We start from the raw sequence: 72089 nt of genomic DNA on the forward strand, positions 1-72089 counted from the left end.
GTCACATGGTCTTTATAGGAATGAGACTTAAGCTATGTGTTTTAACTCTAAAGTCAGGAATCTTTTTTGGTTTTTTGTTTTTTCAAACAGGGTTTCTCTGTGAAACAGTCCTGGTTGTCCTGGAACTCACTCTGTAGACCAGGCTGGCCTCGAACTCACGGAGATCCACTGCCTTTGCCTCCTGAGTGCTGGGATTAAAAGTGTATGCCACCACAGCCTGGCTAAAGTCGGGATCTTTCTACTATGGTTTATGGTATTTATGGTGTCCTACCTCAGTCTGCCCAGTCCCCATGTCCTGAGCATGCAGATTCTTCTGTTAAATGGAAACCAATTACAAGCTCACAATTTCTCTTACCCACCATCCATTGTTTTATCATACATGCACACTGTTAGTTTTCCCATCATCACTGTCAAAGTTCTTTCCACTGCCAGGGAACACATAATGAGCCTACAATATTTTTATAGTTATTTGCATGTTATCTCTCATCGTTATTCTAATGGGAACAGTATCCTGAACCTCAAGTAGAGACTGTCATAGTAAATTTTTAAATCAACAGATAAGACCTCTGGGGACACAATTTGGGTCAGAATAGTCTTTGTAGGTTTCATTCCATGTCCAGGAGTACCCATGTGGCCTAGGAAGTGAGTTGTCCATTGTGAAGATATGCTTCTTTTCCCACTTTCAAGATATTGAAATAGCCTGCTACCAGATGAACTGACAGTTATTGTGAATGCTAGTTCACCATGGCCTTATAGTTAGGGCTTGAATCCTTAATAAAGTTCTTCTTTAAAGGCAATTTCAGTGACTTACCAGCATATTGGATCTGGATAAGACATAAATCAGACCTATTATAGATTTCTGAAAAAGAAAACTCTACCAAAAAGACACTTTGCAGTTTTATTTCAGTTTTTATTTCTGCTTTTAATCATAAATTGGCCATGGTTCACTGGAGAGCATTTTAAATCACCCAGAAAAGGTTTCCAGCTTTGCTACAACAAGGGCTGTCTTTTGGGTACTTTTTCCTATTGCAAATATTCTTGAAAACCAGACTTCTTGGCTTCCTTTGCAGTAAATGTCCTCGTTCCATTAGATGAAGCTGTTTTTTTTTCCTGCAAAACTAACCTATAAACATTTTGAAATATAGTAGTCTTGTAATCTTTCTAACATATTCAAATTGTTTAAGTTTTTTTGGAGCTGCCAAGTCAGCCTGACAAAAGCTGGGACATGCACATATTTATCTCAAAGTGACTGTTGTCTTTCTTTCTTCACAATTATAAACAGTGCAGCTGGAGAGCTTCTTCCCCCTGCCCCTAGCCGCTGGCATGTTCTGGTTTATGGTAAGAGAGAATTTTTTTAATGACCACGTCTTAGAATGGGTCTCTCTATGGTCCAGAGCCTCTCTATGTCAGACTTTTCAAAGACCTTTTTCTTCTTAGTGTGCTGCACTTTGAGGCATGAAAGCTCATAAACCAAGGGCGCTGCTATGGAAAGAGATGCCAAGGTCACAAACTTTACCTGAAAGAAGTAACAGGATGTAGGAGTCCAAAGTGAAATGAAAGCTGTGTGGACAGCCCCCCTCGGGGGTGTAGATAATAAAAACACACATTTTCCTTGTAACTTAAACTTAAAGGAGACTATGCATTCTACATTCATGCTTCAAGAAAATTATTTCATACTGTAAAGAGAGAGCAAAGACAGAAAGATGTGTATAGGTTTGTGAATAGTGAAGAAACTAGTTACTAAGCAGAAGTCTTACTCATGTACAATGTTCATATCTCTTTCCATGGAGAATTCCAACAAGTCTTCAAAGAGCATTTTCAGGAAGTTTAATTTTATCACCAAGAGAGTCAAAGGTCTTCATTTTTAATAAGATTGATATGGTTTTGTTTAAAAGAGGATGTAGTACCACTTTTATGTAGACTTACAGTCACACTTCTGACATTTTAATTATAGATTCTTTAAAATGCCTAGACAACATATATTCTATAAGTACAGTCCCTTAAAATGCCCCTCCCCATACTTCTGTCAACAAACTCACATGTTAGTATCAAAATCAGTTCTTTGTATCCCCTAACAAAAAAATGAACAAGTTGTAGTCAGAGTGCTTATTTCTCGAGCAGCTGTTTTGCAGAACTCCAACATTTGTTCCCTTTGAAAGCCTTGCCTTGGACTTATTTTCTAATTAGATAAATATGATCAAATTACAAAATTTAGGCTAAAACCGGGAGAGAGACATTCAGAACTTTTATGCTTTGGGGCATAAAATCAGAGCAGAGTTTTGTAGTGATAGAATATCAATATCTGTGTTTGGGGGAGTCATCATCTGATAAATAGGAAGCATTAGTACAGATGATCTGTTTGAGAAGTTCTAGTAAGTTCTTGTTTGCAGAGGCCTGATAAATTCTTGTTTTCCAACACTGAAGAAGAGCAGGACCCATGTGACAAAGCCTAAGCATGCTGCCTGTTCTGTGGTATAAATTGTTCCTGAAAACAGAAGGTGTAGCTATTAAATATTATATTGCCACAAAGTAAAGTTAGGAATCTTAAAAATCATTGGAACCTCCACACCCCACCCAGGAGCATTTATCATTTTAAACCACTTAATAACGAGGAACTAGATTCAGGAATTATGGGACATTTATCCATAACTTAGCGGGCCTATGTTCTTTGTGGCAGACTGGGTAATTATTACGAATGCATATATGTTTGAATCCACTGTAGCTTTGCGGGTTTCAATACAAGGTTCTCCTGGTGATTTGATCCAGAGGGCTGGAACGGGCCTCTATGGGTTGGAGATTGGCAGGCCTTACATTTTCTGTTCAATGACTATTTCTACCCTCTCTTCTCCTTGCCACTGTTGTCAAATCACAGCCTACACATGGTGAGCAGTTATGTGGCCTAGAAGCTGTAGGCTTCTAAACTGAAGAGGGAAGCAGCTGCCCTCTAGAGGAGGGCTGGAAAGGGGATTAGCCCAGATTTCTTTTCAGGGCAGGCTGCACTTTGGGACCCTCAGCAACTTGATAGCTTCCAAATGTTCTTTGTGTTCCTTACAGTACAGGGTCTTTGAGGCAGAGCCAGACCCAGAGCCATACACAAAAGGAAATTATTAAATACATACTTCCCCTCATTGTGCCTCAGCCCCTTCCCCCACCCAGGCTGAATTCGCCAAGATTAGTTTCAAGAAATACCTTAAAAACAATGGGAAAACTGGACTAAAGAGCACTGCCGTGAAATAACTCATGGGAGAAAGCAGTCATTTAAACCTTGTTAACGCAGCACTTGCCTGGAAAACCAGCAGCTGGCAGGCCAAAAAGGTTCAGAGCTTGGTTACAGAGGCAATAGTCACCTGAATTTATATCTGAAACACCAAGGAATGGCCTTGTGATCAATCAAATTGTTTTTCCTTGGAGCTCCATTCCTTTCTCTCTTACTTAATCTCTTAGGCCAGCAGCCACATCCTGTCTTCTCCCTTCCTGCCTATGCTGGACTCCATTTCAACAACACTCACAAGCATTTTCCATTCCTTTGACTCCTTCACCTTCCATATCACAGCTTTGGCAGTCCCTACTCAGTCCTGGCTCACTTCAGTGGTCCCCTTTGCCTGTTCCTGTTCCCAGGCTGAAGACCTATCTGGGGAAAATTGCATATCCATGCTCATTGGCTCCACTACAAATGCATGCTTTTCAACCTCAGCTGGACCCTCAACTCTTATCCTTAATCCTTTTCTCATCCATAGCTGGCTCCTGCTAGCATTTCCCACAGCAGCTGTTCCAAGCCTTCATTTCTTTTCTCAGGGCCCCACTTCTGGCTTCTTCACTTTAAGCAGATGACCTACATTTCTAATTTCTTTTAAAACTTCCATAAGGTAACAGCATTCTCTCCTCTTCTCAGCTAATGTCTCGGTATCCATTCATCCTTTACCTTCTCCCCTGTTTTGTGATTTTTAACTCTTCTTGTCTTTTCTCACAGCTGGGAAATATGTTCTAGTATCAGCTATGTTTGCACAAACACCCATTTTTTTTTAACATTTCTTCTCTTTACACCCCAACCTTTATTGGCTGCATTTCTTTTGTATCTGGATTTACTGAAGCCATAATTAGTATAAGACATCTCTAATTGTTTACCATCAATTTCCTACACAACCTTCACACTGTTGGCTTCCTGATTTCGATTAGGCTTTCCACAAAGAGTCATAACTCGGTATTTTCTTCCCCATCTTCTTTGTTTCTCGGAAACAATCATGCTCACTGCTTGCAGCTGTGAAACTGACTGCCGGGAAGATACGGACTCTGCAGCTTCTCAAATCTAGTTGTCACTTCTCTTGTTCTCTTTGCTTTTGTGGGTTTATGATCACGAAAATACTACACTATCACGTTGGTGTGTTTTCCCAGTAGAACCAAATTGGACGCTTCGGTCGAATCGGGGATAGTTGTTTAGGTATGCCTTTTTCTCTCTACTGCTCCTATTATCTTGTCTTCCTCTTTTAGGGGTATCTCTCAGGAAACTGCTTTCAGCTTCCTGTCTCACTCTGTTCTACCTGTTATCCTGAGTGATAAGTTTGCCCCTTCGTTTAAAGGATCTTTTTTGTTTTATTTCATATTTTTTTGAAACAAGGTCTCTCAATGTAGTCCTGGCTGTCCTGGAACTCACTATGTAGACCAGGCTGCCGTTGAACTCACAAAACTTCACCTGCCTCTGCCTCCCAAATGCCAGGATTAAAGGTCTGTGCACCATGCCCAGCTAAATGTGTTGTTTAAGAACATAACTTAATAATCTGTATCTTCTCTCTTGAGTTCTTCCTCATCCCCAGAGTACCCATGTACGCACTAAAATTATCTGCATGTAAGTGTCCTGTAGGCATGCTGAACTCATCTTCCCCTCCAAAATGGTTTTACTTCCTACCTTTCCTCTCCTAATTAATGATATCATTTGTGGCCAAAGGTAGAATATGCAGAGTCATGCCTATTTGTTTTTCTCTGAGTAGAAATCTGCTGTTTTTGTGAAGCAGAGATAATATCTGTGGGCCTCCTGGCCATTATTCCAGGCACTCATAAATTTGTTAAATTATGGAAATTTACTTTGGAATCTAAATACAGTACAAGACTAAAGTTACCAAATAGACAATGAAACATACACCAATGTGATCAGCTTCTGCATAGATAAATTGCTTATTTTATGAAAATTTTCCTTGACATGAAACCAAGTTATGCATAATTTGTGGTTCAAATCATCTCTCCTGTTCTTCAAAAAGTCGAGTTCTTAGGAGAAGTAAAAGCAATTGTACAACATTTCCTTCACTTTATCTATCTCTGTAAGCAAGTAAAATTGTCTTCTAGACATTCAAATGTCTTGCATCTTAGTGAAAACCTCTACTTTTCTATTACTTCTAGGAGAAGGGGTTCTATAATTGGGGTTTTATAAATGCAAATTGGGTATCCTTTATCTGAAATGTTAGTGTTTTAGATTTGGTATTTTCTTTTGGAGGGTGGAATATTTGTGTATACATAGATGGAAGATGAGAGTCCTCAGCATAACATTCATTTATGTTTCATATATGTTTTAATCACTTGAAGGTCATTTTTTTGTGATATTTATAGTTACTAAAACTTTGTCTGAAACTCATCACATGAGGTCAGGGGTGTCATTTTTCACCTGTTACGTTATATTGACACCAAAAACATTTTAGATTTTGGGTCACTTTAGGTATGGAATTTTCAGATTCAGAATGCTTGAGCTGAACAAAATTTAAAAGGTAACAGCCCCTAGGAGAAATAATGGAAAGAAGTAGAATTAATGCACTCAAAGAGTTGAGTGTTCTCCATTTTTTCTTCTTTGTCTCTAAACAGAATGCACTAGAGAAATTTCTTTGAGTTTCACAATCTTTTTAAAGATAGTATTTCATGATGTTTGAGGCGAATGTATACTTACAGCTCTTGATTGATCAGATCTTTCAGATTAGGCTGTTGTTTATACATTTATTTGCACTGTATTTTTAGATGGAAGCTTAGACAATAAATTGCTACCAAGATTCAAGAGTAATTAACTGAACTACTTATTGTTTTCCATACTCCATGTTAGCAAATTCATGTATATTTTTTATATAGCCTTTGGTGTAGATTCCAGACTTGAAAATTGGGAATGCACAGCTTTTCTATCATAAATGAAGGACCTAGGAATTTAAGAATTTCATAGAGAATATGTATATAAATGAAAAAGTTCATGGCAGGAAGGATTAATTGCATCAATGGTGCATTGAAAGCTTTGAACAATAAGGTTTAAAAGTTCAGGTGTTTCCTTTCTAAAAAGAGAAAGAACATGGACTTGGGTGGATAGGAAGGTGGGATTGGGGAGGAGTAAGAGGAGGGGGTAACTGTGATCAGAATATATTATATGAAAAAATTTTCAATTAAAAACAGGAAAAACACACAGAAAAATGCTCAGATGTTTTGTGGAGACAATGGGGAGCCATTAAAATATTCTGAGCACTAGAACCACATGTTACAGTACGTCCTTCCAAAGGGTCACTCTGGCAATAGTAACAAGGGATGAACTTGGGATTAGACTATCTGGTTAATAGGCCATTAGGAGAAAAATATGGTGAATAACCTGAGAGAGTCAGTAAATGAGTGAAAAGAGAGGAGTATTTTCTTTTTTATTATTTAAAACTATTTTAAATTTAAATATATTTTAGTCACATTTTTCCCTCCTCCATGACCTGCTAGAATCTAGATCCTCCCCCAATTCCTGCCTACCCAATTTTAAGTTCTTTCTCAAAATACAAACAAAAAGCTAATATAACAACAAAACTCCCAAACCAAGAAAACACAACAAAACAATACCCTTCCCTGCAAAATCCCACCAAACTATAGCTAAATAAAAGCAGGCACACACACAAAAACTGTGGCATCCTTTGTATGTTGTTCAGGAGGCCTGTCCTGGAGTGGTTGATATACCTACCCACTATCACTCTATTGGAGAAACTGACTTACTCTCTCCCGGCAGGTATGACAGTTCAGTTGTTAACCTTTATCCTAGTGGTAAGATTTTTGTTTATTCATCCATCCATTCATTCATTTACAAATATAAATAACAAAATAATATATAAACTATGTGGAACACACCACAAATTTGCATGTCATCATTGTGTGGGGGCCATGATAATCTTTTTGTATCATTCTAATTTTAGTATATATGCTGCCAAACAGAGCATGGTGAGGAGTATTTTCAAGAATATTTGGGAAGACTTACTGATGGAATATAGGGTATTATGGAAAACTTGGGTGATCACTAAAGTTGTGCTGCAAGTAATCAACTGAGAAATTCAGGTGACGTTGTAAAGTGTTGAGGAGTCGAGACACTGATAAAGTGAGACAAGAGATACATTTAGGAACTTAGTTGTATACTTTACAGATTGGCAAATAGCGTGCAGAAATATCATGTCATCTTGCCAAGGTCAGTTGATAGCAGGACTACAGTGGGAAGTTCTGAGAACAAAGGCAGTGATCTTTCCTTGTTGCAAATACTGACAAAATAATGAGACTTGACAGAAATTTAAGATACCCTAGTGTCCATTTAGTATAAACACTTCATTTGTAGGAGGGATCTCTGGAGTCTACAGAAAGGAGATAACTAGCTTGAGGCTCTTCACTGATAAAACATGTATGGGGTGAGCAAGTGCCGGGGGGCAATATACTAAGTCAATAATGCAGTATTTATCAGTGAATTTCTTAAACAAATTATTCAGAACTGTTCATCAGAGGAAAGAATACCTTTTCTCCCATTCAATTCCAATCCCAGCAATGAGAACACCATATAAAAACCAGAGGAGTTCCTGAAAAGTATTCAACATAACAAAATAAAATTTTTCTTCCATCTCTTACCTTGAATTTCTCTTGTCAGTTTTATCTTCTTTCATTTCTATTTTTTTCCTCTACCAACCTCTCAGAGTCCCTCACCTAGATCCTTGTGCTACAGGTACAATCATGTTATAGATTACAAATGACTATTTGCTCTCTGTGTACTGATTTAAGTGACTGGCTTATATGGACCAATAAATGAAAATTCATGAAACTTATGAGAAAGTTTTCATGCTGTTTTAAAAACTAAGTCAATAACTAATTAAGTTGTTCCTCAGACTGAAGAGATGGCTCATAGGATAAAGCTCTCGTTGCCCAATTGTGAGGGCAGGCATAGCAGCTGCTTACCATCCCAGCACTGGGAAGGCAGAAGACAGGAAATCCCTGTGGTAAACTGGCTAGCTAGACTAGCCAGAATTATTGAGCTCTTGGTTTAGTTGAGAAGCTCTTCCTCAATAAAGAAAATGGAGAATGATTGAGGAAGACATGGACATCAACTTTTAGGCTTCCATATGTATACACACATGTGACCACAAGCATGTAAACATGCACATGTGTGTTTGCATATCACATACAGACACACAAAATATTGTTGTTTCTACTATGTGCAAGACTGTGCTAAATAGTTGAAGGATACAAAAATTAATAAAAGACATATTCCTGTCTTAGAATTTTACGGATTAGTAGAGCATAGGCATAAAGAGTGCAAATGAAGACTCAATAACAATATTTTGAGAGCTCTTGAAGAAAGTATCAGCAGAGTTAAGATAGGTAATAAAAGAAAGGTTAAAATTTAAGACTTTAAAACTTAACACCATCTTGTTAATTTCAAGGACAGAGATTTAGATGATCACTGGGGGGTTAAGTGAAAAATTGAATTGGGCACTTAACAATTTATATTTTGTGAGCACATACATAGTGTGTGTAGAGCCTTCCAAATGAAGCCAATGGTTCTTTGTTTCTATGAGTTTATCAGGGTATGACTTGTTTATATTCAGCATTTTTTTTTTTTTGGTTTTTCGAGACAGGGTTTCTCTGTTTAGTTTTGTGCCTTTCCTGGAACTCACTTGGTAGCCCAGGCTGGCCTTGAACTCACAGAGATCCACCTGGCTCTGCCTCCCGAGTGCTGGGATTAAAGGCGTGCGCCACCATCAACCGGCTTATATTCAGCATTTTCATGCCATGGGTATTTTAATAAACACAAAAGTTTTAAAAATTGTTCACTAATGAATTTAAAAATAAAACTTTTGCTATTTTTTAAAAACATTCATACTTGTGATAAAACATCTGCTATCACCCTTTAATTACCCCTAGGACTTACCAACTCATCTGTCCCTACTATTATTATTGTTGATTTATTATTATTATTATTATTATTATTATTATTATTATTATTATTCCTCAGAGTTTAGTTAGTGATGGCCATGTGTAACTAAGTATGGAGCCATCCACTGGGGCCTGGGCAATTTGCCAGTGGCTACATTCCCAAAGAGAAGTGACTCTCCCTTCTCCCGCAATGTGTCAACTCCTCATCTAGGAGTGGTCCTTTGGAGCCCCCCACCTCTTAAATTCTTTCCTCCCATTCTTATATAATGTTCCATGAGACATTGATGATTGAACAGTATATTTTACTCCTTCCAAGTAGTACTAATATCTGTCAATCTAGATAAGAAGTAGAAAGTAGGAGAAAAAGCAACTGGTTTGTCCATTAGAATTGGCAAAGGTGTGATAAGCAGGAAGATGTTATATGGACCAGATAGTTTTGATAGATGAAAATTCTATTATATTATTTTAAGCTTTATTTGCTTTTGCATATTAACTACATTAAATTTCATGCTATCTTCAGTGTCACAAGTAGGTTCTAATATGTAAACATTAATGGAATGGGATTAAGTATTTTTTTTTAAGATTTTTTTATTTATTATGTATACAGTGTTTTGCCTGCATGCATGCCTGCAGGCCAGAAGAGGGCACCAGATCTCGTTATAGATGGTTGTGAGCCACCATGTGCTTGCTGGGAATTGAACTCAGGACCTTTGGAAGAGCAGCCAGTGCTCTTAACCGCTGAGCCATCTCTCCAGTGTCAGGGATTAAGTATTTTAATATGGATTTAGGACTAGCAACATTACATGGAAAATATGGTTTGACATGTGGAGAAAATGGTTTTTAAAATAGTGTGGATTAAATATTGACTTAAATTGTGCAGCAATAATTCAACCATAATTGAGCATACTCAATAACTCACTGTATGATATTGGTTATGTGTCTAATCTCTGGTCTGCTGTGGGATAATGCTTTTGTACACTGATTTAATAAAACACTGATTGGCCAGTAACCAGGCAGGAAGTACAGGTGGGGCAAGCAGACAAGGAGAATTCTGGGAAGATGAAGGGCCGAGTCAGGAGTCACCAGCCAGACACAGAGGAAGCAAGATGACAAGGCAGAACTGAGAAAAGGTACCAAGCCATGTGGCTAAACAGATAAGAATTATGGGTTAATTTTAAGTGTAAGAGCTAGTCAGTAATAAGCCTGAGCTAATGACCAAGCAGTTAAAATTAATATAAGCCTCTGAGTGATTATTTTATAAAGGCTGTGGGACTGTGGGCCAGGTGGGACACAGAAAAATTTCCAACTACAAATGGCTGCCCAACATGGAGCGAGAATTCCCACCTAAGAAAGCTTAAAAAAAGATTCAAAAACAGAGCTAAAAACAGCTTTTTAGTTGTGTTTCTCAGGCAAGCAATGAGCTACAGTATCGTGGGTTCACAGTGGCATGTGGCCTTGATCTACAGCATGGTGGATTCCCACCACAGTACACAGAGGCATCTGCAAGTGGAGCAGCATGGTGCATGGTAGATATAGCTTTTGCTAGTACAGACCAAAAAAATGGTTTCTGGGCTACATGCTGCTTTGATAGAGGTATAGATCCACTGCTTCCAAGAAGAGTTGGTGGTGCACATGGCTCCCAGAGCTGGAGGTAAGTGTACCACTATCATATTGGAAAGTTGAAGTGGGCAGAGTCAGCAGCCAAGGCTTTTGCTTCAGTACTAAGCACTGCAGTTTAAAGTAATAGATTTACAAAGACAGATTCAGATGGAATAAGACTTTAAATGGTTTACAGTGTGTGTAAAAATGTATGCATGCTTGGAAGAGAAAAGAAAATTAATATAGACAGTTATATAAAGAAATAGTTTTAAAAAATAAAGTCTTTAAAGAGAATGTAAAAGTAATATAAAAATTAAGCCATGTAAAGGTGGAAATCACACAGAGAGTCTGGATTATATTATCTTTGGGATTTTTAACTGCAGAAAGACATTTGAAGGCTGCTAAGTTAAATCAATATATGTATTTTATAGGTATCTTGACTTCAAAATTTGGATCTAAGTATATGTTGCTTTGGAAAGGAGGTTCTGCTTTTGTTTCCACAGGAAGTAAGAGGCTATGGATTTGTTCCAGGTTAAGATGGATCAGATTTGATCAAGACAGACCCCCTGAACCTTAACAGATGGTACCTATCAACAAAGGTTGTAGCCGGTCTTCCCAGGACTTGACCATTGTCTCGAATTTTCTCAGGATCCCTGTAAGACTACCAGTGCCCACTATCTACCTAGAACACTATGCCCACATTCCCCAAAACTGTATTATGGATATTAGTCTTTATTTAGGTTGTTGGTTACAAATTGTTATTGGCCGTAGTCAATCTCTTTCTAAAGGAAGAAAGGGGGATACGATATAGGTGCAGCAGGAATCTTAAAAGTTCTTATTAATAAAATCAAACTTGAGGCCAGTTTTTGGGGGAACACTGGAAGAACAGAGAGCCAGAACAAGCCACAGCTACCTCAGCTCGCCGGGTCCTCGGCTGGTCTTGCTTCCTCAGACTGGAAGCCTCTGAGTCCTCATCCAGAATGGGTCTCAGCTGAATTGCTGCTCAAAAGCCTGAATGCTTAACCAGGCCAAATGCTTCTAGTTTCTGGTCCTGATGGCTTATATACCTTTCTGCTTTCTACCACCACTCCCTGGGATTAAAAGCTGCTTTTTGGGATTAAAGGTGTGAGTCACCATGCTTGGCTGTATCCTTGAACACATGGATTTCTGCCTCTGGAATGCTAGGATTAAAAGCGTGTGTTATCACTGCCTATTCTTTATGTTTAATATTGTGGCTGCTCTGTCTTTGACCCCAGATAAGTTTATTAGCATGCACAATATTTGGGGGAATACAATACCACATATAGGTACATAGGATATAGTTATGATAGGATAAAAGGGTAGATTATAGAATCTAATTTTAAAGAGCAACTATTTGTTTGAAATATTTTACATTGCTATGGATTTTGGTTTATTGATTCAAATTTAAAGTTAATTTTGTTATACTGTATGTATATTTCTACTCTTGTTTAAGGTATTATGTTTGTGCAGCTCATTTAAAATTGTAATGCATCATTAAGAAATACAGATTAATAGTTAATTATCTATGATAATCAAACTTGTAGTCATGTTAGTTAAGTTTTCTAGATATACATAGATATATTTCAATTAGGTAGGTAATCTTCAAACACTTCAAAGACCTACAGAATATCGCATTTAAAATATATTAAGAATTTTAACTTTCTGGACATTGAGACATGTCTGCTCCTGGCAGTACCAATCTACTTCAGAGAAGATAATGGGCATTGAAGAAACTCATTATGGAGTTTGCTTTCTTTGTGGCAAAAGTTAACCACTGGGCAAAAAAGTGCCCTTGAGTCAACTGATTGACAGTATGTTGTATAAACTGGACATGCAGGACCCATAGGAATGTGACCACTGAACTTTGCAAAGTGAGATGGTTCCTGCTTCACAGAAGAAACTACCAGACATTCTACAAGACACAGGAGAAGCAACTGAGAGACTCTAGACCTATGGGCTAAAGATGGATGCCCCAACATTATAGAGGAACTTTGGGGTAGCTGTCCAGGCAGCCAACTGTCTCTGTCATTCTAGATTTTTGGAAGTTGCTTACAATAAATTTCCTGTTTACTTAGGTAATAGTATATCCTTCTGGAGTCTTTGATATAGTTGAAGACTAGATATTTTATATGATAAAGGATAAATTAGATATGAAATTTTAGACTCACAAATATAGGATAGATAGAATATTATCTTTAATTTTGCCAAATACAAATAGACTAGATATTGTAACTGTAATTCTTGCTTGATAACTGTTCTATTATATGTAATTTTACTATGTTACTGTGGGGCCAGGTGGGATCGGAAAAACGTGGGACCACAGGGCAGTGCAGGACTGGAGAAAACCTTGACTATACTGGTCTTCAGTTTTCTAAACTGTGGGGGTCTGAGTTAGAGATCATGGAAAAGACAAGAGGTTGAACTTAACTTTTAAAGAGAGCAAGCTCTGAAAATTCAAAGTTGTAGAATTTCATTTTAAACATAATTCTAGGGGAAGTTCTGGTTCTCATTCCTACTCAATCGTGTGTGTTTGTGTGTGTGTGTGTGTGTGTGTGTGTGTGTGTGTGTGTGTGTGTGAATTAGACATGCATATAGTTCATTATCATCAACATCTCTTGAGAACTCTATGCAAATGACTGATATATTTATAGCATTTGCCTAAGCATACTTTAAAGGAAATATAAGTTTCCAACCCATGAAGTTTTACTGATCATGTTTTCTTTTCACATTTTGGACATAACTGATGATCATTAATGGATGGTATCTAAACAAGGAAACTCAGTTCCTAATCTTATCATCCAAATTACATTTATTTAAAGTTTTTCTTACAAGTATGTATTGTACATTACACATATTCTCCACATACCCTGTGCCCTCCTTTTAATTTTCCCTCCATTTCCCACCAGTTACCCAGGCAGTTTCATATCTACTCTCATGTCATATGTGCGCATATTATTTTATATACCTATATAAAATCTAGCAACTGTACATAAGGGAAAAACATAAATATCTTTGTTGGGGATTGGCTTAATTTACCAAATATGATTATCTCCAGTTGCATATATTTTCTTGTAAGCAACATACATTTGTTACTGTTCTTATGCCAATTCTCAAAGCATCCTTTTTCTTTATGCTGCTAACTGCTTTGGAAGTCTCTTCAGCCTTGCTAATCATTTGAAAGCTGAGATTCATGGGTTAATTCACCCCTCCAAATCAGTTAGCAGTAGGAGCAGAAAGTCAAAAGGTGCTTTGAGAATTGGCACAATAATGGCACAATATGTTGTATACATTAGATAAAATCACAACTCATTCAGTCCTTGCAACAGTTTATGGCATAGGTTCTTTAATTAACATTAATGAAAAAGGAAATGGAATTATAACAGAGCTGAAATGACTTTCTCAGTGACATACCAATATTAACTACTATATGTCATTAGTTTGAAGTGTAGTAAGCAAAAAAGACAGCATTTAAGCTAAACTTGGAAAAACAGAAAACAATGTGGAATAAGGTTATAGTAAATTAGTTTGCACAAAAAGAATGGGGTAGAGCCTAGAATGGGAGATGTCAAGGTAATGACTATTGGGGGTCAAATAAGCTGCTTTGGCAATTAACAAAGTCGTGTTTAACACTTATAAAACACTTACTATGTACCAGTCATTTTCAGCTATTTATCTATAATATTTCACTTAATTTTCACAAATTATAAAGCAGAATTAATTATCATTTGATGGACAGATGGGAAAATTGAAGCATGGATTGATAAGACATTTACTTAAGGCAAAACAGCAAGTAAGTAGCAAAAATCTGGTTATTACTTATAACTGCTCCACTTCCATCCCTATTTGAGTCCCCACAAATCCTATCTTTAAATTAGCTTCTGTCTTTAATTCCCTTTGAGACAGTATTTGCCTAGTGCCCCTTTTAGTTGACTATCATCTTCCTTTAAATATCCTATAATACAGGTCTGTGCATAAATATAAATATATCGTTTAAATGAAATTTTCCTATGTGGGCTTTCAATGCTCCCTTCAAGATCCAAAGACTGTCTAAAATAACACTAGTCCCAGGCATGAAAAACCCTCCTTAGAGTTGTTGGTCGGAGTTCTCCTAGAGACTCTCAAAACATTACAGGCTATTGTAACTGCCCTTGGTTGTCCGTCAGGGTGGAAGGTAAATCCCTATTGCTGAAGACACCATGCAATTCAGACATAGGGCTAGATACCTTTGACTGAGCTGGAATTAACATGGATGCTTCCTCCTTGAGGACTAGAGAAGGCAGCATGTAAGTTTTCAAAGGAGCAAAACAACCAACACTCCTACACAATTATGATATTTGTGAACCATAACAATGATCAGCACGGAATAATAACACTAAGGGTGCATTGGTGGCACACATATCTTGGTGGTAACCAACAACTCTGTAGTTAGACTTAAGATTGGCTTAACAAGAGGAGCATCATGCCTGGTACTGTAAATATAGTCAACTACTCAGGGATAGTGAAGTCATGGATTCTGGAGGAGATTCTAAAGCTACCATTTTACTAAACCAGCATAATCATAATCCCTAACTACATTCTAAATATTTATTCTTATGCCCACAGAGAAATGTAGTCCTCACCCATCAAGAAAATATCTCTTTGCAACAGATAAAAACAATTATAGAAAAGTACAACCCATCAAAATGCAGAGTTGTAGAGTCCAGTCCCAGAAGATACATCTACAAAACAGCTTCTGCACATAAAGATTAGCAAACATTCTGCAAAAGGAGGTAGACAGATTGTAAGAGCCTGAAGATTAAGGAGTCTGCTGTAAACTTTGAAGTATGTCATTAGGGGCATATCCCTTGGGACCATATTTCTTCTTCCTGTTTTCTTTCTGTAATGAAGTGAAGAAGCTCTTTCATCATATACTCCTCCTGTCACGATCTGACCAAGAGTATAAGGCCAAATGATGATGGAGTAAAGCCTCTGGAACCATAAGTTAAAACAAATAATTCTTTCTTGAAAATATTTGGTCTCAGTGATGATAAAAATAACTAATATATGCTCTTTAGTTACTAATTAGATACAGAATTGGCAATGAATGGCCAAGAGAAAGTAGACAACTGTACCATAGTAAACAGCAGTCTCACACATTCACCCAGGTCAGTTGCAAATTTACATTCAAACACTTGCCCATGGGTATTTATCACAAAATTCTTCATAGCTCCTAAAACTTGAAGGTGACTAGGATGTTTTTCACTAGTAAATAAATAAACTGATATATCTATTTGACAGGATACTGTTTGGTGTGAGAAAGAAATATAGTATGGAAATATGGCACTAAAGACATGAAGTAGGGGGCTGGAGAGATGGTTCAGTGGTTAAGCAGATTTATTGCTTTTGCAAAAGACCTGGGTTTGTTCCCCACCATCCATATCTCCAGTTGTAGAGTATCTGAAATTCTCTTCTGACATCCTTCGGCACTGGACATGCATGTGGTACACATATATACACGTAGACAAAACACTCATATGGTAACATAAATAAATCTAAAATTAAAAAAACCTAAGGAATCTTAAATGCATATTGCTAAGTGACAGCATCGTTGTGAAGGTCTACATATTGAATAATTCCAACAACATGACATTCTGGTAAAGATGAAATACAGAGCCAGTAAAAGTATCTGTGACTGCCAAAGACTCAGGAAGGAGGGGTGGGGAGAAGGGATGGAGCACAGGGAATAATTAGTGCAGTGAAACTGTTCTGCATAACACTATAATGGTAGATATGTCATTATGCATTTACAGAGATCACAGAACTGTATAATACAAAAAGTGAACACTAACACAAAATATGGGTTTTAGTTAATAATAATGTATCAATATTAGTTCATCACTTGGAACACATGTACTATAGTAATGCAAGATGTTAGTAATAAAGGAAATTGGGTTTGGTGGGTGGAGGTAGCATGTGGGAACACTCTGTACTTTCTGTTCAATTTTTCTGTAAACCTGAAACTATTCTAAATTCTGAAACACAATAATTTAAAACTCTTGAAATGCAAAATCCTCTGGGGAATCTTTTGATATTATATATGTGTATATCATGAAAAGACTTAGAATGTTTCCTCATTTTACTTTTGGACTACCTCCTGAGGCACTGTATCAATTCTGATTTTAAAAAAAATATGTATTACTTTATTACCCTACAGGACCATAAAAACTGACTTCCTTAACAACTATGAGGCAAAGCAGTATGAACAGGAACACAAGAAAGCCTCACTGATTCAAATAAATAGGAGGATAGAGATGGGGAATATGATTTATCAAATATTTAAAATGAACTATAATTTATGATGTTCTGATACTGAAGGTAACTGAAGTTATCCTGGCTGTTGTGTAGTCCTTGTCAGGAATTCCTTTCCTGCCTGTACTTCCATTCACCTATTTTTTCCCTCAGTCTGGAGTGCTCTTTTATCAAGCCAAATGCCTCTTTATCCTCAAGGCTGGAAAGTTTCCTTTGTCAAGTCTCTTCTGATGCATTCAGCTGGATTCCCCTCTGTCTTGAACTGTAGTATAGCTCTTTGATTTCATTATCTGTCAGATGGATGGAAAGAGAGTCGAATACTGAAATCTCTCTATCATTTATAACCTCTTCTATTGTGTCTTGTGCATTGAGAATATCTCAGAAATGGATGGCAAGTGGATTTAATAGCAATTATGGATAGAAACTGTGATGGAGTTTTTTTAATGGTCATTTTATTTTGGGTTCAAAAGAATTCAGTAGAATGTTTCACAAACAAAATAGACAAGAAAGAGCAGCCATGTGAATACAATTGGTCAGTTTTTTTTTTTTTAAATGGTTTTTCGAGACAGGGTTTCTCTGTGTAGCTTTGGAGCCTGTCCTGGAACTCACTCTGTAGCCCAGGCTGGCCTTGAACTCACAGAGATCTGGTTGGCTCTGCCTCCCAAGTGCTGGGATGAAAGGTGTGCACCACTATGCCTGGCCAACTAGTCAGTTTTAACAACAACAACAAACTGCAAAATTGAAAGCACTTTAGATTTTAGGGCTCATTTAGTTAAACCTTTTCTGTTTTTGACAACCTTTATTCAGATATAATTTATATATCATTAAATTTTGCCCACTTAAAGTGTATGATTCTGCTTTTCATACACCCCTGAGCAGTGTAATTATCATAATAGTCTGATTTATAAATACTAATACCTTGCGGTGTATTTAGAACTCAGTAGTAGTTACTACACATTCCATCCATTCTTCCAATATAGCCCTACACATCTGCAAGCTAATTTTCTGTCTCTAGAGATTTGTGTATTTCAGACATTTCATATATCTTGGATATGACAATCTGTTGTCTTTTGTTACTGTCTTTTTCTCTTAGCAGAATGTTTTCATGTCTAATAGATACATCTGTACTTCATTTTTTGAGACAGTGTTTCTCAGTGTAACCCTGGCTGTTGTGGAACTCACTATGTAGATCAGTCTGGCCTCAAACTCAGAGACCCACCTGCCATGCCTAACCAATACTTAATTTTTTATGATGCTAAGTGATATTCCATTGTACGCATGTGTCACATTTTATGTTTTCATTTATTTGTGTTTTGCCATTTGGGCTATTACAAGTGACACTGTTACTAACATTCGTGTGTCCACTTTTGAACAGGTACACATTTCATTTCTTTGAATGTATTGCAAGGAGTAAAGTTACTTGTACATATATTAACTAGGTGTAATTTGTTACAAGCTTAAGAATTTATTTGACTCTTTGAAAGGTTGAATGTGTACAGATTCATATACTACACTGTACAAATTCAGATGTGGAGCAAAAGAAGCATTCCTTAATATAAAGAATACATTGTTTACAGGTAATCATTTCTGAAATTCCACTAAGATGGGAACAGCTAAGAGAAAGTTGATTAATGACAGTAAAATAACATGGTTGAAAAAAAAACCCAGAAGTTTGATCTTTTAATTTGTTTTTCTAAGTTTCAGCATTTCCCACCTACACATGGCATTTGATGATAGCCATCCTAAGATGTTCGAGTCAGTGTCTCATCTGGGCTTGTTTGCATTTTCTTTATGACTATATGACTTTTCCATATCATTATTGGTCCACCCATCTATAAATGCCAGTTCCAATTATTTTTTCTTTTAGAAATGCATTTTTTTAAAAAAATTTATTGAGTTGCAAGACTTTTAAAATATATTCTTTACTCTGGCCCTATACTAGGCAAATAATTAGCAAATATTTATTTTCATTCATGTGTTGTTTTCTCCCTTTTTTTCTCTCTTTGTGCTAACTGTTAGAATTGTTTCCATTTCTAGCTTGTAGTGCAGCTGGCACCTCAGTTCTTAGGCTGCTGTGTCGCCTTACCCCTCCCTTTCCTGGTGCTGTGTTTTGGTTGACAGCAGTTTTAATTCTGATAACATTCAACTTTTTACTACTCCATTTACATTTCATAATTTTGATTTTGTATTTAAGAAATCGTGGTCTAACATCAAATTATGGAGGTTTATACTTGATTATTTTAGGAGTTTCATAATTCTGGCTCTTAATTTTAGGTAGATAGTCCACATTGAGTTAAGTAAGTAGTACTATTCTGAATGTTTGTATTCAGTTGGTTTAGTACAATTTCTTTTTTAAAAAAGTACTTATTTATTTATTATGTATATACTGTTCTGCCTGCATATTTACCTGCACACCAGAAGAGGACACCAGATCTCATTATGGATGGTTGTGAGCCACCATGGGGTTGCTGGGAATTGAACTCAGGACCTCTGGATGAGCAGCCAGTGCTCTTAACCTCTGAGCCATCTTCCTAACTCATGTTTAGTACAATTTCTAGAAGGGCTATACTTTCTTCACTCAGTCATGATGCTGCTTGTTAGACCATGTAGATTCTCACCCCAATGATTGATCTATGTTTTTACTTGTCTTTATGCCATCACCACACTATTGGTCGATATACATTTATGGTTAGTTTTTAAATTGGTTGGAAGTAAGTCCATCAACTTTCTTTATCTTTCTGTGAAGATTATTTTGGCCATTTAAATGGTCTCTTGTATTTCTACAGAAATTTTAGCTGGTCATTTTCTGCAATGAAACCAGCTAGAAATTCAATTGCAAAATCACTTGAATTTGTGAATCAGTTTGAGTACTACTGTTGTCCTGAACTTATTGTCTTATCTAATCTATTTTCTTTCTATTATTTAGATATTTTTATAAATCTTTTAACAATACTTTTTAGTTTTTGTTGCACAAATCTTGAATTTATCTATTTTTTGTTTTCAGAGACAGGGTTTCCTTGTGTAACTGTCCCAGAACTTGCCCTGTGACCAGGCTGGCCTCAAACTCACAAAGATCCACTGGCCTCTGCCTCTTGAGTGCTGGGATTAAATGTGTGCGCCATCCAACCTGCCTGCATTTATCTGTTTATTTCTTCCCGTGTGTGTGTGTGTGTGTGTGTGTGTGTGTGTGTGTGTGTGTGTGTTTAGCAGTATATTCACCTGAGTGTGAGTGCCCACAGAGACCAGAGCCATAGAATCCCCTTGGATCTTGAGTTACAGATAGTTGTTAACTGCCCATGTGGGTGCTGGGAATTGAATTTGGGTCCTCTGAAAGATCAGTATGAACTTTTACCTGCTGATGTCCCAAGTATTTTCTTTTGAATTTTGCTATTATAAATGCAAATAGGATTGTTCTCTTGATTTCACTTGTAGATTCCTCATTACTAGTATATAGAAATTAAATACTGCTTTTGAATTTTTCTATTATAAATGCAAATAGGATTGTTCTCTTGATTTCACTTGTAGATTGCTCATTACTGGTATATAGAAATTAAATACTTTATATATTGATCATATATCTTGAAACTTTATTTTATTTTTTATTTATTTATTATGTATACAGTGTTCTGTCTGCATGTTTGTCTGCAGGCCAGGAGAGGGCGCCAGATCTCATTACAGATGGTTGTGAGCCACCATGTGGTTGCTGGGAATTGAACTCAGGACCTTTGGAAGAGCAAGCAATGCTCTTAACCTCTGAGCCATCTCTCCAGCCCCATCTTGAAACTTGTTTATTCTCTTAATAGTTGCTTTCTGATTTTCTACAATGTCTTTTAAATACAAGATTGTGCTGTTTGAGTACTTTACTCCTTTTCCTAGGTGGATGATATTTATTTCTTTTTGCTGCCTAATTGTTCTTTTTTTTTTTTTGTAGCACTATATTGAGTAAAATACTTAAAACAGACATTCATTCTTTTTGTTGATTTTGGGGAGACTCTTTTCAGTCTGTCATTACTGAGTATGACGTTAGGTCTGGATTTATTTTTTAAGGTGCTGTTCAACATATTGAGTTTCTGTTCTATACTTAGTCTGTTTAGTGTTGTGTTCTTGAATGGCTATTTGATTGTGTCAATTACTTTTGCTGTGTTATTGAGTCTATCATATAGTTTGCCCTTTTTCTGCAAATATGACAAATTACTTTGATTTTTCATATGTTGAAGCAACTTTGTATTCCAATACAAACCTCACTTGGTCATGATACATAATATTTTTATATGTTTCTTGATATTTAAAAAATACTTATTTTTACATATATGGTTATTTTGTATTATGCATGTTTGTACACCATGTGTATCCAATGCCTTCAGAGGCCAGAAGAGAGTGTCAGATCCCTTGAAACTAGAGTTACAGATGGTTGTGAGAGGCCATGTGGTTGCTGGGACTTGAACCTGTGTCCTCTGGGAGAGCAGCCAGTGAGTGTTCTTAACCACTGAACCATCTCTTCAGTCCCCACTTCTTGATATTTTTAATGAATTCCATGCCATATTCACAAGTGATGTTGATAAGTATCTTTCTTGTGATATCCTTTTCGATAGTGAGGAAACAAAACAGTAGCCTTACAGAGTGAATTGAATGTTCCTTCCTCTTGTAGTCTTTTAAAAATAAGTTTGTTTGTTTGTTTGTTTGTTTATATTTATTTTACATCCCAGCTGCAGTTTCCTCTCCCTCCTCTCCCCCCAGCCCCTCCTTCCCACCTTCCTGTGTTTCCTTCCCACCCAACCCCTAATCCAATCCTCCTGCTTCTGTTTAGGAAAGAGCAGGTCTCCCATGAGTATCAACAAAACTTGGTTTATTAAGTACCTCCCCTTGTATTAAGGCTGGTCAAGGTGACTTCCTCTTGTATTTTAAGGAAGTATGTGAGGATTGATTTTAATTATTCCCTAAATGATTGGAAAATCTACTAGTAAAGACATCTGTTCCTTAACATTTTATTACAATCTTTAAAACATTAATTTGTACCCTTTTTTTGTTTATCTGTGCACATTTTCCATTTATCTCTATTTTTGGTTGTTTGTGTGTTTCTAATAATTTATTTTCTTGAGGTTTCAAATTTATTGATATACAACTATTTGTAATATTCCTTTATAATACATTTATTTTTTAAGCACAATAGGTGTTTACTCTTTCACCTCTGATTTTATCTAGGTAAAAGTTTGTCATTTTGTTGATTTAGTGAAAGAAGTAACTTTTATTTCCATGAATATTGTTGGTTGTTTTTAACTCTTCTTACTCTTTGGTCTTTGCTCTTAACTCTTTGGCTTTTCGGTGGAGGGGGGGCGCCATCTGGCTCCCAAATAAATCACACGAAGAGCTTATTCTTCCTTATGAATGCCTGGCCTTATTTCTAGCCAGCTTTTCCTAACTTAAATTATTCTGTCTACCTTTTGCCTCTGGGCTTTTAATTTTTTCTATTTCAGTATATTTTTTCTTTCTTTCTTATTCTATGTCTGGCTATGTGACTGGTTAGTTGACCCCTTCTTTTCTTGCTCCTTGAACCTCTCTTCCAAGATCTCTCTTCCTATTTCTTCTCTCTGCCTGCCAGTCCTGCTTATCCTTTCTCCTGCCTTGCTATTGGCTGTTCAGCTCTTTATTAGACCAATCAGGTGTTTTAGACAGGCAAAGTAACACAGCTTCACAGAGTTAAGCAAATGCAACATAAAAGAATGCAATGCATCTTTGTATCATTAAACAAACATTCCACAGCTTAAACAAATGTAACACATCTTAAAATAATATTCTGCAACACATGATATTTTTCCATTTCTTCTGACAAATATTTTATTACTTTATGTACAATCATTATCAGTTTTTTTCATGTAGTTTCTTCGGATTTGAGTACTCTATATTTATCAATTTCTACCCAGCTATCAATGAATCATCTATCTGTCATCTGTCTATTGTTGTGACAGGGTAGGAAAATTTTTAGCTTTTGATTACTGTCTATTAAATTATTTTCAGATATAAACTTCCCCCAGAGAAGTTTTTGGTGCATTATTAACATTTTTATATATTTTCATGTTTATTAATTTAAAATATTTTCTATAATTATTTCTTCTTTAATACACTGATAATTAAAAACACATTATTTAATTTTCACATGGTTTTAATTCCACAAATTTCTTTCTGTTGATTATCTCTAATTTAATTCCACTGGGATTATCAATATCTTTCATGATTTTAAACTTACTTTCTTTGACCTGTGGTCTACCTGTAATATATTTAATGTGCACTTGAAAAGAATGAATGATCTCTCCTGCTGTTTTGTTTTGTGTTCTACATATTTATAGTAGATATAGTTGTTTAATACTGTTTAATATTCTAGAACTTTCTTGATCTCTTGTGTCATCATTCTATCAATTATTAAAAGTAGTGAAGTACTTATTCAATATTGTTGAATTTTCTACTTATCCTTTCACATATATAAACTACTGCCTTATATCTTGTTTCTCTATAGATACAAATAATTTATCATAAAATATCCATTTGTCTTTAATAGCATATGTTTGTTTATTTTAAAATCTATTTTCCTAATGCAAATATATAGATTCTAGTTCATTTTTGGTCATTATTTTAAGATCTGTTTTTTTTTTTTTTTTTTTTTTTTTGTGTGTGTGTGTGTGTGCTTTTACTTTCAATTTATTTACTTATTTTCTTGGTTATTTTTTTAAACCTAAAGTATGTGCCTTATACCTGACATCTAGGTAGATATTTTTTAGTCGTTTTGTGATGAGATCTTACACTGTTATTCAGGTTGGCCTGTAATTCACTATGCACCTCAAGGTTTTCTCAAATTTGAGGCAATTCTTCCTCCTCAGCCTCCTGAGTGCTAGGATTACAGGCATGTTATTATTCATATTCTGCTGAGTGTTAAGGATTGAACTAAAACCTTTGCTTGCTAGACAAGTCCTGTACTACTACTGAGCTATATCTCCAGCCTAGGATCTTGTCTTGTAATTCAGTCTCACAATTTGTCCACTTGGTTTGATTTTGTACTCAATCCTATTTAATGTTATTGCTAACATCATTATATTTTTGCATGGCACTTTACCTTTTTATATATATCTTATAATTGTCCTAAAGGGCTACTTTCTAGTATACTATTTTCATTTATGCCTTTTGTGATTTTTTTTTACTGCATTTTTTTTGTGGCTGATCCAAGTTTTCCAATATATAGTTTATACTCAAATCTACCTCATATTATTACTAAACATAATTTTAGATTATTTGAGTTTTGATTGGTAGACCTATTTGTTAGCATTGTTATGTTAGATAACCCTCCAGCTTTTCCCCACATACACCCACCTCCCCCACCCCATTCCTCGCTACAATCTTTAAAAGTCAATCTGTGACTGGAGGGGAAAAAGCATCATTGGTTTTTACTCAGTTGTGAATGCTGTGAATCAAAAACCCAGCCCACTGGACAGGCAAGATGTGGTACAAATGTTGTAGGGGTGCCTAATTGCTTTCTGATTGGACTTGAGGCCTGCTCCATGGAAAAGAACCCATGTAGTGGTATTTGCTCCGCCCAAGACCTTGGCCAGAAGGAGGCAGTGTTTTTTACCTTCATACTTGAACTCTTAAAAGAGCAGTAGAGAGGAAAGAGGGATCATGTGATTCCTTCTTTCTTTTTTTTTTCCCTTTTTTTTTTTTTTTTTTAATAAGCAAGATGGCTCAGTGTTTAAGAGCACTGACTGATGTTCCAGAGGACTCGGATTCAATTCCCAGGTGGTCTGGTGTCCAATCACGCCAGGATTAAAAAAAAAAAAGGTAAGAAGGTAAGAAGCACCGTCTCCTTCAGGCCATATAGCCCAAGGTCTTGGGTGGAGCAAATACCACTACAAACTCATGCCTTTCAGTGTAAGTCTGGTTAACAAGCCAGGTCTGAGGAACTTATTACCATTATTTAACTAAACTGAAATAGCATCAGACTGCCTTCTCTCTCTCTCTCTCTCTCTCTCTCTCTCTCTATATATATATATATATATATATTATATATATATATATATATATATATATATGTATGTATATAACCTTAGACAAAGGCAACTCTGAGCCTTAATCAGAGAAGCCCCTCTTTATATTGGATGGCTGTGAATGCCATGACTCATGGCTGCCCAAGATGCTTAGAATCAATGACTTTTGATGGTTTAGCTGTAAATAAGTGTGCAGGAGTCTGAAGATAGGGTGAAGGGCTGTGAAATACCATTCTCTAGACTCAACACAACCATTGCAATTGTGAACTCAAAACAAGTGCAGTTACCTTCATTGGCACATACAAGATAGTCTTTGTCAATAATCAGTCAAGGAGAGGGGAGTGGCTCACAGCACCCCCACACTTTAAAGTTGAACTGTTGGCTGTTGGTAGTTTCTGGGAGAAGTATAGTCATTGTTATTGTTTGTGTACCCACTGCTGAGCCTATCAGGCTCCAACAGATACCTCCAAACCCATAGTCACTCAGATGGCCCTGGTTAAACTCAGTGTGTTTCAAAACCAAACAGACATGAATGTGTGAAAGAGTTTTATAAAGAAGCTAGATAGAGAAATAGGGAGGTGAGAGTGTTAGTATGTGATCAAAGAACAAATTCAATCAATACAAATTTTTTAAAAAACCCTTATATTTGCGTTTAAAAAGAAGTCAGCGCTCATAACAGATCCTGAAGGGTTTTATTCTTATTTTATGTATTTATTCTTTATTAAATTTTTTAAATTCATTTTATATACCAACCACAGATGCCCCCTCTCTTCCATCCTCCCGTTCCACCGCAGCCTTTCCCCCACAACCCACTCCCCAACCCCTCCTCAGAAAATGTAAGTCCTCCCATGGGGAGTCAGCAGAGCCTGGTACATTCAGTTGAGGCAGGTCCAAGCCCCTCCCCCCTGCATCGAGGCTATTCAAGGTGTCCCGCCATAGGTAGTGGCCTCCAAAAAGCCAGCTCATGCACCAGGGATAGATCCTAATCCTATTGTCAGGTGGCCCCTTAAGCAGACCAACTTATTTTTAACACCTTTGAAATTTTCTTCAGCTACACATTCTGGTAGTGAGATTTCTCAACTGCTAGTGAACAGTTTGCATTACAAAGGGTATACTCCTGATATTTGTTTCTGAAGAAGGTCATATGGACAGAGATTGAATGCTCTATCAAAGGAAAATGCAGTTATGATGATTAAGTAAAAATGATCAGAATTCAAAGAAAAATTAGTAGCTGTGTGAGTCTTAGTAAATTACTTGAAATTTCTGTACTTAATTTTCCTAGGTATAAAATAGGAAAAATAGTACTTACACCATGGGGTGTTGTGCACATTGGGGGACAGAATATCGACTCACTTCTTAAAATATTTTCATCATCATGATTATTATTACCTTGAAATATTTCTAGACTCTATCAAGCATTCAAGATTGCCGTGCTTCAGAAGCTCATTTGCTATGGCTACCAACTTTGCCTCTAAGCAATGGGAACTTATTAATGATACTCAGTTATGGAGAAGAAAAGCCCAGCTGTTTGCGACACAGCTAAGAGAAGAAGGTGACCTAGTATGAAGGATGGGATTAAAAAAAAAAAATCTTCCAGAGACTGCTTGAAAATCTTTTTCCTGTTCTTTCAGAGACGCAGGGTCTTAAATGAACTGGTTGGGAATCTGACCTCTTGATCCCTTCCTCCCATTGAAACAAAAGAAGACTATATACAAAAGAAGAATGCCTATAGGAGTCTTTGTTTTCTGAAAGGTCTCAAGGTATTTGTGAAAAGTTGTGTAGCTAATTAATGCAAAGTTAGTAATTAATTGGCTTCTTTTTCCTAGAACACTGCTTAGGGTTTTGTATAGGCACTATGTTTCTTTGGAGATTTTGAAAATTACCAAAACTGCTAGTTGGACTCTACTCCATAGGCATAGTAAAAGTCCTTTGGTTCCATTTGTACTGTTTCTAGGGAAACTAGGATGGTGTTGAGCTGCTGGTACTTGGGGTGAATTCACTCAGTCCTTTGATATTGTTGGCAGAAATAAAAACTGATTTCAGTTTGGAGTGTGAAGGTCTTAAGCATCTGGTTGTTTTGATTCAAGTGTGTAAATTCCCAGTTACTTTTTTTTTTTTTTTTTTTTTTTTCCCCAAACAGACAAAAACAGATATACTTCCCAGATCATTTTGGAAAGCGCTTTTTCAGTGAATATTCCTCCTTCACCCCCTGTGGAACAAACATCAGCAACTCAATGAAGGCCTGTTTTAAAGGATATTTTGGATTAAGTTGTGTGGCTGTAAACTGAGGCTGTTTGGAGAACATCCTGAAAAAGCTTGCATTTCCCCCTTCTGCCTTTCAAATACGAAAGCAAGCAAGACAACAGTTTGCAGTATGTAAGGGGGATGGTAGAGCGTAAGTTGTAGTTTCTTCTCAATAGGACTTTTTTTTTCTTTATGTGTCTGTGCTGTTTGGCCTAAGACAACACCTTAATGTGGATTAGTCTACAAATGTATGAAATAACATGGGTTTTCAGCTGAAAAGTCAAAAAAAAATTAACAGTTGTTTTAGCTGATCAAGAGAAAAGGGGTAAGGAAGAGGGAATTCTGTGAATGTTAATTTGCAAATAAGCAGATATGGACCTTTGGAATTTAAATTAGGAGAGATCAACAATATATTAAAGTGTCATGAAAAAAATCACATAAAGCATATGGCATTATGTCTGTAAGAAATACAGTGAAAAAAATCTGTAATACTATCAGGAATAGAATTGGATATATGGCCTGAACTAAGGATCAAGAAAGAGTTCCATGAAAGCATGATTCCTGGGAAAGTATCTGAAAGAATTAAAGTTTTCAAGGAACTATTATGGATGAGGAGTATATTCCAGTCAGAGGGGACAAGAATTGGAAATTTCCATGGTGAGAGAAATTAGGAATGATTTTAGGAGATAGAAATGAGTCTTTGAAGCCAAAGTTTAGACAGAGAAAGAGTGATACTCTGAGAGCATGTGATAAGTAAAAGACCTTCTGAGAAGTCATTTGGGAGAGTAACCAGAAAGACACTTGCATCCCATAGGGAGAAGTGAAGGTGGATGAGATGGAAGACTGAGGAATATTTATCCCAAGGGAGGAATGGTACTGAACTGGTCTTCCAGAGAGACAGGGAGAATCACAATAGATTAAAGCTTAGATCACTCAGTGCTACAATAGCACATTTCCCTTACCTTTCTTTTTTCTTCACAACAAGGCTCCTTATCTCCTGCCATTCCTCGTTTTCTGCATTTGATCATTTCTCACAAACAGCCTGGAAAGTTATCCCTTTTTGTTTTTTGTGTTACTTAAGCTCTGGTCATCCATGAGATCCTATTCAAACCTCACATTATCTGGGAAGCTCTTTGGCCCTAACTCTGGAGTTTTGTTTTCCGTCTCTGACCTAAAGCAGAACTCACCTGCCCTCTAACTACTTAAAGAGTTTTTTTTTTTTTTTTTTTTTTTTTTTTTTTTAATCTCTTTGGTGTCTCACTACTTTGCATGCCTTTTTCTTTCAGCTAGAGTGTGAAGTTCTCTAGGAGAGTGACTTCGTTTTTAACTATCCAAGGTTGGTCTAGGCCCAGAGTAAACAAGAAGACAAGTTGTGAAGACTTAGTCAATGTCAGCAAGAGATAGAAATAAAGTAACCTGAGATAGGCAGAGAGGAAGAGAAAGCAGGACTGTGGGAGGGGAAGCTATAGAACAGTGATTTTCAGCATCAGTTACAAGTAGTAAGGCTAGTGTCAGCATCACAATGACTTGTTACAGGCCTAGGTGGTTAGTAAGGGGAGCCCCAAACCAGGTCTGAAGAGAAAGCAAGGATAAACAAGCAGAGAACATATTTTATTTGAAATTTAGTTCAACTCTGTGGATTGACGTTATAAAGCAGACACAGGTTCCCCCATTCCTCTAGGAGCATGGCTCTGCCTAGAAAAAAGGAAGGAATTTATGTCTGCCAAGGGGTTTCATTCCTAAGAAAGGGTAGGGCGTTGCTGTTGGTGGTGATGTTGGCAGTGTGTGGAGGTAGAGGAGAGAGGATGGTGGGGGGTGCTGGGTGTAGGAAAAGACTAGCAGTCACTGACAAACAGATAAGTTTCCACAACAAACATCAGGAAGAGGTATGGACAGAAAGAAAACTGGGTGAGGTGAAGGGAAGCAGTGTGGTTGACCAAGGCAGTTCACCTATAAGGTACAGAGCTCAATCTAGGGGAAATGTGGGATAGAACTGAAGATAACTGCTCACTGTGAACAAATTGCATCTGTACTATTTATTTTCCTTTTAGTAAACCTCTGGAAATTTCATGGCAGTTAGACTTCTTGTCAGGCAGATCTTTAAGAGAAGTGACTCTGCTTTTGTTACAGAGCACTCCCTGGATCGTGTAAGGCAAGTGTTGGAGCTCTGGGACCCCAGTACCTCTTCACCAGGACAGTCTGAGGGCATTTTTCTGGCTTAAGTAAGTGACTATAGTATTGAATTGAATTTTGTTTGGGAGAGTGACAGCAATTGGATTATGCACACTGTAATAACCATACATCTCCCTTTTCCATTGTCTTTTCCTCGCTCTCGTCTTAATTCTTACTAATAGTGTTGTGATTGTTTTAAACAAGTAGGAGCAAAAACGGGCTGCTCCTCCCAGTTTGGAGTTTTGTCTCCTCCTCCTCCTCATTAGAATTGTAAGAGGGTAGCGGTCCCGCAGCAAAGACAGGCACACAAGCTTTCTCTGTGAATTAATTGGTCAGGAAAGACACTTTTTATATTGTCAAGTGGCACTTAAGCCACTAATTCTTGACTGTGAAACTGCTTTTCCTGGGCAATGCTCTTTAAGGAAAAACTTCTTCAGTCCAGTGATTGGTGACTAAGGGAACTCTGAAGCACAGGGGATTGGGCGGGATCACGGCTCCTAATAATGCCTCCTTATCCAATGAAAAGCATTTCCTATTGAGACCCCCAAGAGTTCCCCGGCGGCCCTCGGCTCCAGCAAGGACTTTGGGCCTTTTCTTGTGTCCTGTTTGTTAAAGGCATGCGGGCTACAGCATTCAAGAGGGCTAGTTCTTAACAAAGGGAAAGAGATAAATGTAAATAAGCTCACATTTTCAGAATGAGCGGTTTGCAGTAAGGAGCTGCGGCAGCCCAGACTCTGCTCCTTTGGGCTGGGCTAACCTTTCCCTGTTTTTTTTTTTTTTTTTTTTTTTTTTTTAATGGATAAAAATATGCACTTCCAAAGTGCGAGTTGCCCGTTTACATGTTTATTAGCTATTTATCCACAGGCATGAGCACATTCTCTCATCTAGAACACTCTTTTTTTGGGTAAGTCTCTTTGAGAAAGATTTGATTTTGGCGTTTTGGGGGTGGGGGATGGTGTAACAAACTTCAGTCGAAACATTGATGCTTTGAGTGTTTGGGAAAAGAAGTTAGACTTCAGCTCTGAAGTACTGAACAAGGATCATCGTGTTGAATGGTAAAAAACAAGAATTTCCATTGTTTTGGCAATAATATTGTTTCAGTGGAAGAGAGACAGGATTTTCAGACTGTTGTTTCATGTAAACACAGTCCTAAAGAGCTGATTGAAAATCACAGGGTAGAAGAAGTTAGAAAGTCTTTTGGCTAGCGTTGTATTTCTTTGGTTTACAAAAGATTGTGAGCTAACGTGGCTTTTATTATGATGAGGTTTCTTCTAGTAAAACTATACACTACATGCCTTTGATGCTTAATTGATTTATGAAGAATGTAACATTTGCTATATTGAATAATTCATGAACTTATCCATAAAGGAAGAATCATGTTTGAATGAAAACTTAATTCTAGCATAAATAGAATTTCCTATTGTATGTGAAATTAATTGCTACTTGCCATATAAATGCAGCACAATGTGACATCTTTAAAATTCTTTTTTTGCATATTCTGAATATTTTAAATATTTTTAGTGAAAAGATGTGTTGAATTAAGTAGTAATGTATGTTGGATAATTTCTGTTTTGGGAGGAATACAGCCTTGTAATTTATTATGATTTGTGTGGAAGAAGACCAGAGAAACTGAGTAATTAGTTATAGCAAAGCTTGGTGGTGTTATTCATTTTGCTGCTTTATGAAATTATGCCATCTTTCTTTTTCCTCAAATAACATAAAACTTGTAACATCTTAAAATGGAACTTATCCAGTGGCTTTGTCACATGTTTATTTTTCAGAACAAAATTCCAACAGCTTGCCTCATCAAAATAGGTTATAAATCCCTTTTCCTTGTCACAAATGAGAAGTTGCACTCTTGCAAAGGATGAGTTCAGCTGATAAGCCTCATGGCTTCTACATTCTAAAGCACCTCCTGCTGCCAATCAGAGAGAGATGTGAATGAAAGGCTTTGGGGAACAATCAGGGCAGCCTTTCAGAATGTATATTCTCTAAGTTAAAGAGAAGACTGGGAAGATGCCTCATAGCAACACTCAGGCCAGGCTGAGACGAGGTTTGATCTATTCAATTCCCTTTGTGGGAGAGAATGCACTGAGCTTTGCTGCCCTTGCTGTGATTTGGTCACTGCCTTTTATTCTCTGTCTGTCTGTCATCTTATACACTCTGTTCTTGGCCTTTTGGAGGGAGGAAGAGAAAAACCTTTAATTGTCAATGTTGGTACTGAAAATTGGAAACTTTGTAGAAGGCCCACTCAGCACTGGGATTCCAGTCTCGGATTTCAGTGGATAAACAATGATAAGAACAGTGCATAAGAAGTTTATTGATTCTGTGGAGTTATACTGTGGAGTAGGCTCTTAGCCCTGTATTTTAAGGGGCAAGGTGATCAGGTAGGAGGACTACAGAGTGGAGACCTCCACAGTTAAAGTTGATATGCCCTCTGAATAGGCAGTACTGAGGATCAGGAAGATGAAGGCCTTAGGAAGGCTTTAGGATGTAAATGTCACCTTGCTCTGTAATTCTAAGTTTCTGGCAGTAATTAATACCATGTATTTCTGACAATCAAATAAACCTAGCAATTATTGCATTAGGACTAATAAAAATTAATGACTCTTATTACAGACTTTTAGTTGTGTGTGTGTGTTGTGTGTGTGTGTGTTTTGTCATGACAAGCAGAAACAGGTGAAAAGAATTGACAGACAGGAACAGCCTGTGCAGGCACTACCATAGCCCCAACTGATGGTTTCTTTCAGTCAGTGCCAAATATGGAACGTGAAGAGAAACTGAGGCCCATAAAGTAACTTCGGCTTACTATCTCACAGTTTACTTGTGATAGGGATATTGAATCAATAGCAATTATCCAAACTCTGGGTATTTAACCTCCCAATTTTCCTGTATTCCAAATGAGAGTCTTATGTATAGTTTACATCAAAAAGGAAGGTCCATAAAAGGAAGAAATGCTAACATGTCTGTTTTCTTTTAAGGCAAACCAATAAAATAATACTGATTTCATTTCAGGAATATTGCTCTCTAGAGGACAATTAAAATCAATTCTCTTTAGTAACATGGTGATCTCTGTGTCTTTTAAGTTGTTGAACAGTCTTATTTGTTTTTTTATATGAAGAAAATCATTTCAAGGGAGTTGCTGTGTCATTTAGCAGTCTGCCTTGTTTTAGGCTACTTTTGTTCAGAAGAGGGTGGGCTCTAAGAATAGTATCAGTCTGGACTAGCAGATAATTCTGCTTTACAAGTACTACACACAACGAATAGAATCCAAATGTAGGTGCCACTTGTAAGAATTCCAGCATGGTGTCTTATCTTGTTTTATATGCACATGTTGTGCAGAGTTGTGATTTTCACTATACCTATATGCCATGTTAGGTATATTTAGGAATCTTCATGAAGACATGTGATTTTCAGTAAATATGCAAATACCTAGTAGTGGAAGCCTTTCTCATACAGTTCAGGAGGGAAGGAAATTTAATGGAGGTGACAGGCTAGAGATAAAGCAATAGAATCCTCACCTGGTGTCCCAGCCTTCCTTCCTTTTTCTTTTGTCCAATCATAGCAGTTGTTGTTAGAGGACAAGAAAGGAAAAGGAGAAAGACAACAACAACAACAAAAACATACCAATAACTTTAGGCCGCCAAGGAAATCTTTGTTCATTTATTTTTTTTAATGTATGGGAGTGGGATTATTTTTATGCTTTTTTACTAGTTATCTTTAAATGACTTAAAGTTACTCCTATGAATTTTCAGCTTCAGTCAATACCACTAATAAGATATATCTGCAGCAAGGATAGGCTTGGAGATTAACTGCTAGCTTCAATTGTGTTACAATGAAATCAAAGACATTTAATATTATCTGGAAATAAGTTGGTTCTTATACACTCTGCTTTATATTATGTAATAATTTCTTCTACCTTGTGATCTTGCCATACAGTTTATTGAGAAGCTTTCTTTATGGAACAGTATTGTGATATTCTATTCCACAGTTCTCAATTAAGGAAATCCTTGATCGTCTGCCTTCAGAAAATTCATTGATTATCCAAGTCTCAGAAAAATTTGGTGCCAGAATTTGGTTTGAACTAATGTGAGTACCATTGTTCAGATTTCACCTTTTTTTTTCATTTTATTCTTCAATTCTTTTTGTAACTAATGCTTCTATATTATTACAGATCATGTGATTCAAAGTTCCAGAATAAATAAAGTAGTGGAGTTGTGGTTGTTTATTATGATCCAGGCAATTTTGTTGAAGATGAATGTTGATTCTTTCACTCAATCCTTCTTTGTCATTAACAGATAGATGGTAGATGACAGATAGATAGATGGCAGATAGATAACAGATAGATGGTAGATGATAGATAACAGATAGATGATAGATAGATGATAATAGATAGATAACAGATAGATGGTAGATGATAGATAAATGTGAGGCATGTTTTTATTCATATGATCATTACTAATACCCAAGCACAACAAATGAATTTGTGTTCAAACTGATTAATGAATTGTGTGTTGCCAGCTGAGTTCTGCTGGCATTTATGAGTCTTGCAGAATTTGGAAATGATATCTTTTAGGAACACCCAATAGCATTCTGTAAATGTCTGGGGCTTCTACTGAGATGAAATATCAAGTCTTAAGACTCTAGACAATTTCATCATATTAGATTGTGCAATTTCTCTGAAGTTTTCTTACTCTATAACTAGGTACTAGGGAAAATTCTGCTTTAGTATTTCTGATGCAATCTTTGGTCCCATCATATTGAGCTAGTGACCACAATATTACCTAAGGGTTGGCCTGTGCCATCAGGTGAAGGGTTAGTAGGAAACATTAGTTCTTTTGGTGAAAAATAAAAATATGTGAATTTAGTTACTGATTGGATTGGATTCTGCCATTTCTTGATGTCTTCAGATGAGTTGGCCTGGGATACAGAAAAGCCTTAATATTAGTGAAAATGAGGCTCTATATAGACAAGCCATTCAAAAAGAGAGATTAATTTATCAAACACCCAAGGTTGATATGGCTCTGAATCAATCAGTGCATAGGAACATTAATTGGAACCAAGTGTGACCTATGCCTGTAACTTGGCCAACACTGTTGCCATCAGGAATTTTGTATGTTAATAACCACTTATTTGAGGAGGACAAGAAGAGGTGTAGTTCTTATTGCACCAGTCTTGAATTCTATTTTTCTATTTGTATAGTTTTAACTTTGATCCACTGCTACATGTCTATAGTCAAGGACACAATAGGCTTTACCTTACCCTCTATCAGCTTTCATAAGTTTTGACCAGAGCAGAAAAATCAAATGCTTTAGGGATTACAAGCATTCTGACTTGAACTAACCTCATTAAAAATGGAGCAAAGTAAGACAATTTGAGTATACTCTGCCTTCAGGGCTTTAGTTTACTGGACTCTGGACTGTGTTTGGCTGAGAACAAAGTATGACAGGGCTTTCTAGAGTATTAGATTTATGTCAGAATTTTAAATTTTGTTTCAATAGAATTTCTGGAATTTTAGCAGATTATGAAGTGATCTATGTATTTAATAATCCTTAGAGGGGCCAAAAAGGTGACTTTCCTTCCTTTAGTGTTCCCCCAAATGCCAAATATGGTATATGTCATTATTATTAGGCACCAAAAACTTAAAAACAAAAAGGAAAAGTGTAGAAATTATTATGAACACTCTGAATGGGTTCTGGTAATCAAAAAGTTAAAAAAAATTGATGGATACATTTTTGTTTTTTAAATTTTATAAAATATTTCATTATCTATTAATTGTACAAAACAATTTCTCTTTTTCATGAATATATAAAACATTTTGATCATGTTCATCTCCATTACCTTCTCTTATAGTTCTTCATGTTGGTCCTTACTCTCAGATTTCTTTTTTTTTAATTTTTACACTCTATTCTGCTTGTGTGTGTGTGTGTGTGTGTGTGTGTGTGTGTGTGTATGCACGTGTGCACATCTGAATGCCATGGTGAATGTGAAAGTCAGGATTGCTTGCAAGAGTCAGTTCCTTCCATCATATGGCGCCCCAGGGATTGAACTCAGGTTGTCAAGGTTGATGGTAAGTGCCTTTATCTGCTAAACCATCTTGCTGCCCCTTTCAGTTTCTTCTTAATCAACCTCCAGCTGACCTCCTTTCTGACCACTATCAATGAAAATATGTTTATCTAACAATGATCTCTCTTTTAGTCGATTATGTTGGAATAATTGGTCATAAACATCTTCATAAGACAATAGTCTGATGCTGCTCACAGTTAAAGATACCATTAACCATGTAGGCTATTTTTCTTTGTTTACCTCCTTGAATACTCAAGTGTTGACCTGTACATTTAGTGGAAAGTATGTTAGACATTCAGGAAAAAAGAAAACAGGCCTTGTTTCTTGAATATTTTTTTATTCTTCACAGTCACCTCAAGAGGCAAATACTGTTCTCAGTTTTGCAAACAAAGGATTTCTCTGTTGAGTAAATTGTGCAGTTAAGGTTTCAAACCCAAGGGGGAACTTTTTGAGGTACAAGGAATTAGCAGAAGGATACATTTCTAATACAAAGTTAAAGATACCAAAAAAATCCAGTTAGAAATTTCTAGTCATGCTTGAGAGGAACAGACTTCTATAATGCTTCTTTGTGGTAACGCTGGATACCAACAAGTTCAGCAAACTACTCTTAACACTGTTGAATCTTCCTAGCCTCAGCTGTGAGGCTCAGGGGTAATGTTTATACAGGAAAGAGAAAACAGTATAGCCAAGTTACAGAGTGAACTGGTGTCTGAGTCAGAAATAGACTTCTCTGCTTCCAGTGCCACGCCCTCCCTGCTAGACAGCAAAGGTGGTGTGTGTTCAAGCAAGGAAGAGCTATGAATAGGGCCATGGTGGCAGTTTCCCCATGCCCTCTCTTTAGGAGGGAGACTGAACTGCTTTCTTGTCTGTAGTCCTTTCTCTCCCACAGGTTTTGCATACCCAAAGCAACAGAGTAGAAATGTCGTGCATTTACAGACTGACTGCTGTAGGTATAGTGTGTATGTTCTGGGGGGATATAAAACTGAAGTACAGTGATGGATGTATAAATCAACTTGATTTAATCACCATATATTGTAATGATATTAAATATGTATTGATTCATTTATAAATCACGTTGTACTCCATAAATATAACGCAGTTACCATTTATGATTTTTAAATCTAGAATAACGTGAATTAAGAAATAAAATGATTGTATTCATGACAAAACTGAATGTGAAAGTAGAATACAAAACTCAACTATTCAGAATATTGGTTGAGAAAAGTACAAAACAAGACATAGGCAGGGAGGGAGCAGCACTCTGTGTGTAGATATAACCAGGAGGTGAAACTGGAGGGGCTCTGGGAAGAGGTGAGAAGCCTTCTAATGTGAAATCCTTTACAGACTAAAATAAACTTGCTGGCAGTGCTTATTGCATAAGGCAGATGCAAGAGATTATGAATGAAGTCTGGTTTTAATGTGGTTTATAGCCTCATAAATTCTTAAATGTATATGACTGTGTTAATAAGAAATTATTTCTTTCAGTGTCTTCTTGGTTTCTTCCAGCAATGAACTTTAAAAATTGTAAATAGTGTTACTGTAACTGAGTCTTCTGGAATAATAGATAATAATGGTATTAAAATAGTAAATGAAATGACTCGAGATTGAGAAGTTTGGCATTCACAGTTTTCTTCTGCTGCATTGAAGAACATGGGTGCAAATAAAAACAGGAACAGCAAAAACCTGTGTCTGTAGCCATGAACACCATCAATTGAGATTTTTGAGGTTCTGTCTGTTTCAGCTGATTGTCTTCAGTGTCCTTAAATACAGCAATTGAAAATTATTCTCCCATCTGGGAAACCTGGAAGGGATTAAATAAAGTAGTGAGGATGGGATCAGAGGAACCCCTCTCAATATTCTTAATACAAAGTAGATGGCCCGGAAAAGTCCCCTTTTCCTTACCTTCTCTTCCTCTCTTCTTTCCGTACCTCTCTATGTCTTTCTCTGACATTTTATTTCTCATCTCCTTTTTGACTCACCTGCCTATTTTCATTTATTCCTTACCTGGACTGTCCCTGTTGGACTTTTCTTGGTCAAGGTCCCTACTATACTTTGCTTTTGTTTATCAAGATTGCTTTGGGGGAAAGGTTGAACTAGACTTGTGAGATGAAATGGCCAAAAAAGAATATGATTTTAGGTAAATGACTCCATAAAGACTTACTGAATGACAAATCAGGATCACAAGTCCCAATTGGAACTTAGACACTATTAAAGTGATAAACCTGCGTGTTTTACCCCATATTATGGAAGTCATCACTCCCTTTGGGTACTGCAGTGAGTGATTTTTCTCAAGCTAAGTATTTTTTACTCAAATCAAACACTCATTGAGATGACTTCAGTCTTCTGTATTTCTAGCAGATTTATCCTCTATTCCCTTCCCTAAGACATACAGAGGTCTGTTGACTTGTTTCCTTGGTGTCTTGAAGGAAGAGTGAAAAGGAAATCACTTCAGAAAACAGCTGCTTGTATTTTACAACTTAATCATGTGAAAACCCATTACTGGCTATGTCAGGGAACAAAGGCCACTTTCATTTCATATTCCCACTCAAAAGAACCATTCAATAGTTACTTATCCACAGTGTATTATGGAGCACATTTGAAAGACAAGACTAGCCAATGGTAGCTATTAACCTAGGAGAAAGTTGGTAAAATTTCTACATGTATCTTCTAGCCCCGTTGGTCTAAATATTTAATTAGACAACTGAGTTAATGGCTACTGCTCATGAAAACTGTATTGGAAAAAAAGCCCCTAAATGGCAGGATCAGATTTTGCAGAATGAGGTGTTTGATGAGAAAAGTTGACGCTGACCACGGCCATTTTAGCAGATGAATGCATGGATATATCGGACAGGACATGGAATGGGTGAAGAAAAGGAGCATGTATGTGCTAGGCTTAGGATATGGGTGGAAAGGGAACTGTAGTGTAGAAAGAAAACGATGGGTTGGATATTTTAATCTTGAAATTTTTTCATACATTATATTTTGATTATGTTCTTTTCCCTCCCCCAATTCCTCCCCAGTTCCCATCCCTAACCATTCAACTTCATATTCTTTTTCTCTTTAAAAAACATGGAGTCCATTTTGTATTGGTAATGTATTGAAAAACTTAGCTAAGAGATTTAATCCACTGGGAGATCATGTCTTCTGAACTTCTGTTTTAGAATTAAAAGGTGAACCAATACATCCTTTTAATAGTTTATTGGTAAGTTTTTAGAGTATGTACTGGAGGCTTCACGTCTACCTGCTGTCTCATACAATAGAGTTAATAATCAGACAAGGTATTTTAGTAGTATTGGAAAATAAACAGTACAAAGTTGAGTAACTTGAAAAGTTAATGATTTAGGAATCAAATAAGTGATTTCTGGTTTTGAATACATTATTCACATTCTCTTCCAATTCTGACATTCTGTAACTGCTGTGGGTTAAGACTCACATTTAATTCTGTAAAATGATAATTCCCTGTGTTTACCTTATGGTGTTCTTATAAGAATCAAATAAAATATGTATTTTGAAAGTTGAAAATGGGCCTACAAATTCCACATTAGTAGCATCTTAGCTATCAGGGATTCTTTGATTTTTTTCTCTTGAGTAATATTCCTTAATCATGTTCATTGCAATGCTATGTTTATTGTATTGTGTGATCTCTTCTGCAATATGTCCTTTGTAGTATTATTTACCTGTGGTATATGATCAAAAAGTATTTGTCAAGTCTAATAGAATGTGTATATTTTCTTGTCTGGATGAGCAGTATATATTTTATTCCACAGAAATCTCAGAGGGAAGGCAGGTTTAGTGACTCATTCTATCTTGTCTCCTATAGGAAGAAAGCATTCTCCACTGGTCCTTAATCTCAGAGTGGTGAACCCCTGCATCTAGCAGGCTTTCTGGGAAAAAAAAATCCATGGGTGACAGAAGATTTATTGACTTTCAGTTCCAAGATTTAAATTCAAGTCTCAGACCCAGGTTGGGCAATGCAACTGCCAATAATACTTGCATTGTTGATGATTCCTTCAAGTATAATCTGAATGGTGCTGTCTATAGTGTTGTGTTCATTCTGGGTCTAATAACCAACAGTGCCTCTCTGTTTGTCTTCTGCTTCCGCATGAAAATGAGAAGTGAGACTGCTATTTTCATCACCAATCTGGCCCTCTCTGATTTGCTTTTTGTCTGTACCCTACCTTTCAAAATATTTTACAACTTTAATCGCCACTGGCCTTTTGGTGACACCCTTTGTAAGATCTCAGGGACCGCCTTCCTCACCAACATCTACGGGAGCATGCTTTTCCTCACCTGCATTAGTGTGGATCGTTTCCTAGCCATTGTCTATCCCTTCCGATCTCGTACCATTAGGACCAGGAGGAATTCTGCCATTGTGTGTGCTGGAGTCTGGATCCTAGTCCTCAGTGGTGGTATTTCAGCCTCTTTGTTCTCCACCACTAATGTCAACAATGCGACCACCACCTGCTTTGAGGGTTTCTCCAAACGTGTGTGGAAGACATACCTGTCCAAGATCACCATATTCATTGAAGTTGTCGGGTTCATCATTCCTCTGATATTGAATGTTTCTTGCTCTTCTGTGGTGCTGAGAACCCTCCGCAAGCCTGCAACATTGTCTCAAATCGGGACCAATAAGAAAAAAGTGTTGAAGATGATCACAGTACATATGGCAGTTTTTGTGGTATGCTTTGTGCCATACAACTCTGTTCTCTTTTTATATGCCTTGGTACGCTCCCAAGCCATTACTAATTGCTTATTGGAAAGGTTTGCAAAGATAATGTACCCAATTACCTTGTGCCTTGCAACTCTGAATTGTTGCTTTGATCCTTTTATCTATTACTTCACCCTTGAATCCTTTCAGAAATCCTTCTATATCAATACACATATAAGGATGGAGTCCCTGTTTAAGACTGAGACACCCCTGACCCCAAAGCCTTCCCTTCCAGCTATTCAAGAGGAAGTTAGTGATCAAACAACAAATAATGGTGGTGAATTAATGCTGGAATCTACCTTCTAGGTATGAGAATTGTCTTTCAGGTTCAGCTATGGTGTTTCCTATGATTTTTCCTATGCTATAAATAAGAGGAAAAAATTGAAGCTAATGATGCCGAAAATAGATTAATGTACCAAATACAGTCAGATACATTTGTTTGAACACTTATTGTACATATTCTGTTTTGTTCAGTAATTATAGGTCAAGTCTAATTACAGCAACTAAAACAGATCATCAGATTCTTTTGTTGAGTTGAAATTTCATTATATAAATGACCAGTGATTGTTTTTGACTTTTGATGATGTGGGGGTTACTTTAAAACTTAAAAAAAAGACATTCCAGTGATTTTGGTAATTGGGTTGGGCCTATAAATATAGAACAAATTCAGGGATTATTTAAAAATGTTTGTGTTACTACTGATATATACTGGTATTTTTTTTTTCCTTTTTTGAATTATCACGGAATTTATTTTACTAAAAGAACTTATTTTTCCCTAATGTTAATAGGACATGTTGAGAAAGAGAAATGTGTTGAATTTAAAAGGATTGGCAAATTTTATCTAGATTATGAAAACAGAAATAAAGTGTTTGAATGAATATGGGTGGGAAAATTGGAAAATAGACAACATTTACACATATATAACCACAATTAGTGTCAGCTTTAAAACTTTCTTTTAAAACAATACTAGAATTTTCCTATGAAATTGCTGATCTTGAAAGCTGCTACATATGTTCCTGGCAGGTGAAAAATGGAAAAAAAAATCATAAAATTACAGTGTCAATTTAAAAAACTTTAAGCAACACTACATTATTTCTTAAAACTTCCACTTATCTTTTGTGGGGGTGGAGACTCGCTTGTAGAAAATATTTATTCTTCATATTAAATGTTGGGACACAGTACGGCCACAGAGCTACAGTATTTGTGTCCAGGTCGGGAGCAAGTTGAAAAGAGAAGTGAACAAAATAATAGCAGCAAGATCTTTTATAGCTTGTATTAGTTTTTTAGGTAGGGGTTAGATAGCTGTAACTTTGAAATATATACTCTTTACTGTTAGATTATGGAGCACATTGTAGCCAAGGTGCTACTGAATGTGTGCTCAGGTCGGGAGCATATTGAAAAAAAATGTATATAATAAAAGACACAAAAAGGAAAATTATCAATAAAAAATTTACAAAACTAGAAAAGGAAAAAAAAATAACAAATAACAAAATAGTTCCTAACACTTGCATCACTGTTTTACTATTTTTGAAGTTCCATAAATTTAAAAACACTATGCCATTTTAATAAACATTTTAGCGTAATTCAGTTAAAAACCTGCTAAAATTGTGTCTGGGACAGGATTGAATTAGATAAAAATACATACCTTCTAAAACAAACCCTTACAAAACAAATAAAAGGAGCACTTCCAAATGTAGGGTGTGCGTTTTGCGCATCTATAGCATTTAATAAGTGCTCCAATTGTCAGATGATACAACTAGGAAACGGCTAAACTGCACCAAGTTTGAGAGGGAATGAATCAAAGCATCATTTAAAATTTATGAAAGGAGAAGAATCCTTTTTGTAATGCAAATAACAAAAACAAAAATCTTTACAATTTTAGTTTTTCTGATGTATAGCAGATTTACCTTAAATATGCATCAGTCTGTTCTTAAAAAATGTAGAAAATGTGGCAATTAAAACATGCTCAGAATTTTAAAGTAAACTTCCAGGAATAACCTATCTTATATATTGCTGATGAACTTGTGCCAGAGAGTGGTTAAATTAAAAAATCACAGAACAATGATGAAATGGTAAAAATTCTAAAGCAATGAGCAAATTCTTGAAATTCCTTAATCTGTTTTTCTATCTGGTGATATGTAGGCTTAAAAAAATAATAAAAAAATTAAAGTAAAAATCAGTGAGCACAATGAAACTTTAAAGACTGTTGAATTTGAGCTTGGGTTAGGAACTAGCTGAAAAAAAAAGTTGCTAAAACAATAGAACAATAGTATAAATGAATTCATGTTTTAAATTCCTAAAAATAACTATGCATTGTATTGTTTTGCAAAGAAAGGTAGTAGTTGAAATACATAAGGCCTTAGGCTCAGTTAGACAAAAGTAGGTTAGATTAGATGAATTTCAGTTGTTAGGTTAATGTTGTAAGGTAAAAATAGTAATCAAAGGATGAAAATTTGTTTCCTTCAGTATTTTCTTTTCTTCTTTCTTTTTTTGTAATATTGAACTATATGTGAACTCTTTGTATTCTTAGCTGTTAAAATTCTAGAATTTTAGGATTATAGTATCAAATCATTGAATTGGATGTTAGCTGAATTGACATAAATACATTTTAAAATCATTTTTCTTTAGTATAATTTTCATGTTTAATGTTGATTACTCTTTAATATTTCACTTTATTTGGTTAATTTCCATTTTATATTTAATATAACTTGCTAGTCATAAAAATGGTGATGTGAATAATGTAACCAACAAATTGTAATGTGTACCTGAATGTAAAATGGAATTTATTTTACATTTACAAATACAGGTAATCCTTCAGCTGTAATTACAACCTGCATTTAAATGTTTATTAAATATAATAAAACATTTGGATTATTAAGCCATTATACATTGGTTAATTATGTATTTATTCAATTTTCTGTTTTAAGGGCACTCAAAAAGTATCTATCCTTTATCTTTCCATCTTTTAAGAAAGAACCTATTAAAATGTTTCCTATCAAGTTACTTTAGAAATTTATTTTTTAGGCTGTCTGTCTGAAGACTAATGCAGAACAGGCAAATGAAAAATTCCTGGATGACTTTTCAGTCATAAGGATGTAAAGTATTTACTCCCTCCTTTGACTTTTCTGACTAGGCCTCAATTTACAATTGGTCTTCTATCCATGGTTCCACACTCATACATTCAACTTATGTTAGATAAAATACAATTGGAAAGTAATTGTATCTGTACTGAAAATGTAGAGACGTTTTTAATCACTGTTTTGTAACAATACAGTATGAAGATTATGTAGCATACACACTGTCTTTGGGCAGACATGATTTTAAATTGGGCAGGTCTTCCCCGGAATGGCTGGTGCCCAGGGATAGGATCTAGGGGCAGGCCTCTCTGGGTATGAGCCCAGGCACTCACCTCTTGTCCAGATGGGAGCTCCTGGGCGGGGATGGGAGCTGGGGGCTGGTCTCTAAGTCTCAGGAAGTGGCTGGGGTCTCAGGCAGATGGGCATGGGGGCAGGGCGTGGAGATTGCAGGGTCTGCCGGGGGTCTTGGAGAAGGGGAACCTTCCCGGTAGGGGTGGAGGGGATCCTGCCCGATGGCCAGAACCTGGGGCCAAGTTGGGCAGGTTTTCTCCAGAATGGCTGGTGCCCAGGGATGGGACCTAGGTAGGGGCAAGCCTCTCTGGGTATGAGCCCAGGCACTCACCTCTTGTCCAGATGGGAGCTCCGGGGCGGGATGGGAGCTTAGGGCTGGTCTCTAAGTCTCAGCCAGACATGATTTTAAATATGCTGTAGAATGTGTGGGTCAAACAAAAAATAAGGACTTGAATATACTTGGATTTTAGAATCCATGTAGCATTCTGTAACCAATCCCCCTCGCCCCAGAGGATACCAAAGAATATCTGACTATATTTGTGGTTTCAAGCCAAGCTGACTTTAAAAAATAAATTATTTATGTGTCAGTGGTATGTGTATATGTCACATGTAGGGGAATTCCCACATAAGCCAGGAGACATCAGATCTCTTGGAGCTGGGCATCCAGATAGTTGTGAGCTGCTCGGTGTGGGTGTTGGGAGCTGAACTTGGATCCTCTGGAAGAGCACCAAGTGCTTTTAAACGCTAAGCCTGGTCTCCAGCCTCCAAGTTGTAGTTTGAATCTGATCTCTAAGGTTTTGTGAGATATCTAAGGACTGTCAATCTTGGTGAAGGGAAAGGCAAAATAGCTGCCTGAGAACTGAGAGTAGAGTGAGATGGATTGATAGCTAGAGCGGTGGTAGTTCTAGGATGGTAGCACAGGGAATTTCTGGAAAACAGTATCATCACTACAAGTCCTCATTAAACATTGGTTCCATGAAATGATAGCAAACATTGTCTTTTTGGCATCATGACCAGCAAGATCAAACCTAGGCAACATTTAAAGTGGAAAAAAAAAAAAAACCTTTATTTTAATGATCTCCTAGGCCAAGTCCTCAGAAACCATGGTGACAGAAGCTATTTGTTTTACATCTGTTTTTTCTTTCTTTCTCTGCTCCTAAGCCCCTACACCTTGTGTCAGTATGTTTGCTCAAGTTTCACGCAATTACTTGTTCTTCCTGTGGCTTTTATGCCCTCCAGTATTTCACCTAGAGAAATACTGCTTCTGCCTGGTAACAGAATCATCCATGAAACTCTGTTAATACAGTGACAGTGGTTTGGGAATGATTGTCCCTTCCTTGTCTCCTATTGGTTTTATTCTTTCTGTTCATGTTGCATATGAGAAAGGGCATCTGACCAATTCAAACTACTATAAAGATTGTGCCAATGAGGTTGTGATGGAGAGAAATGACTCACAGTAAAGAGCAACCCATTTGTCGAGCCTCAGCCTCCCTTGTTTGAGCCTCAACGGTGCACCCTTTTTTCTTTTCATCTCTCCATTTCCATTAAACAAAGAAATGTTCATTAGTATAAGCATGGACTGTAAAGAATTGAGAAATTTGAGTAGCTATGCTGTAATAAAAAGGTGGTAATTCAACATCCAGACTTGTTAGAATGATTGACTGAGAGTGCAACCAGGTAGATACCTATGTTGGACAAAACATACTCATAGGTACACACATACCCAACTACAGTGGGTAGCTTTTCATGTACTTCTCTTTCACTGAGAATCATGAGAGGCACTCCATTCAGGGAAAGTAAGTACAATCTGGAGTACTCTTTAGGCATGTCAAAACTCTCAAAGTCTAGAGGTTTTCAAGGGAAGAGTTTTCATATTTCTGACTAAGTACTATCAAAGACAGGAACAGAGCGTTTTGATTTTATAGTCTGATCACTTGGCAGAGAAATATAGAGCTGCCACATAATCCAGCTTTATCACCCATGAGTGCATAACTGAAAGAATACAAGTCAGTATACAACAGAAATACCTATGCATCCAGATTGATTGTGGCACTGTTCACAATAAATGTTTGTTTTGACATTGCTTATGAAGCTCTGGACATCTGAGTCTTTACACATTGACTATTTTGCCCCCATTCCTTTTCAGTGAAGCATGCTTTCAGAAAAGGATCTGAATGCTAGCTATATCAGTGCTATAATAAAGAGACTTGAGCTAAAAGCCCAAATTTTTTAGTTTTGTATTCAACTCTCCCATTCACTTAGGCAAAGCTCTCCCTGACTTTGTGTCTGAGTTCCTCTATTAGTAAAAGGGTCAGGCTGAGTCCCTGATGGTTCTAATACTGAAACTCTAAGCTTATGCATGCTGAGTCAGAACTAACTTCAGTACGTGGATGGTGGTATTCACTACATGTTAGATATTATATTAAGCACTTTATAACTTCCTGTCAGACCCATGAGAAAAGCCACTCTGTAGTTGAGAAAATTGAGACTCAAAACACTGAAAGATCTTAAACTAAGCACTGGGCTAGTAAGGCAGAGTCTGATTTGATTACAGTTTTGTGTATCAGCTAAGCATCCATCCATAGCTATGGATTTTAAGGAACATGTTTTTTAAGACAGGGTTTTACTATATATTCCATGCTGGCCTCAAACTCAACAGTCTTTTTGCATTAGCCTTCCAAGTGCTAGGATTATAGGTATGTGCCACCATGTTCAACAGAAATAAGTATTTAATGGTGGAATTGTAGCCAGTAAGAAGATGGACAAAAGATCTCTCCAACTAATTTTGAAAACATTTCACAAAATGAATGCTTATTCCTTCTTATATGTGAGACCAGAATGAGTTTGAATGATAATAACAACAATATTCATATGTTTAAAGTGTCCACATATGTCTGAAAGTAGCATATACAGAATTTTGAATATATTCAATGATACTGTTATTGCTATTTATGAAAAATTATGGCTTAGGGAGCCGAAGAAACTTGCCTTATAGTACAGTTAATAAATTGCAGGAGCAGGACCTTAGTCGATACTAAGCCTGAGTGAGGCATGTAGAGAGCCTTTCTCTAATAGAAACTAACAATAGCTAAGATTTACTGGATGCACACATATATTAGGATTTGTCTGAAATACATTATCTGCTTTAATCTTTCCTACAGCATTATGAAGTTGGTAGTTTTATTCTCTCTATAAGTGAGGAACAGAAAACACTGGGAGTTAAGGAACTTGTCCAGATTTTTTCAGCTAACAAAAGAGAAGAACCCCACTGTCAGGGATTTACCTTTAGTTCAACCTCATGTCTTACCACTACTGTCTTCACCTTGAAGCCCACATTCACTAGCTGTCTTGCTGTTCTGTTCATTAAATTGAAGCTCATCCTTGGTCTAGTCCTTTTTTTTTTTAGGATCTTTGCATTATTTTTCTCTTTTTTTAAATTGACATTTTCCCCTTCATTTTACATACTCACCACAGTTTCCCCTCCATCCTCTCTTCCCATTCCCTCTTCCCACTCGCATCTACCTTCTCCCCATCCACCCAGTCCTCCTCTGTCTCCATTCAGGAAGGGGCAGGCTCCCATGGGCTTGAACAAAGCATGGCACATCAAGTTGTGGTAGGACCGAGCTCCTCCCCTTGTATAGGGTGGGCAAGGAAATCCAGCATGGGAAACAGGTTCCTAAAAGCCAGCTAAGCAGCAGGGACAGGTCCTGATCGAAGCTAGGAGCCTTACAAACAGACCAAGCTACACAACTGTCACACACATGCAGGGGGCCTAGATAGGTCAGTCCCATGCAGGCTCCCTAACTGTTGGTCCAGAGTCAACTGTCTCTGTGGGTTCCTCCATCATGCTCTTGACCCTCTTGGCTTATACAATCGCTCTTCCCTTTCTTCAGGAGGACTCTGGGAGCTCGGCCCAGTGCTTAGCTGTGGATCTCTGCATCTACTTCCATCAGTTACTGGATAAAGGTTCTATGATGACATTTAGGGCAGTCCCCAATCTTATTACAGTAGGTGGCCAGTTCAAGTACCCTCTCCACTATTGCTAGGGGTCTTAGCTGGGATCATCCTTGTGGATTCCTGAGAGTTTCACTGGTACCAGGTTTCTCCCTAGCCCTCAGTCTTGCCCCTAAACTGCTCCTGCACACGGCCCGCCCACCACCACCAAAAACAACAACAAAAAAATAACAGGAATTAACAATCATTGGTCATTAATTCTTAATATTAATACCTTAATATCAATGGTCTCAATTCTCCTACAAAAAGACATAGGTTAACAGAATGGATAAGAAAACAGGATCCATCCTTTTGCTGCATACAAGAAACACACCCCAGCTTCAAAGACAGAGTAAAGGGTTCAGAAGAGATTTTCCAATAAAGTGGACCTAAGAAGCAAGCTGGTGTAGCTATCCTAATACCTAACAAAATAGATTTCAAACTAAAAATTAATCAAGAGATGGAGAAGGGCAGTTCATAGCCATCAAAGGAAAACCCATCAAAATGAAGTCTCAATCCTGAACATTTATGCCCCAAATACAAGGGCACTCACATTTGTAAAAGAAACATTACTAAAGCTTAAATTGCACAACAAACCCCACACACTAATAGTGGGAGACCTCAACACCCCACTCTCACCAACAGACAGGTCTGCCAGACAGAAACATAACAGAGAAATAAGGGAACTAACAGATGACTCAACTGGACTTAACAAACATCTATAGAACATTTCACCCAAACACAAAAGAATATACCATCTTCTCAGCACCTCATGGAACCTTCTCTAAAACTGACCACATACTTGGTCACAAAGCAAATCTCAGCACATAAAAAAAATTGGTTTAGTCCCTTTGTGTTTGCTTTTGCCTTTACTTAGAATACTTTTCCAGCAGGTCTATATAAAGTGGATGATTCCTATCATTCAGGCTCAGATACCACCTTTTCAGATATGCCTTTCTGGTCATTCAAGCTACAGTAGACACACCTTAACTAGAATGTTACACTATTTTCATTTTCTTTATATTGTTCTGTGATAGTCTTTTTTTTCTCTCTAATAGGCTTTTTATTGATTGCCTGTGCAATTTTCCAGTAAAATGCAAGCTCCATGAGGGAAACCAACTTTTCCCTTTTTAGAACAGTATCCAGTACAAATAGATGCTCAAGTCATACTTTTGATATGAATAAAAGTGCAAAGTCTAGAAAAAGTCAGGTCTGTTTGATGTTAGAGCCCTTGCTACACACTCCACTGAATAAATAGAAGGAAAAAGAAGTTTTTCCTTCTGAGTGCAACATTGTTTCCAACTCCTTTATGCCTGAGAACCTTAATGGTGAAGAGCAAAATCTTTGTTTTACAATCCAGTTGACAACTTAATTTCCTAGATAAATTGTTTTCATCACTCTATCTTCCTTAGTGTTTTTCTGCAGAATACAGGGGTTCTCAATAAAATGTTAAATGAAGAGCTCAAAGCAAAACACTTCTTGAATATATTTAAAACTCTTAAGCTGTATTCAGATCCCAAGTAAATAACTCCACCTTTCCTTCACAGTTTCCCCTCATTTAATTTGTCTTCCCTGGCACTTGCTGGCACTTGGAGTTATATATTAGACTAAAACCTTCAGTCCATATGGCATGTCACATAGCACATAAAGTTAACTACAAAGAAGTATCTTGTTACTGGCAATTCTGAAAAGCTCCTATTCCTTTTAGCACACATTCCTCTAGTTGATTTGCAAGCTATTTCTTTACTATAAACCACTGTCTAGCCATTCAGAGAACATGTTTTTACTAAAAGGGAAGAAAAAAAGTAAAAGCGAGCAAGAAGGGAGGCGAAAGTGCTATGTAATTGGATGCCATCCAGGAGGCACATACATAGCCTCAACTGTAATGGAGTATAATGGCAGCCTTTTTCTAGGAGGATCTGGGGCCAATGCTCACAGTTTTCTGTTTGCAGTTTTACTGGGAGAAGTCTGTGCTGGCTTCTCAAATAAAATGCACTGCTATCATCATCTGCCAAGATGCTAACTGAAAAGATCCATTATTTTTGATATTTAATACCTTATAAATTATATGGAGATTGTGTTGACCAACATGGACATCTGGGATGATGGTCAGGGATTTTTTCCCCCCTAGGTCAGGTAGACTGAGTGAGTGCCTGTTCATTCATCAATGACCAATTATGCATTCATGAAGAAAAGGTCTCTTCGCAGCTGCTGGTCAGCTAACCTCAGAGGAACTGGGATGGCTGGTGATGAGGGAGGGGATGCAAATGAACAGTGGTTAGCTGGAATTTATATGGAAAATGTATAGCTGCCTGTTTTCGAACAAACGTGAATTGTGAGCTGGCCAGAGCTCGAAGGACAAACAAATTCTATCATGGTTAAACAGAAATGAATGTGTTCTTGGAGTCTTCCTTCTCTATAGGCTGTCTCTTGACTAAAGAAAGTGCTTAGTGCTTGCATACTAACCAGAAATTACTTATTTTCTGACCATTCTTCCATTTTGCATCCAGATTAATCTTAAGAAGAGAAAAATGAAAATCCACAAATCAATAGCGCTGTCTGATTTGCCGTGGAGATATTTTATTCCACTGGTAATTCACTGGTTTTTGTTGAACAGGAATACAGTTGCGTTTTCCACAGCTTCGGCTTGCTCTGGGCCACTTCTGGCTTTATGTTGAAGTTTCAGTGTAGGGAATGCCTGACACACCTCCCCCTAAAGCAAAGCATGCCTGGGGATTAGCTGTTCTCAAAACCCGAGATGGGTTTCTATGAGCGGTTCACTCTGCCTTTCTCAGGCCTCTGTGACAAATGGCATGTGTCTGCTAAGCAGCAAGCTGGGGCCGAGGTATAGGGAGTGGTAAAAGCATAAAAAAACCCTTTACTCAGTTGAAAAACAGGGCCCACAATTGATGTTAATAAAAATAGCCATCCTTACTGAATTACTAGACAGTAAATTAAGAAGAAATTAAATCAATACTTCTTAAAATGAAGTTATAAAGTACAAAAGCATCAGAACTTTTTTCTAAAAGTTTTTCGTTGACTTTCAGAAAGTTCAAACCAGAATTTAACAATCAACTTCAGTGTTTATTGTGCTCCAAATTATGCACTGTGCTCAAGCATGTTTGGTAGTCATCATATGTGTGTGCTTGTGCATATGTAGGTGTTTAGTATACACCACAGTCATATACTTATAAATCATATTTGACTGTTATCTAGAACGTGTCTATGTGTGGTATGTGTACAATATACCTTTTTAAGTCATTTTTATGAATGTGTAGAAATGCTATGTTAGTCATTAAATGATTGTAAGGAATACTTTTTATGAAATAATGGTACGAGGGTTGATTTCTTATTTTATAAAGAGGAATTTTTTGTGCCTCCTAGAAAATCGAAATACTAGATGAAATATATATACTGCAAAAATGGAAATCAATAACAGACGAGAATAAGCACTACTGTGCTTTGATTGTGTCCCCCAAGGGCCTAGCCATTGGAAGTCTGGTCTTCAGAGTGGCTGTGTTGAGACTGTATTATCTTTAAAGGGAGAAGACTAATTGAAGGTCAGTACGGTGGTGCCCTTAAAAAAAATATTAAGCCAGCTCTTCTGAGTCAGCCATCATGTAAGGGCTGTTATTAACAGAACAGGCCTGCTCCTCACGCCATCCAACCTACTTCTGGCTTTCTAAATTGTCAGGTAATTGCTACTTTCACATGTTTTTCCACCATATGCTATCTGCCACAAGCAATATATAATGTGGGTTCCTTATCAGAATCAACACTGTGCTGTTTGGACTTTCAGCCTCCAAAAGTGTAAACTAGATAATCCTCTTTTCTATATAAATACCTAGTCTCAAGTTTTCCATGATGCAAACAGAAAATACACTGATGTGTTCTGTCAAATTCATAGCAGTATCTATTTAACAAAGTTGTGAACATTTATTGTTTACATGTTGTTTATTTTGTCTTTAAAGTATTTTTTTACTGAAAATAAAGTTTTTTTTCATACAGTATGTTATGATCACAGTTTTCCCTCCCCCATCTTCTCTCAGATCCTCTCCATCTCTCCATCCATCTATGTCCATGCCTTCTTTCTGTCTCTCTTTAGAAAAAACAAACAAACAAACAGGCAAAAAAAATACAAAAGAAGAATTTTTAAAAAGCAAAGAAAAAGCACAAGACACACACACACACAAATAAAACCCACAAAACCATGAAATCAAAAGCCATTATATACAAGCAAAGGACCAGTGACATTTAAAAAAAAAAAGTCTAAAGTAACGTGAGACAAAGAGTCTCCTTAAATACCATTGAGTTCATTTTGCGTTAGCCATCTACTGCTGAGCGTACGGCCTACCCTTAAGTGTGTTTTATATATTAAGTGAAACTCCTTTGGAGAAAACTAATTTTTCCTTTTCAAATGGATATTAATTGTCGATAGCTTTTTGGTTAGGAATGGGAGCTTGTGAATACTTCCCCATCTCAGCACTGGGACCCCATCTGGCTTGAACTTGTATAGATCTTATGCATGCTGCCAGAGTCTCTGTGAGTTCATCTGTGAATCAGTCCTGTTGTGTCTGGAGCACACAGTTTCCTTGGTGTCATCCATCCCTTTTGGCTCTGACAATCTTTCCACCTTGCTTATCTCCATAATTCCCTGAGCCCCAAGGGGAGAGGTTTGATAGACATATGACATTTGGGATTGATTGATCCAAAGTCTCTCATTCTCTTCATACTGTCTAGTTGTGGGCTCCTGGGTTACTTGACATCTACTGCAGGGAGAAGCTTCCCTGGTGGCGGCTGAATGAGGCACTGAATACAGCAGAATGTTGTTAGGAGTCATTTTATTTATTGCTGTGTTCCTTTAGAAGATCAGTAATGTTTAATATTCGCCAAGGCTCATGGCCTATCCAGTCTCAGGTTCATGGCCACCTGAGAAGTGTCAGGCATGGTTTCCCTCTCAGGGAGTGGGCCTTAAATCCAACCAAACTCATTTATAATTATCGTTCAAATCCATGTTCAGATGTTAAGCACTTGTCATTATCCTCAGGCATAATTACCTGGTTGTTCTATACTCTTAGTTAGCATAGGACCTTGTCTATAACTGTATTATGATTTGTTTCTCTGCCTCTCCTATTGAACATGTTCCCTTTTAACATAATTCATCTGGCAAATAACAATAAGTGCTTGTTGTGTCAAAGAATGAGGGGGAAGTATCATGCTGTGAGATATGTACTGGAAGGAAGTCATGGGACATTGACTATAATTTCTGAATCAACTCTCAGGTCTATGGTCTATCAAGTGACTTTTATCATACTTCTTTGTGTGAGTGGTGATTGTCAATGTGCTTTTTAAAAAAGATTTTATTTTACTTTTCATTATGTATACATGTATCTATCCCTGAGTGTGTGTATGTGCCCATGTATGTAGGTTCTTATGAAAGCTAGAAGAAGGTGTTGGATTCTCTGGCACTTGAGTTACAGGTGGTTGTCAGCCACTTAGCATAGTAATGGAAACTGAACTCAGGTCCTCTGCAATAGCAATATGTGTTATTAACCATTAAAGCATCTCTCCAGCCCCATGTTGATGTATTCTGAAAGGCAAAAGAGTATAGCCGGAATTTTAAAACAACTCACAGAGAACTAAGATGTAGTACCTGAAATTGAGTTTGTCTTAGTATATCTAATGTATTTGATTGCCATAGCCACAGAGTTTGAGGCAAACCTGAGCTATATAGTGAATTAATCCTAATCTTAACTACAGTGTGTGACTCTGTTGTAAAACCTTTTAAAAAGTTCAGGATCTTGTCAAAGTCATATAGTGAGTTCATGATAGAGCAAACATTTAGTACAGGTATTTACATGTCTGCTTCTGAACCTTAGGCCTATTCGGCTATACTTTGAATCTGTACTTTTCTCTTCTGCTTCTAATGTAATGGGGTCTCTAGTTGCCTTCTTCATGGTAGACTCTATTCTCTTTGTCCTAGAAGTGAAACAGGTCTCTACAGCGGCCAGGAACAAGGCCACCATTAAGGTTTCTGGGTGTTTGTCATTAAGATTGCAAGAGCTATGGAATATAAACTTGCCTTTGCTCTGACCCTGGAGCTGACTGGGCTACACCCCAAAGAAGGGAAAGAGTGCTCCCAAGATCCTGTAGCTTCAGGTTGAGCTGCTACCTTAGCAAGTAATCCCAAGTGGCAGCGGGTGTATCCAATCTGGTGGGACTTAAAGGCCACTTCTAAATGTTCTCGTGCGGGGGAGGGGGGTAGTGAAGCAAGAGTCTTAGAGAGGAGATTAATGGCTACTAGTTATACATTCATCTGCTCTTTCTACGTTTCCCTGGAGGTTGTTTTCAGAATGCGAATGGACAAGGCCTGAGGAAAACAACAGCAGTTTTCACTCTAGAGTCTGCTCCTAAATTCCTCCCCTGTGTAAACACTGCCCTCCTGCCTCATATTTGTCCACAAATGAAAATAGCTCAAATCTGTCCTTCACGAGCAGCGAGGTTCTGTGTAGTGCTAATTGTGGAAAGGTGTTACTTCTCGAGTGGTCAGAAAAGGCCTAGCCATACACGAGTCCAGGAACAAGAGAAAAGACCTGTGAAAGAAATAAAAACACGAAGAGTCTCGATTCCTCTCAAGTCCCTTGCCTTGGTTCTGTAAATATCATTATTATCAAATGTTTCCAAAAAGTCTCCTGAAAATGTTGCTTTTAGCCTGTGGTCTTTGTATGCCTAGAATTTGTCCTTTAAGAAAATACGAACTCTAGGTATTGTTCATGTATTTAACAGATCCCTTGGTGAGGAATGCCTTTGTGGTGAGAAATACATTCTATGAGAAGGGTTTCCAAGGCCCAGGCTACGGTTTATGAGAAGGGGCTTTATTGATCTGCTGAAAAGAAGCATTCAGCTCACAGGGTGTTTCTTCTGGTTGGAGATAGAGACAATCACTTTCTCTCTGGATACAGCCAGAGGAAATTACTTGTCTTGAAAAACTATTCACTGGATAGTCGCACTGTGTAATTCACTAGCATGTGAGGGACAACGAAACTGTAGGAAGAGAATTTATCTTGGCCTCAAATGCAGGTTCAAGCTTTAACTTTTTTCACACAGTACTTAAATGAGTTTTGGTAAATAACCTGACTTTTCTGGAACACAAGCTCTTCATTAAAAGTGAAAATATGTCACTTTATGTAGAAAAAGATTAACTTATTAGATATTGATACCTAAAATGTATTTTTCTCTGTTATGTATTGTGAAGATTATCACTGAATGTAGGCTGAGTTTTCCTGTCCCACAGCTGCTCTCAAATAAACACACTGAAGTTTATATTAATGATAAATGCTCAGCCAATAGCTCAGGCTTATTACTAACTAGCTCTTACATTTTAAGTTAACCTATATTCCTTATTTATGCTCTGCCATGTGGCAGTACCTTATTAACATGGCATTTCATCTTTTGCTCCCTCTGTGTCTGGCTGGTTACTCCAAACTCTGTCCTTCTTCCTTCTAGCATTCTCCTAGTCTTGTTCTCCTACCTAACCTTATTCTGTTCAACTATTGGCCAGTCAGCTTCTTTATTAAAACAATCACAGTGACATATATTCACACAGTGTAAAGGAATATTCCACAGCAATTGAGTAACTACTGTATTTCATTGATTAGTGCTTAGGCTACAAGAAGAATCAAGTTATAGTCTTCACAGCCAATAAATTCATTAAAACTTTAATCATTCATACAGTAAATATTTATTAAGTCCCTGCTGCATTTTCAGGCCTGTGCAAATCACAAAATGGACAGTCCCTTTCATAAGGCATTTGGTCTATTTCTTGAAAAATTCTTCTGCTTTCAACTGTTGGGCAAGTTTAATATAACTATCAAATTTCCATTTTTGTCTTTCTATCCAGAAACCCCCAAATTACATTCATTCATTTATTTACAAGAATTTTATCCACTCTGCCTAATTTTTGTGCCAGAACTTTTAAATCTGTCATTGATAGTTCTGATTGTACACCACATTATTTTATCATAAGACCTGAAAAATCATTGTCAGAAACAACTGAGATTTAAATATAAAACTATTCTTGGCCATATGTATGAAGGACAATAACTTAACAATTTCACAGAGATACTTGCACCTCCATGTTAGTTGCAACACTACATACAATATTCATGCTATCAAATCACCCTATTTATTCATCAACACACAAATAGATGAGGAAAATGCTGTATAATGCATATACGCAATGGAGTTTTATTCACCCATAAAAAACAACATCATGTCTTTTGTTCTTTCGTTGGAGAATGATGGAACTGCAAATTATTATTTTTTTAAGATTTATTTGTGTATACAGTGTTCTGTCTGCATGTACACCCTGCACACCAGAAGAATGCACTAGATCTCACAATAGATAGTTGTGAGCTACCATGTGGTTGATGGGAATTGAACTCAGGACCTCTGGAAGAACAGCCAGTGTTCTTAACCTCTGAGCCATCTCTCCAGCCCCTCAAATTATTATATTAAGTAAAATACTCTGTCATTATTTTTCTTTATTTCCTTTTTTAAAATTTTTGAAATATGGTCTCACTTTATAGCTCTGGCTCTCTTGGAATTCACTATGTAGACCAGGCTGGCTTTGAACTTAGAGAGACCTGCCTAACTCTGGTCAGAGTACAGGGATTAAAGATATTAGAGATGTGCATCACTATCCCTGGCAAGTGAAATAGTCTTGACTCAGAAAAACAAATATCACACACCTACTCTCATTTGTGAATCCTAGATTTTATATAGAAACATAAAACCATGTGTGTGTATATACATTGTTTGTTTGTTTGTGTGTGTGTGTGTGTGTGTGTGTGTGTGTGTGTGTGTGTGTACATTAGCAGAAGGAAGAATACTAGTGGAAGGAGAGGAAGGGGTAAGTATGGACAAGGTACATCATTGTCTTTATAAAAAAAATGAAAGAAGGCATTGATACAAGCAAATAAACAAATAAATTATAAAGGCCTAAGATTTTTGAATGGTCTTACCAAAAGAAATGTGAAATGTTTGAGGTGATAGATATACCAATTACTCTGATATGATCGCTACAGGTTATGCACATGAATTTAACTATGATGCTGATATGTGTGATTAGTGTGTATCACTTAAATATATAAAGATATGGTGTTGAAAGAATGGCAAGAAATGGATGCAGAGCCTTTTCCAACTATTGTGTTTTGTTTTGCCTTCACCTAGCAATTACCCTTTGATTCTCTTATTGCTCATCATCTTTAACATTCCAACCATGCCACTAGAAAACCTAAGCTTAAATTCCAAACCACCCAGTGAAATAGAACGAGATCATACAAATACACTCTGTCAACTACATGTCACTTTTTTTCTATGAGTTAGGAAAGGAGCCAGCCATGACTAGCCATGAAATAGTCAAAGCACATAACTGAGTAGGGCATACAAACGGATAAATCATTCATACTACACAATGCCTATGTGAGAATGAAAGCTACTTTGTTCAGGAAAAATTCCTTTTATTTTTTCCCCTACCTTCAGGGGGATTGGTTTTACTTAGTAATTTACTATTCAGTTCCTTGTTATGTTAGACATCGGCTAACAAGGGAGACAGAAGTGGAGAAACCACAATATGATCTGTTTCACACCAAGTAATTGAAGCCTAGAATAGGACTTGTAATAGTGCAGTGGTACTCAACATGTGGGTTGCAACCCCTTGAGGTTGCATATCAGCTATTTGTATTATGATTCCTAACAGTAGCAAAATTACAGTTGTGAAGTAGCAACAAAATAATTCCATGGTTGGGGGTCACCACAACATGAGGAACTGTATTAAAGGGTCACAGAATTTGGAAGGCTAAGAACCACCATAATAATGGGATTAGGAAAAGAAATTTCAGGCTGATTTTTTTTTTAAAAGAAATGTCATTGTGTGTAATGTGAATTGATCACGTTCCTATGGAATAAATCAGTCTCCTCTTCCTCCTTCTTTAAAGAAGTACCTCATAGGAGTCAGGAAAATTACCAATAAAACAGATACTATGTATATTGTGAGAGAAAAACAAATGAAAATATCCATCATCAATGTTCAACCCAATCTACATGAAAGAGAACCAGCCTCCAAGAACACCTTAATGAGAATACATTTTCTTCAACTCTAACTTCCCTTGACCCAGATTTGAGTTGGTGCCTCATTTCACTTGCTAAGTCTAAGGATCACCCAGTATGTTATTTTAAAAACAAATCTCTCTTCTACTAGCATCCTTCTGAATGAAGGTAGGACAATAATGTCTTGATCTTCCCAGCAAGAAAAATTAGCTTTATTTGTTGCTTTTCATTTTCCAATTTATGTTTTCTGAACACAAAAGCTTGCCTCTTAGAAATAGACACTTCATGGTCACACAGAAGGACAAATTGGAGGTAAAAGGTAACTGTGCTGTTTGTGATTCCCTCCCTTCTTTCCTCTCACCACCCCAAGGAGCTTTCATATTTTCCTAAGCCCACCATCACCCACTGATTACAGGGACCAAACAGATCTAAAATAGAACAAGCTTCCTTTTTCTAGTGCCTCTGGTCTAGAGAACTTCATGACTAGACTGGTTGTTTGCAGCTTGTGTGTGGCCTGGCAAAGAAACGGAAAGTGGAAATGGGAACTTTAATGTCAAAATTTCACAAGTCCTCCATCTCTTTAACTATGGCACTCACAGGATGTGTGCCTTCCTAGAATGCCCAACATTGCCCACCTGACTGAAGTAGTCCTATGATATATCAAGTGCTGCTCCAGAACTGCCTTATGCAATCTTGTACATCAAAGTCTTAGGTAGCAAATTTTTAAAAAGTTGTTTTTCTTATCTTTATTTAATGTGTATGTGTGGTGATATTGTGTTCCCCAAAATATTGTGTACTCTAATAAATTTATCTGGGGTCAGAGAACAGACAGCCACTAGATACAAAGGCTAGAAAATGGTGGCACTCACACCTTTAATCCTAGCATTCCAGAGATAGAAATCCCTCTGGATCTCTGTGAGTTCAAGGCCACATTGGAAATAGCCAAGCATGGTGACACACACCTTTAATCCCAGAAAGCCAGCCTTTAATCCCAGGGAGTGGTGGTAGAAAGCAGGAAGATATATAAGGCGTGAGGGCAAGAAACTAGAAGCATTTGGCTGGTTAAGCATTTGGCTGGTTAAGCATTTGGCTGGTTAAGCATTTGGCTGGTTAAGCATTTGGCTGGTTAAGCTTTTGGCTGGTTAGGCATTTGGCTGGTTAAGATTTTGGCTGGTTAAGCATTCAGGCTTCTAGCAGCAGTTCAACTGAGAGCCATTGGGATGAGGACACAGAAGCTTCTAGTCTGAGGAAACAGGACCAGCTGAGGAATTGGCAAGGTGAGATAGCTGTGGCTTGTTCTGTCTCTCTGATCTACCAGCATGGACCCCAATAACTCGCCTCGGGTTTGATTTTATTAATAAGAACTCTTAAGATTCCTGCTACATGTATGAGTATTTGCATGTGTGTATGTGTCCCACATGCATGCCAGGTTCCTGGAGAGACTAGAAGGAAGTTTCAGATCCCCTGGAACAGGAGTTATAGATGGTTGTGAGTCCACCATGGAACCAAAGCTGGGCCCCCTGTAAAAGCAGTATATACTTTTAACCACTAAGACATCTCTTTAGCCCAAGGAGCAAACTTTTTCCAGATACATTCATGGATTTCATTATCTATCTATCTGTCTATCTGTCTGTCTACTTACCTTTCAAGCATATTTTGTAATGTGTTCCAGTTCCTGTTTGATAGCAGTAATAAAAATCATGAGCATAGAGTAAAAGTAGAAGGACAAAATAAATTTAGAAGGACAACATAACCCCCTTTCGTTGCCATATTCACAGTCTTTGGCTTATGTCACATCAGCACTGGAGAAGCATAGATGTTAGAGGTGGCATGGTTTGTGCTCTAAATAACAATGTGGACTGAGCTAATACTGGAGTTTAGAGGTATAGTCAGAGATCAGGAGTTGAGAATAGGACATTTCCATGATAAAATCTGGCACTCTGACTACCAATGGTCTAATAATCTAGAGCTGATTAAGTAAGCTTTCTTTAACTCTTCTGATGTCCTTTGTTTCCATACTGAAAAGATGTGTAAGAGTTTGACCAATCTAGGCCCTCTGCATATATGTGACAGTTGTGTAACTTGGTCTGTTTGTTGGACTTTTGGCAATAGGAGCAGGGGCTGTCTCTAACTCTTTGGCTGGCTCCTGGGAACCCATTCCTCATGCTGGATTGCCTTACCCAGCCTGAGTACAGGGGGAGGTGCTTGGTCTTAAGGTAGCTTGATATGCCATGCTTTGCTGATGCCCATGAGAGGCCTGCCACTTTTTGAGCGAATATAGAGGAGGGGTGGTTTGAAGGGAGGTGCAGAAGGGAGGATGGGGGAAGGGCTGGGAGGAAAGGAAGGAGATTTAGAACAAATTTAAATTTTTTCTGTCCAATAATCTGTTGTTTTCCCATGAGTTTTTTATTTCTTTGTTTTCTTTTTTTCAGAAAAATTTTATTAAGTTGTCTTACATAGTAGTGCAGTATATGATTATATAGTAGCAAAGATATGGAGACTGTTTTGATCCTCTGTTATATACTAGACAGTTCCTTACATAAGTATTTGTGTCTGTTTATCATCATAAGGTGCACATGATAAAAGTGATACGAGTATTAATGTATCTATTTTGTAGAAAATTGAAATTCACAGATGTTAAATAATTAACCTCAAACACATAGCTAGTGGACAAATCTCAATATTCAAATACAAGTGTGTGTGACAATAATACTCATTCTTTTTCTATTATGATTAAAAAATGAATAGCATTTAATGGTATTCACATTTCAAAATTCAGTGCATTTAAAATTAGATAGTCAAAACTTTCTTGAGATAATTTACATCAAAGCTAAGCTCAGCTTTTTTAATCTTACCTCTCATAGCTCTCAGAGAAGAAACGTGCCAGTCGTGTCACTATGATCTCCAAGGATAATTAAAGAAGCATGACATGCATCTCATTTCTACCCATAGCTTTAAAAATCCAGAGCTTTCCTCCTTGGTTGTATTCATTCAGTTGCTAAAAATTCAGATGACTTTATGAGCCATGAATGATGAGCTGGACCACATACTCTTCTAGAAAACTAGTGTTTTCACAGTATTAAGGTTCTTTGGTAAAGTGATTACATGTCCCTTTTCAAATACAACTCTGAAAGAATTTCCTGAGTGCCTATAAATGGCTGCAAGTTATGGGAAACAGATGAAAAACACTAGTACACAAACTTTGCATTCCTCTTTGAAGGGATTTGAAGTTGTTCTGTACCTTACCACAGATACTGAGGGGTTGAAGCAGTTAAATAACAACCATTTTTGGCCTTTAGGGAGATTATTTTGAATGCTCTATAGGGAATGGTTTACGAAAGAGAAAAGGAAGTGAGCAGAATATTTATGGGGCTTTTATTAGGCAAGATGACAAATGTTCAGGTCTTGACTTATATGCTAAGAAGGCAGAGGAAGAAACAAATTAGATACGTTCATAAATAATTAGAAGAAGGGAAGGGGAAAGATGACCAGGATAATACTACGATTTTTTTTTTAAATTTGGGTGATTGGGTACATGATTGTGTTAATACAAAAAGAGATATATTCGAAGAGAAAGAGTGAATATGAGGTAGAGACAGTGAGAGAATTGCCTGCTACCAAACTTAAAGATGTAGGTGGTTGTTGTACATTTTGGGCTAGTGTATTTGGAGCTCAGAAAACAAAATGAGATCAAATGAGGATGTTCTGAATGAAAAATGATACTGGAAGAAGCCCATGAAGGGCTTTACTTGCTTGCTATGTGGACAGGGAGAGTGTCACAAGGAGAAGGAAATGTTTTGATTGATTGTGAGTGGATAAAGGATTAGAATAGATAAAGGAGTCTTCTGATTAAAATAGTCCAGTGAATTTGGAAACTAAGGACTGAGCCTTTGTGGTAGCAGCGTTTAGAACAGAAGTTCAGTTAAAGGATACTGAAGGCTGAATGGGTTTGAGGATGTGGAGGCAGCCTATTGTTTGTCATAGGATTGTCTGTGAAAGAGAGCAAAGGCAGAGCAAATTAGAGAAAAAAAATAGGGCTTGAGGGGTTTTGATCCTATTGTTGTGGTTTTCTTTAGACTGAAAATACTTTAATTCATATGTTAAAGGGAAAAAGACAGTGGGAGCAAGGTTGTCAAGGAATTCAAGTGTTGGGTAGGGGGAGGAATACCTTTTCCCACTGAGCTGTGAGGGGAAAAAGATTTAAGAACAGCTACAGATGGAGATAATTTGTAGAGCTGGAAGGCAGGAAGTCGTGGAAGTTTCTGCCTAGTGACCTTGGTTTTTCTCTGGTGAGTAGGAGATGATGTCATCTGTTCAAAGAGAGAGGTGGTGGTGAGGGTTTAAAAAAAGTATTTGGACTTGCTCCTAAGAATAATAAGAGGAGGTGTTGTCCAGAATTGCTGCGCTACACTGAACCCTGTTCGGTAGGGCTTTGCAGGGGTTACTCTGCATGGTTGTGAAGCAGCATCTCCTGCCTCCAGCGTTAGCACTCCAACTCCTGGGTGCAGCAGCACAGAAAGTGTCAGATGTCAGTAGGGGACATAGGTTTCAAGCATGAAAGCAAATGGTTGTTGAGAGTCCAGGGAAAAGCATAATTGAAGTGAGTCCCATATTGTTCTGACTAGAGAAGGAAGTAAAACAAGAGAAAAGTTGTACCCTGAGATAAAGGGACAGTGTGAATGACTGCAGGCCAGAGAATAAGCATACTCACAGAAAGGAGGAATTAGAGGTGTGCTGTTTTAGAAGGATCCATTAATGAGATTTCTAAATTCATGTTTCATAACTAAAGCAATTTTGCCTCATGGTGATGCTCAGATGTGGCCAGAGGGGTGTGTGGCTGAAGCAGTTTGGAAAATTATTTGCTGTATTTAAAAAAAAAATCTGGATACCTTAAGTTGAAAATAGGAAGTGCATTATTCACCGAAACATTAAAGCCTTTTAGATGGTGCACAGATGTGAACCAGTAAAATCCTTAGAATATATATAGTCCTCATGAAAGAAATGGTCAACATCCAGCATCAGAGTGAAGGGAATATTCACATAACTAGATGGGATGCATCTTCAAAGGAAAAAAAAAGAACACGAAAAGGGGAGTTTGGAATTGGCAATGTGAGCAAGAAAAATAAGTGTGTGAGAAACCTAGGGCTGTGAGAAACATGGGCGAGCCAGATCACTCTTTGCTAGGCTTCAAGAGAAGCAGTTAACTTAGGACTGACTAATGGTTGCAGTCATAGAGATCTGAGATGGTCTTTTATTCTATTAGCTGATTAGACTTTTAATGTTCTGTATTTGTACCTTTCAGGTGTGTGCAAAAGGAGGGCTTTGCATTGTAGCTCCTCCTTAGACACGGGAGGCAAAGACAGGAGAATCAGCTAAACTGTAGTACACAGTACACAGTGGCAGAAGCAAAGGAGACTGACTCAACAAAGTCGTCCTCTGATAGCCACACATGCAAGTCCCCCCTCACACGCACGCACCACAAATAAACAAAACAAAACAAACAAACAAATATCTGGGTCTGTTTCTAAAACCAGTCTGTCTTTTTAATCACTCAAACCTACAGTTTTTATTTTATTTTATTTTATTTTATTTTATTTTATTTTATTTTATTTTATTTTATTTTACAATACCATTCAGTTCTACATAACAGCCACAGATTCCCTTGTTCTCCCCCTTCCTGCCCCCTCCCATTCCCCCAGCCCACCACCCCCCATTCTACCTCCTCCAGATCAAGGTCTCCCCGAGGACTGGGATCGACCTGGTAGACTCAGTCCAGGCAGGTCCAGTCCCTCCTCCCAGATTGAGCCAAGCGTCCCTGCATAAGTCCAGGTTTCAAACAGCCAACTCATGCAATGAGCCCAGGACCTGGTCCCACTGCCTAGATACCTCCCAAACAGATCAAGCCAATCAACTGTCTCACCTATTCAGAGGGCCTGATCCAGTTGGGGGCCCCTCAGCCTTTGGTTCATAGTTCATGTGTTTCCATTCGTTTGGCTATTTGTCCCTGTGCTTTATCCAACCTTGGTTTCAACAATTCTTGCTCATATAAACCCTCCTCTTTCTTGCTAATTAGACTCCCGGCGCTCCACCCGGGGCCTAGCCGTGGATGTCTGCATCCAGATACCTCAGTCCTTGGATGGGGTTTCTGGCACAACCATTAGGGTGTTTGGCCATCCCATCACCAGAGTAGGTCAGTCCCAGATGTCTTGTTTTTTCAGTATGTATACATAGATTTCGTTAGAAGGAAGGTGTCATAAGGCAAATCAATACAGAATAAGAGTTAAGCAGTATGGACGGACTCTGGAATTAGAGTGACTGGATTAGGATTCCTCATCCAGGCCTTATGAGTTATGTGAATAGGTAAATCATTCAAACTCTTTTGCCCTCAATTTCCTCATTTGTAAAATGGGGATACTGATTTACATTTCTCAGGGTTATTATGAGTAACAAATGAGTGAATCATCAGGCACAATAAATATTAGTGAGTGAAGAAGTAATAATAAATACCAACTAAAAAGGAACCAGATCCAAAGACCTATTTCTATAGGTAACTAAAATGTAAAGAGCTTGGGGGAAACATTTTTATTTCATTTATGTTTTGCATTGATAATTTTATGAAATCATGGATACTATTTACCAATGAGTGATTCTTCCTTAAAAATCTTTTGTCCTTAAATGTGGATCATCTTAAACATTAATGATATTATTCTTGTCTTCTGTTGATAATATTAGATAGAATCAACCATACTTTTGTTAAATGATTAATTCAATGAAGTACCTGGCTTAATAATGCAAACCACTAGATAAATTGGTAATTTCATATATAATATCAGGTCAATTAAAACATCAGAAAACTAATATACAATGCTCTAATTCTGTTAGCTTTTTTCACTTGTCATCCAGATAGATTTCCACAATGGAAAGTTGACCCCCACAATTTTCATTTATTCTCAGGCAATTACTTATTACCCTTATGAGATATTCATCACCATATGTCCCTGTAAAAAAGAAAAAAAGTAAGTACTGTATTTAATTCTATGGAAATCAGAGTTCTGTATGTCTGATATCATTTAAGGTCTCACAGAGTTCCTAGGGATTGCAGAAAGTAAGTAAATTCCCCTTTTCATACAAAAACAAATATCTTCTTCTAAATCAAGTGTGTAGAACCTCCCAGATTTTTGCCAACATTGGCTTATGATCTGAGCTACACACCTAGTGAGACAACATGAGACTCTTGAGAGGAAATCTTAAAAGTCAGCGGTGTATTTACCTTTCATTTTGGTGATTTTTAAGTTTGCTCCACCGTCTGCTGAGTAAAGTTTTATTAACTTTATTACTACTGCTTCTTAGAGCTGATTTCTCATAGCAAACACGATCCATATAACCTCACATTTTCCCCTTGAGTGGAAAAAGACTTCAATAGGTGTGAAACTGAGTGTTTATTTCCATTTCACACCTTTCCAGACACATTAGTTAAAAGTTGTTGTGAACTAGTGACATTCGGAATTACCTTTAAAGTGTTAAAGAGGGATACCATGAAATAAGTCACTATCAGTTTCTGTTAGTCAGGTACATAGATAAGCCTGTCTCATTTGTCCTCTGATTCCTGCTACTGCTTCTTTGAATCCATCTTAAATTTGTTTAGTACTGAAAGATGGTGTGGTGGTTTGAATAAAGTATCTCACTAAAAGGCTCATGTACGGAAGGCAATCAGATCATTAAAGCACTAACTGGATCCATTAGTAAATTAATGGCCTACTGACTTAAGAGATTGGGCCTGGTAGGAGGAAGTAAGTCATTCTGGGCACGCTTTTGAAGGATGTATCTTGTCCCTTTCCTTTCCCTATCTGTCTCTCTACTATTTTCCCACCATAAGATGAACAGCTTTCCTCACATTGGTTCTCATCCTGTGGGTTGTGACCCCTTTGGTGGTTGCATATCAGACATTTACATTACAGTTTGTAGCAGTAGCAAAATTACAGTTATGAAGTAGAAAAGAAAATAATTTTATATTTAGGGGGGTCACCATAACATAAGGACATGTATTAAAGGGTCACAGCATTAGGAAGGTTGAGAACCACTGTTCTACCATTTGCTCTCCATCATGGTAATCTGTCTCACAACCTCTATGACCATGAGTTGAAAACCATTCCTTCTTCCCTTCGTTATATCAGACATTTTTGTAACAAACGAGGAAAAAATATCTACACTGGTTGGAATATTAAACATTTTGTAACAATGAGGGAAAATTATCTACATGGGTTTGTTGTGGAATATTATTTTAAGATGTGTTACATTCATTTATGCGGTGGAATATTTGCTTAATGATGCAAAGATGTGTTGCATTCCTTTATGTTGCATTTGTTTAACTCCGTGAAGCTGAGCTACTTTGCCTGTCTAAAATACCTGATTGGCCTAACAAAGAACTGAACGGCCAATAGCAAGGCAAGAGAAAGGATAGGCAGGGCTGGCAGGCAGAGAGAATAAATAGAAGGAGAAATCTGGGAAGAAAGATCAAGGAACAGGAGAAGGCGGAGTGAAAGGGGAAGGAGAAGGAAGAGGACATCAGGGGCCAGCCACCCAGCTACACAACAACCCACGGAGAAAGAAGTAAAGAAAGGTATACAGAAATAGAGAAAGATAAAAGCCCAGAGACAAAAGGTAGATGGGATAATTTAAGTTAAGAAAAGCTAGGTAGAAATAAGCCAAATTAAGGCCGGGCATTTATAAGTAGTAAGTCTCCATGTGTATTTATTTGGGAGCTATGTATTGGGCCTCTGAAGAGTATAAAAAAAAAAAAAAAAAAAAGCCAAAGAGTAAAGAGTGAAAAAAAATAACAACAACATGGGTTGGATGTAATGTTATGCAATCCTCCTCATTAGTGGATTTCCTCATCTTAATTGAAGGAACACCAAACCAAGAAAATAATTAATTTATCGTTTCACCTTTTTCAGAAATCACTAGGTTGTTGGGAAAGTAGTTAAAAAGGAATAAATTAATTCTTTCCTTACAGCCTCCCATGACATGAGAAAAATAATATATTGATTCAATTCCTTGGATCAAACTAAAAAAATGAGACAGACACAGGGGCTATTTTAAAAAGGGAGTAAAATTCAGAGTTCTACTATGTCCTGATTACTATAAGAGGAGTTAGATTGATGCTAAGGAAGAGATCAATATAAATTTGTAAGGGAAGACTTCCTGGGGAAAGAAGAGTAGATCTTAACTGTGGATAGGAGTTGGATAGATGTAGAAGTGATGGTAAACTGAGACGAAAATAGAGGGTATGAACTACTTGAAAATATAGGCCAAGGATATGCATAGAACTATGGTGAGACCAACCTCATGGGAACCATAGGACTAAGGTAGTAGTGTTCTCATATCACAGTGAGATACTGCTATCTACTGGGTGACATGTGATGAAAGCAAATGTCTACAATGATTGTTAAAATATAGACCATTAGCCTGTATTTCCAGAGTTTCTAATTTAATAGTAACTCTGGATAGGCCAAGCAAATTAACTGCATTTGTAGTTAATTGTTAAATGCTTCTGATGCTGTTGGTCCAGAGACTACACACTGAGGAACACTCATCTACTTCACGTAACTTTAAAACAAAGCTACAAACTACCTATCACTGTTCATTAACCATGTTGAAAAACTGAAAGATTAAGAAATACGTGGTCACCAGCATTATCTGATGAGCCTAGACATATTCAGGTTGTGCTCAAAGATAGCTGGCATGTCCTACATGCAAGCTTTTGAAATAGCTATCACTTCCCTAAAAAAAATGGTTATCAAATTTAGGAAGGAAATGTACAAGCATATGTGTGATGGGAGTGATGGAGATGTACTGTGATTCAGCGGGTTAGTCAGGCCTTAATCCTGACTTTCCCGAAGATCCCAAAGTAAAAAACAGATTTTTGTTATCCTTTTCCTGATAGCTATAGCAAGGAAAGATTTACTAAGCTGCATCCTTGACTGCTATAGTGGAATTTCCTCAGTAGAGTCCAGTTTTGCACTCCATAATTTACACTGGTGTGATTCTACTTGGGACATCACAGTTTTGGCCAAGTCAACAACACCTATTAAAACTGGGTCATAAATATGCAGTCACTTAGCTAAGAAGAAGGACTTCAGCAGGGTAGGTCCCGGAAAAGAATTCGTCCAGAACCACTGTTTCTGCTGAGCTGATCCATTGAAAGGGCTCATTAAACGGTGTCCATTTTGTATGAATGCCAACATATTCACTTTTTTTTTCATGTAAAAATAGTCCTTAATGGTGAGACTAGCCCTGAATTAAACCAAGGTAAATGTTTATTCTGGAAACTTCCTGAAGAGGCTTGTTTTTCTAAATCTGAATCAGTGGGAGAACAAAGGTGAGGATTCAGAAACTTTAACTCCCAAATTTGTACTCAGTACCTTAATATACTTTCCATAGTTTATTATATTCTCTCACTTTGAAAAAAAATTCTCTGCATTTCCGAAGAGAAAAGGATAACTCAGAAGTTCAGTGTTTGAGGAGTTCATTGGTGATGAACGGTTCTGTACATGGGGTGTGAAAGCAGACACCAGCCTTAGGCTGAATCACCAGGCATGAGATTTCCTAAATGGCATGATCCAGGGATAAACTACTGAGGAGTTCTTGAAACTACCTTGGAAGCTACCGTGATTTTCTCAGTCATCTTCTACTCAGAACTTCTGAAAGAGGATATGAATCACCTTACTCAGCTGATGCTCACTTAATATTTTCTGCATCCCTCATATATTCATGCTGACCTGGTAATAAAACATTCACTACTTTCTACTAAGCTAGGCTTCCTCTTGTTCTCCCTCTGGGTCTTTAGTGCATTTTTATCCATCCATTTCTCTTGGAAAGATACCCATGGAAGCATAATCTAGTCTAGGTAGGCACATTCTTGGCTGTAGGCTGGAAGACCTGGACTATGGTATTCATTTTCCACTAGTTTTGCATGATTACAGGCAGGGGCTATAAATGCAGAATTCTGTGGCTCAGTAGCTCCTAATGTGGGCAATGCATATCATTGACTGTTGTGTAAGCTGAATGTTGACGATAGAGGAGCATTTTAAAACTGAATGCTAATTTGAGATGTACTCAATTTAATCAATATTATAAAAGCCATAAATAGAATATATTTTTTGAATGCACAGGTACTCTTGATTAGGACAGTAGATATTAAAATTAAAACATTGTGTTGGCTCAAAGAAAAATGTTAATAATACATATGGCATGTTAATATTACAAAATTAGGAGGCAAATGGGGAACTAATTAATTTTGAGAAATATTTACATAGCTAGAAAAGGAACTTAGATAACATCTACTTGGCTATTCCTTATTCATTCACCCTGTATTTACTGTGCAGATGTCCAATGTGTTAAGCACAGGTGCCTGAGTTTATAGGTTCAAATAAAAACATAATTCATCCTGGCCCTTGAGATACTCAGTTTACCATGTCGGGAAAATGTAAACAGGTATTAACAATGTAACACAGTAAATTCTAGAGAAAAGCCATAAATCAATTGTCTTGGAAAAGTTGAAAGGAAAGAGTGTAACATTATGTGTGGGAACTGGGGAGACCTGATAGAAAACACAGCTGTTCGAACTCAACCTAGCTAAAGGAATAGATTTTAATTAAACAAAAATATGTGTTGTACTACTGATATTGAATGTTATTTTGGGGAAATTATTAATTTTATAGTAACCTTAAATTTGAGGTTGTTAGAATTTATAATGTTAGGCAAAGAACAAGAGTAGAGATTAATTTGGAGGAGACAAGGACCAAGGTGTGAAATGATTTAAGTACTGTGTCAAAGAGATGTAGAGCACATGGAATAGAGAATTAAAAGGCTTAATTATGAGTATATTAAGATTGATTTTTACATATTTTTATATATTTAGAGATCGAATTAGAGAAGGACAACACTGGAAGTAAAGAGGCCCTATCAGAAGGTAAAAATAATGATGCCAGCCAGGATAGACTTCAATTTTCACCAAATGGAATAACAACTCATGTCTTCTTTTATAAAATTAATCTTATGCTTCAAAGGTCTCGTTGAAAAAAAAATCCCATGCCATTCCAATGAGCTAATGAGGCTTACTCTATGTTTTCTAGGGTTTTCATAGTTTTAGGTTTTACACGTTTAATACATTTTTAATTAAAATATAATCACATCACTTCCTCCTTCCAACTCTTCCCCAACCCCCCTTTCAAATTGATACCCTCTTTTTCTTTGATTGTTAGTGGTACATATGCACAGATATAAAATACAATCAGTTAAATCTATTGTTGTTTCTGTGCATGTTTTCAGGGCTGACCATTTTGCTTTGGGTGACCAGTTAGGATGCTCATCCCTGGGAGAGGTTATTCTCTCTCTCTCAGCAGTCCTTAGTTGCCCGAAGTTCTTTGCCTAGGGGTGGGACCACATCAGGCCTCCCCATTTCTGTGTTAATATGTCTTTTGATATTATCGTCATTCTGGTCTTGTTTATTTAGGCATTTCTAGGAGACACAGTCTCACAGAAGACTTCCTTGTCCTCTGGCTTTCACAATCTTTCTGCCCCCTCTTCCTCAGTGTTTCCTGAGCTATAGATGTATCCATTGGTGCTAGGTATGCCGTGATCCACTGACCTTTGCATGTGTCTAGTTTTGGCTTTATAACTTCCATATGCTGTAAAGAGAAACTTTTTTGATTAGGATGATACTTACATTTACCTGGCAAAAGCAGCATGGAAACCAGATTTTACATTTGTTGGCATATGATTGTTTTATTCTTAATTGAAACACTATTTTCATGTAATATATTCTGATCATGCTTCCCCCATCCCAAACTTCTCCCAGATTCTTCCCTTCTCCCTACCCACACAATTCCATTCTCCCCCCTCTTTCTTTAAAACACAACCAAGCAAACAAACAATAAACGAACAAACCAAACACCAATACCAAAAATCCAGGAAACTCTCTGTCTCTGTCTCTGTCTCTGTCTCTCTGTCTCTCTGTCTCTCTCTGTCTCTCTGTCTCTCTCTCTCTCTCTCTCTCTCTCACACACACACACACACACACACACACACACACACACATTGTTTTTTAATGTTCTCTAGTGATTTTTCAATCTCTGTTGTGTGAGTTACAGTGTTTGAATTTTATTTCTAATAATTTACTTGAATTGTCTCCCTCTTTTTCTTAACTAGCATAGGTAATGCTTTCTGAAGAAGCATCTCTGCTTCACTGCTGTTTGTATTTCATTAGTCCATGTTCTATTTACTTCTGTTCTGATCTTTATCATTTCTTCCCTTCTACTAATCTGGGGCTTTGTTCTTATTTTTCTAGTTCCCCCAGATGCCATATGGTTGTTTATTTGAGGAATTTTTTACTTTTTAAATATTCATGTAGAATGCTGTATATTTCCCTCTTCATAATGTATTTTTTGCTTTCCAATTGCTTTTTATATGTTGTCTCTCCACTTTTAATTATTTCAAGAAAACTTCAAATTTCTTTATCAATTTTTTCCTGTGAACTTCAAATGTTTTTCTATAAAAACATTTATGAGTAATTTCAATTTTTTGTGAAATTTTAAGGGAATATGAGTAACCTCAAAATTTGAATATGAAAAATATACAACCATAATGACTAACATTATATTTCTGGATTCATTATAAGGCTGCAAAAATCAAAATAATGTAATTTTGGTATAAAGATAGCTAATTATTCATCTGGATAGAATGAAAAATCAGAAAGAGATTCACATATGCCATTTAACAGGCAATTGATTATCTGCAAAGGTTAAAAGGCATTTTAACTGTGAAATATATTTTTAAAACAAATAATCCTGAAATGATTAAATACCAACAAATGCAGAAATGAGCTCAGCTCCATGCACAGCCTGGTATATAAATTATCTCAAAATGGATCATAAATCTAACATAAAACTGAAAAACAAACATTTCTGAAAGAAAATATAGGAGAAAAAATTTTAATTTTTTTTTGAGACAGGGTTTCTCTGTGTAGCTTTGCACCTTTCCTGGAACTCACTATGTAGCCCAGTCTGGCCTCGAACTCACAGAGATCTGCCTGCCTCTGCCTCCCAAGTGCTGGATTAAAGATGTGCACCACCACTGCCTGGCTGGAGAAAAAATTTTATGATGTAGGTGTAGATCTTATTTCCTCTGTGTGATATGAGAAGCATAGCTTATAAAATTAAATTGATAAACAGAATTGTATCAAAGTTTAAAAATTGTGTTCTTCTAAAGATATCACCAAGAAAATGAAAATACAAGCTGTGGATTCAA

The 72089-nt window shown here is 37.1% G+C and overlaps 1 protein-coding gene and 1 non-coding gene across 2 annotated transcripts; one reads left to right on the plus strand and one right to left on the minus strand.

Moving 5' to 3' along the window:
- Positions 1–7105: 7105 nt before the first annotated feature.
- Positions 7106–7211, minus strand: LOC114704906. The gene has a single exon (XR_003736328.1). It is a non-coding gene; the product is annotated as a U6 spliceosomal RNA (small nuclear RNA).
- A 22833-nt stretch (positions 7212–30044) lies between these two features.
- Positions 30045–43196, plus strand: Lpar4 (lysophosphatidic acid receptor 4). Its single transcript, XM_028886398.2, has 3 exons — positions 30045–30441; positions 33529–33626; positions 39424–43196. The coding sequence occupies exon 3, from the start codon at positions 39505–39507 to the stop codon at positions 40615–40617; it is 1113 nt and encodes a 370-aa protein (XP_028742231.1). The 5' UTR covers positions 30045–30441; positions 33529–33626; positions 39424–39504; the 3' UTR covers positions 40618–43196.
- The last annotated feature ends 28893 nt before the right edge of the window (positions 43197–72089 follow it).

Source organism: Peromyscus leucopus, chromosome X (assembly GCF_004664715.2).
Source record: "Peromyscus leucopus breed LL Stock chromosome X, UCI_PerLeu_2.1, whole genome shotgun sequence".
Classification (NCBI taxonomy): Eukaryota; Metazoa; Chordata; class Mammalia; order Rodentia; family Cricetidae; genus Peromyscus; species Peromyscus leucopus.

Bases quoted from the DNA above. Each gene is read 5' to 3' on its own strand.
- Lpar4 (XM_028886398.2), top strand. From the start codon at position 39,505: ATGGGTGACAGAAGATTTATTGACTTTCAGTTCCAAGATTTAAATTCA.